The 63,639-nt window shown below is 38.8% G+C and overlaps 3 protein-coding genes, 1 long non-coding RNA gene and 1 pseudogene across 7 annotated transcripts; 4 read left to right on the forward strand and 1 right to left on the reverse strand.

Annotated features, from left to right (window-relative positions):
* Positions 1–14,854: 14,854 nt before the first annotated feature.
* casq1b (calsequestrin 1b) lies at positions 14,855–41,375 on the forward strand. 2 transcript variants are annotated; one of them, XM_044098343.1, is made up of 12 exons: positions 14,855–15,247; positions 33,487–33,519; positions 35,730–35,823; positions 37,294–37,394; positions 37,557–37,668; positions 37,776–37,849; positions 39,065–39,195; positions 39,351–39,396; positions 39,528–39,582; positions 39,701–39,801; positions 39,930–40,004; positions 40,570–41,375. In XM_044098343.1, the coding sequence occupies exons 1-12, from the start codon at positions 15,008–15,010 to the stop codon at positions 40,909–40,911; spliced, it is 1,404 nt and encodes a 467-aa protein (XP_043954278.1). In that variant the 5' UTR covers positions 14,855–15,007; the 3' UTR covers positions 40,912–41,375. The 2 variants fall into 2 exon arrangements, with proteins under 2 accessions (XP_043954278.1, XP_043954279.1); XM_044098344.1 differs by lacking the exon at positions 33,487–33,519 and having other exon boundaries at positions 14,856–15,247.
* On the reverse strand, positions 30,688–35,763 carry LOC122820764. Its single transcript, XR_006368856.1, has 3 exons — positions 35,697–35,763; positions 35,458–35,616; positions 30,688–32,735 (listed from the first exon to the last, which is right to left on the reverse strand). It is a non-coding gene; the product is annotated as an uncharacterized LOC122820764 (long non-coding RNA).
* Positions 41,376–41,754: 379 nt separating the features above from the next.
* On the forward strand, positions 41,755–47,593 carry LOC122820760. 3 transcript variants are annotated; one of them, XM_044098347.1, is made up of 5 exons: positions 41,755–42,027; positions 42,146–42,227; positions 42,888–43,046; positions 45,237–45,377; positions 46,624–47,593. In XM_044098347.1, exons 3-5 carry the CDS (start codon positions 42,892–42,894, stop codon positions 46,940–46,942), a joined length of 615 nt encoding a protein of 204 aa, XP_043954282.1. In that variant the 5' UTR covers positions 41,755–42,027; positions 42,146–42,227; positions 42,888–42,891; the 3' UTR covers positions 46,943–47,593. The 3 variants fall into 3 exon arrangements, with proteins under 3 accessions (XP_043954282.1, XP_043954281.1, XP_043954280.1); XM_044098346.1 differs by lacking the exon at positions 42,146–42,227; XM_044098345.1 differs by lacking the exons at positions 41,755–42,027; positions 42,146–42,227 and having other exon boundaries at positions 42,239–43,046.
* A 6,343-nt stretch (positions 47,594–53,936) lies between these two features.
* LOC122820762 lies at positions 53,937–56,923 on the forward strand (annotated as a pseudogene).
* Positions 56,924–57,059: 136 nt separating this feature from the next.
* On the forward strand, positions 57,060–58,925 carry LOC122820761 (complement C1q-like protein 2). The gene is made up of 3 exons (XM_044098348.1): positions 57,060–57,388; positions 57,474–57,602; positions 58,191–58,925. Exons 1-3 carry the CDS (start codon positions 57,175–57,177, stop codon positions 58,469–58,471), a joined length of 624 nt encoding a protein of 207 aa, XP_043954283.1. The 5' UTR covers positions 57,060–57,174; the 3' UTR covers positions 58,472–58,925.
* The last annotated feature ends 4,714 nt before the right edge of the window (positions 58,926–63,639 follow it).

A 63,639-nucleotide genomic window follows, 5' to 3' on the forward strand; every position in this document is an offset into this window, starting at 1 on the left:
CATAACAACCATTGGAAAGTATCTACACGCATTCCACCATAACATGGTCTTGGCGTTTGCTAGCAGTCTCTACTTGGACTGTATTTGAACTCTGAGAATGTTGATTTTTTTTTTTTTTCTCAAGCAAACTCAAATTAATTTTATGGTTTGTCATTCGTTTTTCATTAAAGGACTGTAAAATGTGTTGCACCCAGAAGGAGAAAGAAGGTTGTGGCGAGGACTCGATCTCTGCTTTAAAGTTTTTGACAAAAGAACATCCAAATAAGCTACACTTCTTTTCTTTTTTTTTTTTTTACATCCGTCTTTCTTTTAGTCTTTAATCAATCGTTCAGTAAAGTTTATTTGTATAGTACATTTCAGCAACAAGGCAGTTCAAAGTGCTACACATCGTAAAACCACAAAAATACAAAGTCATAAAAACATCACAAAATCAGGATTTGAGAAAACCAGTAACATTACATATTGCATAGACTGAATCCTGCTTCTATGCATCACATGTTCAAGATAGGAGGGTCTTGGCGCTGTCAATCATGCTTACGCACATCCCTGCAACCCTCCTTGTTCACTGCTATGCTACAGCTCCTTTCTGATAGCAGAGCCTGCTAAGAATGCTAACACTAGTTAGCATGGCCGCCAATGACAGCAGAGAAACAATTTTTCTAAAACGGTTATTTCTCTTTCGTTAGCACATTTAGCATTGCGTACACAAACTTGATTGACAGTGCTAAGACCCGCCTCCTGGCTCTGATTGGTTGTTGTAGACCTGGACCGGTGCATTTCTTCAAATTGCAATAGTATGTGTAGGAGCAGGTGGAGGAGCTTCATTTTTTCACAGATTATCTGATGCACAGTGTCACGACATGGTGACAGTTTTAACAAATATAGAAACAACATTTCAGTTTTTTTATTTATAGAAGTTACATACTGAGGCTCTGACTACACGGTAATTGTTTCATGTAATACTCATGAGTATTTTTATTTTTTGTCATTTTGACGTTACATCACCATAGAAACATTTTAAGACCCCCAAATATAAACTTCTTAAAAAAGGTTCTGGAAAATACCATCACTTCAAGCTTCACTGTTACAGGTTGAGATGATCAGCAACACTCCCTTGTGCTGCCAGATTGTCCGACTAGTAGAAATCTTGATGGCAGTTTATATACTACTTGTCATTTGTTGTACTTACCTTTGCCTCCTTGTGTACTAGAACACCTTCCAGAACCGTACCTCAAACCTCACCCTAGAGCCTCCCACCTCCTGTCCACTGTTGATACCAATTGTCCATCCAGCTTACTGAAACTCACCTGTCGGTTCAGATTTAACAACAAACAATCACCAGAAATCAGCAAATCTCTTTTTGTATGGGAACAAGTCAAATAAAAGCCCATCCTTTCCTTTACTTACCACTGCAAAAACTAAAACGGAGCCTTCTCATTGGCTGGTTTCACTGGTACAATAGGCAGATTGTTGTCATTGCATGCAAATGCGCACGCAGTCATTTGCAAACGAGACAAAAGAACTCTTTGGACTGACAGAGATGCAAACTCACCTACCCGCACATCCTTCTTCCTGCTTGTCCCATAGAACTGAACATTGGTAAACAGCAAGATATCTAAAGCTAACAAATCGTTTCTCAAAAGTTGACAGAAACGGCTTGATAAAAATAAAAATGAAGACGTCGGAGGTTTAAATAGCTCTCAGTGGGAGATGGATGAGAAAGACGGTGATCTTTGGAGGCCATATGTTGTTTATCGTTCTGTAACTTGCAGCGATAAAAATCAGCATGACTGAAAAGGAAAAAGATTCCAAACTCTGCTTTGCTGCAGATCTCAAAAACTCGAGCCATTTCTCTAATCTGTGAAATACGTTGCGTTTCTGGGAAAATTAGTCCAGTCATTGTTTCTTTGAACGATTATTAGAAGAACCAAAACCCGGACTTCACACAAATAAGTTCAAATGGCAGCATTCACAACCAGTGGTTCCACATTTTGTCATTTTACAACCACAAACCTCAATTTGATTTACTGGAATTTTATGGATTAGATTAGACCAATAGAATTGGTCTTTTGTGACCAAGAAGCACCAGCTTAATGGGAATTTGACATTAGAGCAGAAATTTGTTGACATAGAAGAGCAAGCAAGAAAGAAAAAGAGAGAATAATTTTTGTAGCTTCTTTTGTTTGTTTTTATGCCAGATAATAAAACTGAAACATTAGGAATAAAGTCAAGTAAAGTTGAAATGTTAAGAAAAAACTCAAAATTTAGTTTCATGACCAAAGTAAAAAAAAAAAAATTGAGAACAAATTGGAAATAAAATCTTAAACAATTTGCCAATGCTTTCAAGATATTTATTTTAAAATATTAAAGTATAAAGTTTCCTTGCTCATTTACACAAAGCTGTCGTGAGTCTTTGAGACGGTATCATTTCAACTTTAATGTTGAGATACTATTTCCTCATCATTTACCACATTATTTTTGTCTTAATTCTCAAAACAGCATCGAGACAACAAACAGAATACGTTCATACTAATTTACTGGAAAAATATATAACTGAAAGGCTGCACTGACAACACTAATTTAATTAATTTAATTTAATTTAATTTAATCAAGGCTAAGAAAGAAAAGAAGTCCACTCTCTGTTTCCAACAGAAGAAGTAATCCACCCTTTTTTCCCCCAAGAGCTGTAATGTGAACAAGGATTAGTTAGGTAATAAAGTTCACTTGGATTAATAGCTACATTACCATGGCAACCCACCAAATTATCTGTGTAACTGAGAGTTGATCAAAAATTCAATCACAGTCTAAAGGTTTTCAGTGTAAAAATGATCAAATGTCGGAATGTTACTGATCAGATGTCACTTTGTTGTATCATGTCTGCTTTTTGCACTGAAACACCGTTGGAGTTCATTTGTATTTCCTTCCTGATGGTCTGGAAGTGTGCTTATATTCTTCCGAGGCAGGAAGAAAACAGCTAACTTTAATATTTAAAAAAAAATGTCTTTTGTTTTTGTGTGAGATTTTGTGTGCATGCAGCATCGCACTGTGTGTCTTCCTGATTTCCCAAGAGCGGACTAAAATAGGCGAGTTCTTGTTTTCCCATCACAAGACTGGTGTGTTTATTGGTGGGGAGATGAAAAGGACTAAAGAGAGGAAGCCACTCCGAGCAAAAAACAAGTCGGAGTATTCAGGCCCTGAGAAGGAAAAGAGGGATGGAAGGAAAGAAGGACGGAAAACAAAAAGTAGCAGGCAAGGAGGAGAAAGATGGAGGAAATTGGTAGAGAAATAGATGGAAGATGCTAAGGAGGAGAGAGAAAGATCAGCCGCTCCGGCGACAGACAAGGATTGTTGTGTCAGGGTGAGTGAATGTGTTTATTCACAGGCATGAATCAGGGGGGAAAGGAAACAATGAAAACAAGGAATCACTGAATTGATTGTTTGGAAGCTTTTATTCTCTTAAAACCAATATATTAGCTTGTGGAGTTTCCTTTAGTTTCACTCACACTTAGGTAAAGCTGAGAATATTTCTAGCTGTCAATGTCAATTATTAGCTTCAAAAAAATAAAATATATTGCAATCGTTTTTCACCATAAATACTCTTTACCTTGCCTTACAGATATTTTGATTTCCACATAGTAAAAATCCAACTTTAAAGTTTTCTGTATGTGAAAGTAGAAATGAAGCAGAATGTGAAGAGCTAGCATGTGTCTATAGGATAATGTCCTATTGACTATAGGATAATGACATGGCTAATGCGTCATGTGAGAAAGTATAATAATTATTCTTGGTAGAAGAATTTAATGGAATTGTAACGTGCTAGCTAACTAGCAAATTTTACAGCAGCTCTGAAATTGGAAGGAAAAAAGGACAAATGTTGCCAACATGTCCTGTTGAAAATCTAACTAGCAAGCTTATTAGCTAGCTAACAAACTGGCTAACTACTTTTTCGTAATGGGAGGGAACAAATGTTGCCAACATCTACTGTTGGGTTGCTTAAGCAGCTAGCATTAGCTCTAATGTGAAGACTGGGCAAAACAATGTATGAGAAGCCATTTTGACTGATTAGAACATTTGAAATGACGACATATTGCTAATTTACACAAGGCATTTATATTAATGGCAACAAATAAACTTTCAAAAGTCTAAAATTTATGAAAACTGACCTTTTCTGAGTACACTAGTATATTGGTAGCGTTTATCGCAGAAACTGAACAGGGAATTTTCAAGCATTTTCAGTGAGAGAACCCACTCATATTAAGCATATTCGTTAGTATTTTACCCATCCTTAGAAACAGGTTTTTATGGCACGGTAACAGTTAAACATGTCTTTGGCTAAATGTGCAACTCTTTGTCTCAGATAATTTACAGCTCCTTTGTCTCCTACCAGGTGCCTTTGAACGACCTCGGCAGCGGAAAGGAAAAGCGGAGCTTTAATCACTGTCATTACAGCAGACCAGGGCACTCGACATCATTTTGAACCCAGACACAGACAGCTCAGAGCGATGAATGACAAATGGTTCACATTGCTCGCTGATGACAGACAATCTCAGGCACCTCGACGACCATTTAATGTCATGTGCTACTCTGCTGAATAGTAACATTACAAACACTGTGTCCATTAGCATAGAGAATACAAAAATTATTATCATCATGGTAGCTTTAAAGATATCACAAGCAGGAGTTGGTTAAACCATAATTAGAGGTAAATCATTTATGAGAGAAAATCACATTATTAATGCACTTCAAACCTACTGTTCTCTCTTTATTTTGTAAAAAAATATGTACATATATTACAAAGATTTTAGATATATGTACCATTTGTGTTGAAATCCTACCTATTTTGGTAGTTAGTACCAAAAAATTTAATGAGACTGCATTTAATTCCTAAAAGGTTTAGGACTCCAAAGCGACCAATTTGAAGAACAACATAGACATCACTCAACAGCGCATTGTTTACAAAAGTAAAAATGGACGTCATGTCGCTGTCTATGGATTAGTTTGAAAGTTGTTGAGCAACAGTATTGTCACATCATCATAAAAAGACAAAGGAATCTCAGTAAGACGAAGGCAGAACTAGTGGCAATGTCCTTTTTTTGAGCATTGATGCAGAATTACGATCTCATGAGAAAAACGTTTGAGAAAATTCAATGTGTGCCACTTCCACCAATGAAGGTGGCACAAAGCGGATATTTTGGGGGTGAAAACATTGGAATTGGGTCATTGAGATTGCCGTGAAAAAGTCAGATATGGGTCGGAAATGGGCAAAATAAAAAGGATTTGGGGAGCAATTGCCTATTTTGCGAACATAAGTCAACCGGCTTACCTAGACCTAAGTTGTGTTTTAATTTAAAAAGTAAGCAGATTAAAGTCCTGGAAGATCAAGAAAGAATCTAATATTGATCTAGTAAGTATGTGAACTAGGTGCTCCTGTCCAGGGTTACTAAGTATCCTCTGGTCTAATTCCATCTCTGGATTCGGAGAACAAGAGTCTAAAAAAAATAGTCTAACAATGTTGATCCAAAAGTTTCCTCTGGGCTTCTGGTCTCTGTATCTAAATAGTGAGTACTCTACAGTTTCTGATAAAATAAGCTAAAGAGTGACTAATCTAATTCCTTTTCTGGGTTGAAAGCGAGTACTCCACAGTTTCTAAATAATGATGTAGTATTGGTCTAGATAGTGAATACTCCACAGTTTCTAAAAGATTAGCTAAATTCTAAGTTTGTTCTAAATCTTTGATGTCAGGAAGTGACATCACAGGGCCATGAAACCATGTTGCTCAGCCTGCCGGCAGAAGTCCAATACAGATGTTGCCATCGAGGAATGTCTGTGGGAGCTGCGTGCATGGATAACAGGAAGGGGGTGAGGTGGGAAGCAGCGTTATGTTTACATAAGTAGATTGAAAATATGCAGCACTTCCAAGGCAACATAGGGAAAGCCAATTCAGATTTAAAGTGTCTTAGGTCGGGTAGATTATAAATTTCAATCTTCCCTAAAGTCTCTCTGATACATTTCAGTTCATCCCAATTATTCAAATTGGTTTGGTCGTTCCACTGAGCCAAAACTAGCAACTTCTCCAAGATCGATTCCTTTCCGTTAGTGAGTTTTTGAGTCCTCAGCTGGGCAGCGAGTCGCAGCAAGACTCACATCCAACTTGCGTCTCTGTCCACACCAACAGTCTGAGTGTTTGCTAGTTCGTCCAAGTCCGTCACAAATTTGTCGATGGGCAAGAAAACGCAAGCTCCAAACAGCAGAAATCCTGTTATCAAGAATAAATCCAGGGTGTGTCCCACCGGGTGTCTCCCCGCAGGACAAGAGGGCTCTCCCGTGCCCAGACTTCTCCTCGGGAAAATTTTATCAACTGCTTTGAGAGACCGGTTGACCAGATTCATAATTAGTAGATTTGGAGGATGTGTAAAGAAAGGCTCCAAAAATGTAGAAAGCAAGAGAGAAAGGGAACAAGAGATGTGATCATCCATGTATTGAGTTGGTTATTTAAAAATTCTCTGAAATCCTCTGCTGATTAGAATTGGTCTTTACTTTGAAAAAAACATTCTGTTATTTTGACCTCACGTTGAAATGTTATGCCTCTTTCATGTCACTCAGTTCTCCCTCTAAGCAGAAAGTTTTTTTCTAATAAGTGTACTTTTTACATTTTCAACAAATGAGTCAGGCTCCAGTTTTCCTCTGGCTGATGTGATTCATTCATGGCTTTGTTTGCTCCCCAGATGAAACACTTTGGCCGTTTCCTGACGCCTGAATGCATCCCGCTGCAGATGGTCGTGACTGCTCCTCACGGTCTGCTTATTGCATTTCGCCGAGCGGTGCGATGAGTAATGACTGAATAAACCAATGTGCTCTTATAATTGTCATACGGACAGAAGATGCTATATTAGAGGGTGTGTGAGAAACCCAATTATCTGAAAGGAGAAATGCTCTGGGGTTTTTCTTTCATTACACAGAATTAGTTGCTGCGTCTTGAGGGAAAAGTGGTATCGAAAGTTCGTTACTGAGACTAACGACTGAAGACTTGACTTGGCTTTGAAGTCTGGGACTTGGGTTTTACTTTCAAAATGGTGGAAGCTTGCAAGCGTGGAAACTGCAGCTTTGAGGCGGAAATTAGTGGAAATAGGCAGAGTTTTGCGAGAGCAAGTGTGTAGATACCCCAGAGTGGTTGCCACAGGAGATTTAAGGATTCCTCAAACATCTGTGAAGATTCAAAGCAAAACTCCAGGTATGGTTTTGATGGGGGGATAACATCATAAAATGCATAACACCACATCAGTAAGTATTTATAGCTAAAGGTTCTACAGTCTACTAAACCACAGGCTCTACATGATATTTGACCTTTTATGTGTATTAGTATAAAACTGCAAAATTATTCCAGAATGTATTCTTCCTCGATTGAGAACATGCAGTAATTATCCATATTTACTCTTTTTTTTTTCTGTCTGTGTGTGTGTGTGTGTGATTTTTTTTTTTTACAAACCCTGATTCCAAAAGCCATTAGGCCCTGACATAAACTTTAGCATTTTTCTTTCTGGTTCAAGTCAACTCGCACCTTTTTTAGTCACACACTTACTACGGCATGTATACACATCCTACACTCACCAACTGTTCGGCCTGAAGCTTGATCCCTCGGTCTGTCAGGGTTTCGGTTACTTAGCAACATCTCATATTCGAGTCGCCGACCAACTGTCAAAGAGTCTCTTCATATTGACATTTCTTTGCAGAGGGTAAATGCTGTCAGACTGCTGAATCGTGCATAACGTCTACAACTGAAAATGAACCATTTTCTTCTGTTCAGGGACATCTGCCGTCAAACGTCCTTAAAATGAGCAGAACCGTCAGTGGCTCTAATTATGCGCATGCCTTCTCTAGGTCCCCGTCAATTCAACTAGTGTGAGCCGGTGTGGGTGAAGTGACACTAGGGATGCTTCTCACCGCTGCTTTTTGTGAAAAATAATGTGCTTTTTTAGAAAAAGTCGGCAGCGTGAAGTAGTCGGATGCCTTGGCAACGCACAGCTGCAGTTCCTCGGGAGGCAATTGTTTTCTAGACTTGATATGTGAAAGAAAACAAGAATATATGTAATAAATAATCACTAAAGTTTCAGCATCAGTCAATATATGATGTTTATTTTTGACAAGACTGAAAAAATGCAGAAAGTTTATACTGCATTAAAATTATGTCGGAAATATTGGCACCATATAGCACCGACTTGGTATTTATCACAACTAAAGATAAATACTAGCCTTGGTCGAAAGTCCAAGTTTGAAGGTTTTGGCTCCTCGCAGTTTGCAATGACTCTTCACCAGAGTAAAGGCTTAACGCTAAAGACTGATAGATATGCAGTGAGAAGGAAGACAGGTGGGAATTCGAACCCAGCAGCACAAACACTGCTAACCGCAACCAGAACTTTTTTCTTTAGCTAGGTCTTGCCATGCCACCTCCAGGTCACTGGTCAGGATTCTGGTCATCCTTTCCAAGACCTCAAGAGGTCGATCGGCTAAAGCCATTCCCCTGCCTACATTCCCCAGAATGCCATGTGGTTCTGGATAGAAGTTCAGTGAAATTATCGACATTCTATCAGTACGTATTAGAATAGAATTCAACTTTATTGTCGTTGCACTGTCACAGGTACAAGCAACTAAATGTAGTTTGCATCTATCCAGAAGTGCTATACAGGATAAATATTTATTTACAGGTGTACAAGACTAAATATAAATATAAATATGGGAGCTATATGCACAGATATTACCTACTAATATTGATCACACGTCTACTGCGATAGATATGGTTATGGTTTTATTGCCCAGTCCTGTAACGTGTAACCTCCGGTTCCACAGTATATTTAACGTTTGATCTAATCAGAACGTCAAAAAGGAGCAACATCACTACAGCAAAGGGCTGCATGGACTGAACTGAGTCACTTTTTTCAGTTTTTATATCTTTGAAAGGTCTTCAGAGTTGCTTTTGAATCATAATAAATGGAACATTGACCAACATATTTGTATTGATGATTTTGACGATGGCACTCATTAAATTGTAATGTTTTTTACTGGTTTCTTTATTGGTGACTGTATGACTATCTTTATGTGTGTTTATGACGTGAAGCACTTTGAACTGCCTTCATGCTAAAATGTGCTATATAAATAAACTAATTGATTGATTGAATGGCTGATATTGTGAGGGTCATATCCAATGTCAGGAAATATAAACTATTCTTTCCCTATTCTATGATTTTAAAGAAACAATGTGACTTTTGACTCACTCGGAGCCACTGCAAAAAATGAAATAAAATTACTTTTCAGAAAATGTCATGGCTAACCTGACAAGAATTTCACGTCACAGAAACGAATTTTTAGTCTGCTGTTGTGTTTTTCTTCCCTCTTTGGTGGCTTGAACACGATTCCTAAATGGATGTGCAGTAATTATCTCCTGCTCCAAATCTTTAGGTGCCTCTTTTCATGTGGATGCACATTTGAACATTAGAGCAACTGTCTGCCTTATTTTTGAATTCCCCAAACTTTTGACATGCTGGTGTGTTCGCATGTGTCAGCGCTGACGACAGTGTTAGCTTTGTGTGAATTGAGACACTTAGCAACATTTCTGACAGCATACGGAGCGTGGGCGTAGGACAGCGAGGGTGCGACAACCAGGGCCAGACCGGTCGCAGTGGGAGGTGGGAGTGCATGTGTGTGTGGTGGGGGGGGTCACTGACTTCAGCCCAGATCTGGCTGATTAATCAGATCTGATAAACGTGTGAGTCAAGTAAACATTTTAGCGAACATGTTACATCTTCTTATTGTAAATTGGAAGCAAAAACAAGTATGCAAGCAGTTGAAATGTATGTTTATCTTTCTGTCGTTTTTCCATTTTGTTTCTCCCCAAAACAAAGTAGAGAAGTCTCAAAAGTACTCGCACTATATTTGAACAATTTTTCATTTTCTTATATCACATACAGCCACACAATCCACACAATGCAGTGCATAATGTTGAAGTGAAAGAAAAATTTACATTTTTCACAAATAAAAGTCTGAAAAGAGGGATGTGCAAGCCCCATTTACTCCGGTACTCTTAAATAAATGTAGTCAATTGATTTTTAAAGGAAGACAGCAGGCAGGAAAAAGCTCTTAGGAAAGGTTAAACAGAGTTAGATTTGAACACGTCTCAACCTTTTAGCATTTCATTGGGTCAGTTCAGTCTGTCTTTATGAAAGAGAGGCAAGATAAAAATATTGTTGAAAGAAAACCAAATGAAATCCTGTATGCCACAAGCCAAGTTGTTTCCATGGCAAACACGTGGGAAAATGGAGCTCTGGTCCAATGAGATCCAAATGTTTCGGCCTCAGGGAAAGCAGTTTGTGGAGAAAAACCAACTCAGGATATTAACTTGAATATCCTGGTGGACGACCCAGAAAATGAAGGTGGAGCTACAATGGAATGGTTTGGATCGGAGCACATCCATGCGTTAGAAATAAGTCTAGACCTGTTTCCTCTCAAAATCGGTGGCAAGACTTGAATATTTCTGTTTGCAGCTTTCCATCCAATCTGAGAGATTCACTGAGAAAAACGTCTTCAGTCGTGGAAAGCAGACAGAGCTATACCTCTGTGTACACCTCTATACCGCGAGACGTGAGAATAAAGGTTTTTGACTCGGTTATCAACGAGCTCTTTCATCAACTTGTTCTACCTCCTAATTATGAACTGCTTTGCGTTAAATTACCACAGAAAATCGATTATTATTCATGGTTATGACATGACAAAATACAAAAACGTTCAAAGATTACAAATGCTTTTCGTAGGCATCAACAAATGACAATATGTTAAGATTAGAGCTGTTAAAATGATCACATTCACCATTTGAGTTATTTTAATTTTTTTTCTACTTTGATGCGATGAAATAAATTATACTCAATGATTATTTTAAAAGGCGTCCCCTCCATGTTGCTGTATCTCACTTTTGTTTGGTCATTCAAACTATCAATGGATAAAAAGCAACATAACAAAGCCTACAGTAATTTTGAATGTTCCAAGCCAAAAAAATGAATGTATATAATGCACTTTAGCTAAGTTACATTCAGTATTTTTTCATACTAAATTTATCTTTAAACTTTTAAACAGTGTGAATGAGAAAAAAAACAAAACAATAAAAGTCCCTTGTGTCATTATTTAGCTGATGCTTGCATCCATCTTTATTAAGTTAATTCGGGTTTTTTTGTTGTTGTTTTTTTTACAGATTTGTAAGTCATTAGTTCATTTCTATCAATCCATTAACACTGGAGAGATTTTAAGTCTCTTTTTTGTTTTCTGCAGCAAACACCTGTGTCAAGTAAAGTTTTTATTTATATCATGGATAAGAAAAAAAACTTAACCTCATTTTTAAAGTAATAATGAATTAATAAGTTTGAACACTTCCTAACTGCATTATGATTTTGTGCATGACGTACGTTTCTGTGCGTTTCTCTAATGCTAATAATTAATCAATGATTGGATATTGGCTGATAAAAACACGACGGAGCCGTTTTAATTTTTCAGTCTGCTATGATTTCTCGTTTACCATCATTTTTAGCGTTCCTTTCCTTTTCATTTCTCTCTCACTATATTTCTGACTCCTTTTTTTTTTTTTTTTCCACGACACCTTCCACCTCCCCCCACGGCTCTTTGTCCCTGTGAGAGACACTTTAGATCTTGTCAGCGTCCAGACGCCGCATGTCGCACTTTCACACTCTGGAATGAGAGAGGAGGTGTGGAGGACGATCTCATTTCAAACCCGGTTTCACCGAATTAAGAGCTGAAAATGGTTAAAAAAACAGGCGCTCACGTGAGGCTAGTAACCCCAAAAACCCATAAATTTCAGACAGTTTTCATGTACATTGCAATAATAATTTGAATACTGTATTACATTTTTTACAACAAATTTCAAAGATCAAAACTTTCACGGACAACTTAAGCAGCGGTTTAAGTCAGTGTGTGCTTTTCCTGGCTTCTTTTTTTTTTACCTTACAAACTCAAGACCCAGTTGCCGTAGCAACAGCAGACACAGTTTAATGACCTGTACATAAAACCACACAGACGTTACTAAGACTCACCTTGCTTCTGAGTTTCAAAACGCGCCGAGAGGAGATAAAAGAAGGAGCTGTAATTGGGCGAATGTGGGTCAATTTGAGCTTCTGCCAGAGGGGGGAGCTGTTTACCATAGAGGGGTAACTGCCGAACGGCTCCGTTGATGAAGTGCATTTTAATACTTCCTGCCTGTTGCAGTTCGGGGAGAGAGAGAGAAAGAGAGAGAGAGAGAGAAAGAGAGAGAGAGAGGAGCAAAATCATCTGTGAGTGACAGCGGAGGTCTAATGAAGCCATTCTCACTGATGATGCACTGAGGATGGAGGCTGACTGTTAAAGAATTGGGAGCGAAATGCTCGTCAAAATCTGCCAGAATGTTCCCTGATGAGGCTTTGACAAACCCCGCAGCCCGTCTCCTACTGTCTTCCCTCCTCACGTTTCAAAATGTTTAATACAGCGTTGGTAGGAGCGCTCAAAGGCTTTCAGTCAGCAGAACAGCTCTGCATCTCATACAGAAGAGGAAGAAACAGTAATTTGGTGGATTTGTTAAAGCTGTCAAGTCACCGTCTTTGAGTGATGGAAATACATTTACAAATCCATTGTCATTATTTTTTACAAGCTCTTCTCTCACCTATAGCTCGACTTATTGGAGAAAATGTAAAATTTCACAGGCTATTTGATTAAAAGATGTTAAAACTGGATGTGCTGGGTTGAAAATCTAGACATAAACAAACCAAAAAGTAATAATAATAATAATAATAATAATAATAATAATAATAATAATAATAATAATAATGATCAAATTTAAAGATAAGGGCTTCATAATATCAAGACCTCAAACAGAATTACCAGGCTTAATTTTTTCCTCCATCCAGTACTTTCACAGGTCTGGGGTCAAGAAACAAGTTACAAACATCTCAGCTAAAAACAAATCATAGTTTTACTGTCATAACTTGCCTTTAAAAAGAAAAAGAAAAAATTATTGAGTGTATACACATGTATTTACATATTGTTCTTTGTATCCCTTTTAACTTCCTAGAGTTTTTATATTCATACTTGAAATTTTTATGCTGTGAAAGAAACTCTTTGTGCACACAAACTTGGTCTGTAAAGCTGATCCTTTATCATGGATAAAGTCACAGTGTCAGAGCAGCTAGTAGTGATGAACTTAAAACTTACAGTCATAAGAAACGACTCACAGTTTGTTATGGAAGCACTTTGAAGTCCTTTGTGACTTAATAAAGCTCTATATAAGTACAGATCGTTTCCATACTGTACGTCTATGTGCTGTTTTGTTCAGCCCCCTCCCTACCCTGAAAGATGATTATAAGCCAGCTGATTCGCATGCTAACAGTGGACATTAGACATTTAGCCCGCCGATTGTCTTAAGAGATGGGGTCAATTGGACCCCACAAGCTTTTTACCCTGTGCGTGGTCTGCTGGGGTCGCATTGATCACGCATACACCCCCGTCCCCACCCCCACCACTTCCCCGCTGTCCGACTGTGACATCTGCCACACTCCACCTGAGCATCGTGCTAAGACCACAGGAGGGTTAAATCCACTTTTGGGTGAGAAAACCCAACACTAGTGTGACTCAATATCCAACCCAATGCTGTGTTGGCTGTTCTAAGCATCATATTTCAAAGAACTAATGAAATCAAAGAGTTGTGTTTGTTCAAAAAGATTCCCCTTACATCAGAGGGGTTTATAAACCTCCCGCGGTGACTCAAAGGTTTCAGAAGTTGTCTCACACAAAGCCAGCACACTGTGGTGACGACCCGCCTGTGAAGCAGTGCCCAGCTCTGTTATACCCCTTGCTGGCATTCAGATAAAAAATAAATAAATAAAACAACAACAAAGAAACATGGATTCAGAACAGCTCATAACGCGGGTGAAATCAGCCCTCTGAGAGAAAACAGATCGGATTACATACTCTTATTAATAGCCACCCTCTCCCCTTCTCTCATTATAAACTCACAGCTGACAGTGTCCCCCTCCGTCTGTGACATGCTCTGTGTGACTACTGTGTTAGGTCTGTCTGTTTTTATCGTTCCATTATCCATCTCTTTTCCCCCTCAGGTTATAATGAACTTCACACTCTGGTCCAACGGCTGAGCAGGGACAACATGACACTGGGAGGCCATTATCTTCTACTTCAGTCCAACAGGGAATGTGGCTACAAAGCCTGCCAGAGCATTAAGAATAAGAGGAACTTTATAGTTGCACTGCCATCACGCTGACTGGTGCTTTTCTTTTGGTTTTGTTAATGGGCCAGTGGTTTGCAGATGCCCCTGGAAACAAGCTTATTCCTGCAATTTTGAGGGAAGGTTGATGTCTCTCACAAGGCTTCATCCACTTTGATGTTACAAGGAATTTTGTAATGCCGTCATCTTAAGAAGATGACTTTTGGACTGAGTTTCTTTCCTTCTATTGTGGCAGAAGCCTCAGTTTGTTTCTCTGTGAAATTTCCAACAGGGTTTGTCTTCTTCCTGGCATCCGTTTCTTTTGTCCTCCAAGAAACTCAACTGATCCACTAGTCTTCGTACACCCAACAGTAACATGGTCCCGTCTCGTCTGAACAGCTTCAAACAGGTGTCAGTAAGGCCCCTCTAGTCTTTAAATGTACCATGTGATATTTCTGACTTCCACTCACAAGTCCCCCCACTAACCCCTACTTTTTTGGCAGCTCCATGTCTTGTGGACAAGGGTTGTCCCATCTAGATAGTCCCACCTCTTATCTTTGGCCAATGATGTCAGCAAACCATGTGATATTCTTTATATAAAGACAGTATCAATGTCAGACCTTCTCTTCTCCAGCTATCGGGGACAGGAATTGGACGTACTCTCCCATTAGGGGAAAGTAAAAACCACTTTAAGTGTTTTCTTGTCCTCTGAAACTCCCTCATCAAGAAGGCTTTGAGTTGTTTGTACTGCTAACAATCACCATGAAGTGGACATGGGTGTTTTTAGGGTCCTACTTTCTCTCTTTGGGAGCACTGTCTTTGGGAGAGAAGGGCTTGGAGATCCCCGAGTATGACGGCAAAGACCGTGTCCATACCCTCACTGCCAAGAACTACAAGTCCATCATGAGGAAGTACGACGTAATGGTGATCTACTACCACAAAAATGTGGATGGGAATCGAAGCGCCATGAAGCAGCTTCAGATAGAGGAACTGGCTTTGGAGGTGGGTCTCTGCTGCAGGCTGAGAGCAAATGAATGGTCAAGATGAGAGGAGGGAAGTTTTGGGGGCTGGTTGCAGAGGGAGAGCTTGGCTTTGGGTTACACTTCCTGGATCATTTGTAGTTTTTTTGAAACTTCAAACTAAGATCAAAAGAAAGAGTATTGAGGAGAATAACATCGTCGGCTCTTTGGTCTGTGGTTTGGTACACCTAATATTAGATTTGGATCATTTTAGAACGCAGCAGAGAGCATATCAATGAATTCAACCATAGACCAGAGGAAGTGCATTCTGTCCTTCGACCATCATTTATGGTTTGGGCGTTCTGCTGTGCAATAGATAGGTCACCGGTTTGATTCCCGGTCCACCTGCTCTTGTCATTGAGCAAAACGCTTCACCTGCCTTGGCTGCTGATGATGGGCAGAAAAGTCAATGGTGCAAACTGGCAGCCTCACTTCTGTCGGACTGCTCCAGGGCAGCTACAGTCCAGTAGCTTACCATCATCAGCGTGTGAATGTTCCCTTTGAGATTTCAATTTGACATATAAAGGGCATTACAAATAAAATAGATTATTATTATTATACACTCCTTTCGGGTTGGTATTTCTAAGCAGAAATCCTGTCTTCAAGTCATTGAGCGGTGTTGTAGTACACATTTGAGGTGACCTGAATGTGCTCACTTTCTACTATCCCCGTAAAACACATGAAGTTTGTGTCTGTAATATGACAACATTTGGAAAATGTTTAAGCGGTATACATGTTTAGTACTAAACATATTAGGAATTAGTACTAAACATGCTAATATGACATTGACATAGTTGTCAACTGATATGTCAATGTCAGTAATTTAATTTTCTTTTATCTTTTTGTCAGTCTGAGTAACTTCCACCTAGAAGTTATGAAATGTAGTAGAATGAAATATTGTTTTCCAGTCCTATGGTGCTTTTCAGCCAGCTACCTATCTATATAAAAACTTCAGTCGCACTGTACATCAGTAGATAGAATTAAAGCAGAAAGGTTGAGAGTTTTGAACAGTGTTTTTTTTTTCATAAATACAACCAAAGAGCTTTTTTATCACAAAGCCGGAAATAACGCACCGGAGTCCAGCACTCTGCCAGTACACCAGTTAACCACAGCAACCTGCTGCCTTTCCAGAACGCCAGTGTCTCCTTACATCAGCAGAGTGTGGCTTACACTGGGCCCCCATAAGTCACCTCTGTAAATAGCCTGAGACAGTCCTGCATGCTGAGCAAGAGACTATAAGCTCTCGTGAGACAGAGTGAAAGTTCAGAGCCATATTTCACATGGGCAGTTGGACCTTTCCTGTATCTGCCACCACATAAACGCTGCTGTGTTGCTAAGATGTGTTACATTATCCTGTGGGTGTAGGAGACTGACGTCCCGAACCACTTACAGTGACACACAAAGTTGTTGGGTCTGATCAATTTCCCAACAAAGCTGCCAAGGTGGAGAGAGAGAGAAGAGAAGAGCTCTACTGTACTTTTGCTCTTCCTGACTGCCTGCCAGCTGTGGCTATTCATCCAATCAAAGATCACTCAGAGGGGACACTTAAAATAGCTGATTATTGACACCTAAGTATCCGGAAGTATAAATAAATTAATTGCAGAGCTCAAGGACACATTACACTGTCAAAATATTATTATTGTTTAAAATTCCCTTAATAATAATGATAATCTTTTCTCTGATCCCTTCTTTAAGATGTAACATTAAAACAATCAATCACTAAAAACTAAAAAGAATAAAATCTTCAGCAGCTGCATGTGAACAGTACGGAGCCCCCTAGGGGACATGGGGAATTTTTTTTCTTTTGCGTTACCTCGCAAAACTTTTGCGTTCCCTCGCAATACTTTTGCGTTACCTCGCAAAAACTTTTGCGTTACCTCGCAAAACTTTTTGCGTTCCCTCGCAAAACCTTTTGCGTTACCTCGCAAAACTGTACTGATCAGTTGTGCGGCATAATTGAATACTGTAAGACTTTCTTACGGTGGCCGCCGTACTTTCTGATTTAATATAAGGTTATGTAAGGTTTTTCCATGAATGTTAATATCTCGTTGTGAAATATCTGAAGTTTTATATCTTTCTTTAGAATACAAAGGCACCACAAACCTGTTATATAAACAGAAACCTTCCGTAAGTAGGAAAGAAATATAAATACTGTACATCCAAACTATATTTCTGAGTTATTATCGCGTAATAAGTCATCTGACAGTTTTGATTGTGTCGCTGTTGTGTTGGTTAGCTAAATGGTTTAAAGAGCTGCTTTTATGTTCAGTTCCATCTCAACCTTAACAGACATAAATATGCGGTGAATGAATCGATTTTCAATCAGTTTTTTGCACCAAAGACTTCATAATAATAAACACGTTTTATTATTAAAAACACAACAAACTAATTATGGTAAAGGGCCGTATTGGGTTAACTCGGGGAATCTCATCTGTCCGTGTATCAATTAGCTCCAAACCACTTCTTTGTTCTGTCACATTTATCGATTTAGTCCATTTTGATTATTATGCTCCAGACTTTGCAAGGACTGACCAACCCGCTCACCGTTTCCTCATACACACAAACCAGCAGGCCAGTAAGCTTCCCATTCATACTTGATGACGTCACTCCCACACCCACCACCTAAGTGTCAAAGTCGCGTGCATGCCAAAATGTACATTCATATGGCTCTTACAGAGCCTACGTATTATGAAGTCTTTGGTGCAAAAAACTGATTGAAAATCGATTTATTTACTGCATGTTTATGTCTGTTAGGGTTGAGATGAAACTGAACATAAAAGCAGCTCTTTAAACCATTTAGCTAACCAACACAACAGCGACACAATCAAAACTGTCAGATGAGTTATTACGCCGCGATAATAACTCAGAAATATAGTTTGGATGTACAGTATTTATATTTCTTTCCTACTTACGGAAGGTTTCTGTTTATATAACAGGTTTGTGGTGCCTTTGTATTCTAAAGAAAGATATAAAACTTCAGATATTTCACAACGAGATATTAACATTCATGGAAAAACCTTACATAACCTTATATTAAATCAGAAAGTACGGCGGCCACCGTAAGAAAGTCTTACAGTATTCAATTATGCCGCATAACTGATCAGTACAGTTTTGCGAGGTAACGCAAAAGTTTTTGCGAGGTAACGCAAAAGTTTTTGCGAGGTAACGCAAAAGTATTGCGAGGAGCATAAAGTTTTTGCGAGGTAACGCAAAAGTTTTTGCGAGGAACGCAAAGTTTTTGGTAACGCAAAAAGTATTGCGAGAACGCATAAAAAGTTTTTGCGAGGAGCATAAAAGTTTTGCGAGGTAACGCAAAAGAAAAAAAAATCCCCATGTCCCCTAGGGGGCTCCGTAGAACAGAGATTAGATAAACTGACAAAACACTTATATATGAGCAATGTCATCACCAATTTAAACATTATTTAAAGCACAGTTTACTCCTTGAACACTTTACATTAGCATTAAATTCCACACTATGCAGTAAACGAGCCAACATTGTGCTAATTAGCTGCCTATAAAATCACTAGCATTTTCATTAATTTGTAAGAAAAACAAAAGTAAAAACAGAAAAATATCTCCACAGCTTAGCTTACAACATTCAACACCAACTCACCACGTTGGGCAATACTCCAAAACGCAAGTTAGAAGTAGTTTTAAGGTTAATTTAACTTGATTGCTTTAGCGGAAGGTGCAAACATCAGATTTTGGACTTGAGAATACGGGAAATGTCGCCATCCGGTGCTGAGGTCATAGCGGGGCGTGGTTAGGGGGGTTGGGGGGGTACAATACGGGATATTTACGGGAAAATAACAATACGAGAGCACGGCGAAAACACGGGGTAGAAAACGGTAGTTTCCCGGCCAAAATGAGAGACTTGGCAGGTATGTGAAGGCGACATGAAACACTTCCGGTCCGCCGTCAAGCTGGGTCCGGTGCGTTGTCGAGTACCTTCAACCCCGTGTGAAATCAACTTTAGAGCCCCCTAGTGGAATGGGAGGAGTGAATCCAGCAATACTAACTCAGATATCGAACCAAACAAGGACTGCGTCCAACAGGGGTCCCCAAACTCGGTCCTGGAGGGCCGGTCTCCTGCATGTTTTAGTTCTCTCCTTGGTTTAACGCACCTGAATCAGATGATGGCTCGTTAGAAGGCCTAAGAAGAACATTGACATGCTGAAAAGGTTGTTGGTGCCACCAGGGAGAGAACTAAAACGTGCTGGATGCCGACCCTCCAGGACCGAGTTTGGTGACCCCTGCTTTACATCTTTAAACTACCAATTTAGGACAGGAAAATCTACAGTTTCTAAGATTGTGAGTGAAACGTGAAGCCTTGTATAATTCATTGGCTGAGGATTAACTCAAGGTAACAAATATTATTTTTGACTAATGTATTCCATTCCATCCATGTCTGAAGTTATTGAAACTTGGTAAATAAAAACATGTATTTAAACAGAGCTGAATTATGATTTATTGTGGCATTTAATTTTCAATATGATGTCCTACTCACAGCCAATGAGATTATTGAATTTAAGATGAACATTAATTTACCACACTGAAATATTTCATAAAAGTATATTTTGCCACATGTCCTCTTGGTGCATAATTGTAGTAAAATTGAATTTAATCTCATGTTTAAAATTAAGCAATCATTTATATTATGAAATAATTATTGCTTAAAATAAAAGTTAAAGTATTGAAGATCTTTCAAGTGATGTATAAAATTCTCATTTCAGATCCGTAGTAGTTTATTTATTTATTTTTCTTTTTATGGCCTCTGGTGTCTCTTATATGACAGTAGGTTGACAGGAAATGAGGAAGGAAAGAGGGGAAGACATGCGGCAAATGTTGCCGGGTCCGGGAATCGAACCCACGACGGCCGCGTCGAGGACTCAGGGCGGCGCTGTCCCCTACGCCACCACAGCACGCCCCAAACAAACAGTTTTTGAATCATAATTTTCAGTCTTATCACGATAGTACAAGATATCACAATAAAATTTCACCTCTAGTTTACAGACATGAAATTTTATTGTGATATTTTGTAATATCGTGATAAATCTGAAAATTATGATTCAAGAACTGTTTGTTTGGGGCGTGCTCTTTAAAGCTGCAACAAATTATTTGTTTTCTCATTATATAACTTTAGACAGTTTTTGTAGAAATGGACTGTTTTGCAATATTGAAAATAATATTAAAGGGAACTGATTGCAAAAGAAAATTTCATTTTTCTGTAGATGTTCAAGCTAAGAAAAATAAATAAAAGATTAAACAACCGTCATCCAAATCTTTTTGAGTCGTCTGGAGCTGAAAAATATCCAACAAGTAGTTTGGAAATAAACTGACTAAAGCAGTTGAGGAAATCCTGCAGCTTCAGTTTTGTTTCTACATTCAACTTCAGCTTCAAAGCATCAAGTCAAACCTCATCACTTTTTTTACGATGGTAGGAAAAACCGGAGAACCCGGAGAAAACCTGTGTTGAGTTTAAAGAGTGTCTCGTAGAAAGAAACACAATGTTTAGTACAGGTAGGGATGCAAGTTATTGATTAATGAGTTAATGTAAAGTTGATTATGGTTATGGCCAAACTGCAAGAATCAATAAAAGTCTAAACGTTATTATTTAATCCAAGAGGCGTATAAAACTGTCCGTCCAGCCATCCATCTTCTTCCGCTTTAGATCGCATAAGTTAATAAATTCATATTCTTTGCTTCTCCAACAGTAAGTGAACGAGAGACAAAGGTAAATTTAAAAGACACCATTGAACCTAATCAATTTTTTCCATAAGGTAGGACAAACCGGAGCACCCGGAGAAAACCTGTGTTGAGTTTAAATAGTGTCTCTAACAGTTTGTGAGCGAGAGACAAAAGTAAATTTAAAAGACTCCAATTAACCTGATCATTTCTTCTGGTTTCTATTTTTGCTGTTTTGTCCCCTTAGAGTTTCCAGGGGGTCCTGCCTGCTGATGTAAAACCTGATCTTTTCGGTTTGGCTGTGCTAGGAGGCGATGGCTTCAGCAGTTTTATCTTCCCTGGGTTCGCCAGGTAATGTTGTACATCTACGTCTGACTTGGCATCGCCCAGACGTAAAGATTTATAATTCTGAAACGATTGAGGTGTAGATGGCTGGACGGTCGACGCATCGATTTTTGGTAAAAATGCAGAAGTATTTTCTCTTACCTCTGTCATTTTATTGTGGGACGGTTCCCCCAAACCCTTGGGTTCTGTCTCCTGCCTGTTTGTGGTCAGTGTTTCTCTTCGACAACTTGCAGTAGTGTGTGCTCTTTGTTCAAGGATTTTTATTATATCCTGAGCCTCTTTTGTCAGATCTGTGAAGGTGCAGCGTTTCTTAGTCTGCTCCTCCTGTAGTTTATGCAGTTCCCGGTCTTTTCTCGTCAGACATTCCTGTAACGCTCTGCTTTTCTGCTTTTCTTTGGCCAGGGTGTCAAAATCAATTCTGGCTTCAAAAGCGATCCTGGTTTTTTCTATCGCTTCTTCCATTGGTGTTTTTGCCAGTTTCTTAACTAAGTCTTTATTTTCTTTCTGTGCCTCAGTCAAAGTTTTTTCCAGAGCTTTGACTTTGGCCTCCAGTAGTCTGGACTTCTCTCGTTCTTTCTTTATTTCAATGTTCTTTATCCCAATATCATTGACCTTTCTGGACAACTCAGCTTTCAGTCTCTCCACCTCACTTGCATGTTGTTCTCGCTTCACTATCGATTCTGTAACTTGACACATTTGTCTCTGTTCTTCCAACTTTTCTTCTTGCTGTTTTGTTTTTCTTTCCAGGTTTCTGACAGAGGCTTGAAGATCTTTCACTTTATGTTGATAACTCTGTACCTCAGATGATAATTTATTCTTGTGGGACGTCCAGTTCTCAATTTCTTGTTTTAGTTTTGGGATCGTCTGGTACTCCAAATCTTTGCTCTTCTTCAGGGAGACGTTTAACTCTTTTGTCAGAGAAATAATTTTTTCATTTTGAAGCCCAATCAGTTCTTGAGCTTTTTCCAACTCCTCCTGCAATTTGTGCTCCTTAATCAGTGATGCAGATCTTCCTTTCAATCTCTCCAACCAATCCATAAGTAACACAACTAACTCGTCTCTGCTCATTCGTCTAATTTGGTACTTTGTTAGTGAATCAATTTCTAATCCCGACATTTTGACTATCTAACTGATCAACCAAAAAATCCACGAAAAAATGCAACGATGAATCCAATAAGGTCAATCCAACGTCTGTCCTGCTTGAGATCTGCCAGTTTGATTCAGATGCAGGATATTCAAGGCTTCTGTCTCTTATGACATCATAACACTATGACATCATCAGATTCCATCAGTGGAATAACCTAATGTATGCAATGTTGCTAGGCAACAGCAAAGCCAGCTCACCTTCCAGCCTCCTGAGAAGCTTTATATATATATATATATATATATTATATATATATATATATATATATATATATATATATATATATATATATATATATATATATATATATATATATATATATATATATATATATATATTATTATTATTATTTTTTAGTTTTTTCACAAAACTTTATTGTAGAAACAGCCAAATCTTACAAACACATATACGTCTTAAGCCCAGTTCACACTACACAATTTTAGAACTGTCAGCCGATTCTCACAGCGTGAGAGACACACACTAGTTGATTAAAAATCCTAGGTATAACCTCACACTCAATTGTAGAGTTGACGTTTCACTCAAGGACTTTCCAATTCTAGATATGAAATCCCTTAAAATTCTGCGCTACCACACTTGAATTTAGTGTAAACAAACATGGACGACGTTGAAGCGGTAACTTTAGTTTGTGAGCTTATTTTAACCCAAAAAAGACGTAACCAAAAATTAAAGCTTTGGATTAAGAACCGGTGACATCTTGAACAAGGACTGTATTTTCAACAGAAGTGGCAGTTCCCCCACTGCCTTGGGGCTTTAGATGGAAAACACATGAACATTTTACCCCCAGCTCATAGTGGAAGAACCTTCAGAAATTACAAGGGAGGGTTTTCTGTGCTGTTGATGGCTCTCGTTGATGCCAATTCTTGGTTTCTATAAGTTGTTGTGGGAGCACAGGGGACAGCATCTGATCAAATCAAATAAAAAATAAATAAAAAAATCAAACTTTATTTGTATAGCACATTTCAGCAGCAAGGCATTTCAAAGTGCTTTACAATCAAACACAAAAATACAATGCAACATAGAATCAACAATAAAAACACAACATCAAGTCAGATACCATCAATAAATTTGCAATTGATTACGTTTCCAATACAACTCTAAACAAGTGGATTTTTAGTTGAGATTTAAAGCAAGTCAGTGTTTCAGCTGTTTTACAGTTTTCTGGAAGTTTGTTCCAGATTTCTGGTGCATAGATGCTAAATGCTGCTTCTCCTCGTTTGGTTCTGGAAGGTTGATACAACAACAGCAGATCTTGAATGTATTGTGGTGGCAAACCATTCAGTGGTTTATAAACTAACAACAGTATTTTAAAGTTTATTCTTTGAGCTACAGGGAGCCAGTGGAGAGACTTTAAAACTGGTGTTGTGTATTCCGGAAGATGGCGGCGTAGCAAGCGGTCGACTTCATTGAGCTGCACATTATACATTCTATATCTGAGCAGAATAATTCCCTTTTACTCTTAGATTTGAATGAGAACTACACGAGTGTAGAGCTCTGAGACAGGAAACCCTTTCTCTTAAAAAAAATGCAACTGATCAACATTCTCAGCATCTTAAGAAAAGCAGAGCTAGCTCCAAGCGTGTTTTCTCTCTCCTCTGAATTGAGGTGCATGTACTCCTTGTTCGCAGAAGAAATCCCACATGGTGAACTACTTTCGGTCTGTGATTTTAAGCAGCACACACACCCCAACATCCTGAAAGCCAGAACATAATCCCTTTCCACAGAAAAAAAGCAAAGAGGCTTTTTTGAGTTGTTTTTTTTTTAAATATTATTATTTTAATGTAGTTCTGAACTATGTTTCCTTGTCATTTTAAAGCTGATCTTTCAGGTATAGTAAATAAAAATAGTGAAAGGGCGAAACTCAACTTTCAACTTGGTTTTGTTCTCCAGGTGTTACCTTGAAGGAAGTTCCAAATTGAGAAATGATTTTTATCTTATTAGTTTAGACAACAGTTACGTTCAGATGGAGTGTTTTCCCTTGTTGTTTGCAGGCAAGACGAGCGTTCAGTCTTCTCAAATTTGTTCCATTTTCCCTCCCTTTTTTTTTTTTTTTTTTTTTTTTTGCATTTGAGGATTAGTGAAAAGCTTTAGCCTAATTAATAAAAGGCTTACAGCTACACTTTGCTGGTGAATGTCAAATCCCAGTAGGGATTGCATATTTCTTTAATCACATCCAGCAAAGGCTGCTGCTTGCAAAAACAAAAGTCTGTTAACGCCTGGGTACTGAAATTCCTCTGGGAAATGTGTCAGGCGTCAAATCAAAGGAAAGATCAAATATCGCCCAATACTGTCTTTATTGAATGGAGCTCAAGAAACAAAATTTCACAGAATCGTAAAAAAAAACAAAAAACAAAAAAAAAAAAATCTGTACTAATTGTGTGAACACATCTGAACAACTAATCAAAACTAAATGTAAGGAGTTTCTAAGTTCATCATCAAAACGTCGAAGATTTAAGAGCTCAACTACGTTCACTCTGCATATGTTCAACGTTCATTTCTTTTGTTCACAATGATTTATAAATGATCCTTTTTTCTTCCCCCATCCTAACTGCTCTCCCCTCCCACCTCTCTCATCTGTATCAGGGAATGTCTTCGTATCATTTATTCATGGGAGAAAATTGTCAAGGAAATGGGGGTGGGGAGGATCAGAGTGCGCCATGAAAAATTCAAATGTGAATCTCTTGACTTTGAAACCCAGACGAATATATAGCTCCTGATTCCACCCCGGAGCTGGATGTGAATACAAACAGAGCTGGCGGTCAGAACAACGTCGCTGGTATTTTCAAGCCACAGCAGATGCAAGTAATCAGAAAAATTAACCCAAAATGAATCTTTCATCTATCAGCTTTTTGTATTTCTTAGTAACTATTTAGCTATTGGAGGGTCTAGTTTGCTCACAGGAATGTGAGTAAACCTGGACGTCAACTACCAGGTTAATAAATCCCTTTAAGGCCAAAGTCTCACATCTCCCCCTGGATGTTTTTGCTTATTTTAATTGCTAAAAAGGTCTTTAAATGTCCTGCGAGTAAATAATTTGGACCATTTCTCCAAAACGACTGGAACCTTCGAGATCTGCCAGTTATTTACACTTTACAGTTAAAATGGCAATCACAGTTGGGATGTGCAAAAATCTCTGGTGGAATTTGAAAAAGGCTGGAGCAGCAAACGCATTAATGTAACGGAGACCTTTGCACATGAAGAGTGGGCTAAGGTTAATCAGGAACTCTCCATTAATCACTGCTGTAGTCAGATTTAACTGTGTAATACTGCTGTACTAAACACTACAGACACTTGTCATAAATCGTTTGAATAGTTTACGGACTGCTGGATGTCATTGAAAGTGAAATTTTGGGTTAATCTGCATCCAAACAGCAGCTTGATTCTATATTTCCCCAGCAAACTTAGTTTACAGGAGGGTTTGGATAAATTCATGTTCCACTGTCTCCAGTCAGCCTCTTTAGTCTTCAGTCGTCTGATGTTGTCACTTTTATTGTTGTGAGCAAACCAAATTAACACGACATATGAAATGTTGACAAAATGCGATTAAAGACTTTGCTGTAACAAACCCACAGGGATATTAATACTGCTGACAGTGTTAATCCTGACCAACTGGTAGCAGGAAACAAACAAGACCAAGAAGGTTTCCATCATTACTGACGTCTGGTTCGGTTTGTTTGCCCGTCTCTTTGAACGATTACTCAGTATGTTTGGATTCAAGTCTTTCGCTACAGTCACTATCTAAAACCTGGATCTGGATACTTGAGTATTTTCCTCGCCCGGTGTGTGATTGCTCTTGTTTTGCTAGTTGTTATCGTGACGTTACCCCCCACCACGAGTGAAGATGTTCCCCTTTAAGCTCTAAATATCCCAGTTTTCTTAGTACCCCCTACGGCTGGCTCACATCTAAATCACTGTGTGGACGTGGGGACTCACAGGTCTCCAGTCAATTACCCAGCTCAAAAAAAAAAACAAAAAGAGAAAAAGAATCACAGCTTGTTGTGACCACCTGCATGCCTGGTGGAATCAGTTTAGAAGGAAAAGCTGCTGTGTGAGAGATCAGTAATTCCACTGATTCTTCTCCTAGTTGACTGTGATCTCTGTTCAACAAAGTCTGTCGAGTGTTTTGTTTCACTGGAAACAAAACACTTTTCAAATATAGAAACAGAATAGAATAGACTTTATTGATCCCCAAAGGAAAATTGCTTATTAGTTGATAAGTTACTCCATCCAAAGTCTTAAATATTAACAACAGAAATTTAACAATAAGAGATAAAGTAAAAAAAACAACAACTATATATATATATATATATATATATATATATATACATATATATATATATATATATATATATATATATATATATATAAAAATAAAATTCCTTCTCACCCACATGGTGGTGATTCTTCTTCCTCTTAGCTCGGGTCCTCTACCAGAGGCCTGGGAGCTTGAGGGTTCTCATATCTTGGCTGTGCCTAGGACTGCACATTTCTGGACTGAGATGTCTGATGTTGTTCCTGGGATCTGTTGTAGCCACTGTTCCAGTTTGGGGGTGACTGCCCGAGGGTCCCGATGACCACAGGCACCACTGTGGTCTTCACCTTCCAGGCCCTCTCCAGTTCCTCCCTTAGGCCCTGGTATTTCTCTAGTTTCTCATGCTCCTTTTTCCTGATGTTGCAGTCACTTGGTATTGCCACATCCACCACAACGGCTTTCCTCTGTTGTTTATCCACCACGACTATGTCTGGTTGGTTCGCCCTCACCATTTTGTCTGTCTGGATCTGGAAGTCCCACAGGATCTTAGCTCGGTCATTCTCCACTACCTTCGGGGGTGTTTCCCACTTTGATCTCAGGGTTCCAGTCCATATTCTGCACAGATGTTTCTGTACACTATGCCTGCCACTTGGTTGTGTCGTTCCATGTATTCTTTCCCTGCCAGTACCTTGCACCCTGCTGTTATGTGTTGGACTGTCTCAGGGGCCTCCTTGCACAACCTACACCTTGGGTCTTGTCTGGTGTGGTAGATCTGGGCCTCAATTGCTCTGGTGTTTAGGGCCTGTTCCTGGGCGGCCATGATGAGGGCCTCTGTGCTGTCCTTCAGTCCAGCTTTTTCCAGCCATTGGTAGGATTTTCTGATGTCAGCCACTTGAGTTGTTGCGGTGGTACATCCCATGCAGGGGCTTGTCCTCCCATGATGGTTCCTCCGGCACCTCAGCTTCTGTTCCCCATTGTTTGAGACATTCACTGAGCACATTGTCTGTTGAGGCTTTGTCCCTGATGTATCTATGGATCTTGGATGTCTCGTCTTGGATAGTGGTTCTCACACTCACTAGTCCTCTGCCTCCTTCTTTGCGGTTCGTGTAGAGTCTCAGGGTGCTGGATTTGGGGTGGAACCCTCCATGCATTGTTAGTAGTTTCGGGTCTTAACATCTGTGGCCTGTATCTCCTCCTTTGGCCAGCTAATTATTCCTGCAGGGTATCTGATTACTGGTAGGGCATAGCTGTTTATTGCACGGATCTTGTTCTTGCCATTGAGCTGGCTTCTCAGGACTTGTCTTATTCGTTGGAGGTATTTGGTTGTGGCTCTTTTTCTTGTGATCTCATCAAGGTTGCCATTTGCTTGTGATATTCCCAGGTATTTGTAACCTTCCTCTATGTCTGCTATTGTTCCTTCTGGGAGTGAGATCCCTTCTGTTCGGATAGCCTTCCTCTCTTTGTAACCATCCGACCACACTTCTCTAGTCCGAATGACATCCCAATGTCCGTGCTGTATATCCTGGTGGTGTGGATCAGTGAGTCTATGTCACGCTCGCTCTTGGCGTACAGCTTGATGTCATCCATGTAGAGGAGGTGGCTGATGTTGGCTCCATTCTTGAGTCGGTATCCGTAGCCAGTCTTGTTGATGATTTGGCTGAGGGGGTTCAGGCCTATGCAGAACAGTAGCGGGGACAGCGCATCTCCTTGGTATATGCCACATTTGATGGATACTTGTGCAAGTGGCTTGCAGTTGGCTTGAAGGGTGGTCTTCCACATCCGCATTGAGTTTGCAATGAAGGCTCTCAAGGTCCTGTTGATGTTGTACATCTCTAAGCATTCGATGATCCAAGTGTGTGGCCTTGAGTCATAGGCTTTCTTGTAATCAATCCAAGCCGTGCACAGGTTGGTGTGTCGGGTTTTGCAGTCTCTGGCAACTGTGTGGTCTACAAGGAGTTGGTGTTTGGCTCCTCTGCTATTTACCCCGATGCCCTTCTGTGTCTTGCTCATGTATTGATCCATGTGTTTGCTTATCTTAGCCGCTATGATGCCTGACATGAGCTTCCAGGTTGTGGAGAGACAGGTTATTGGTCGGTAGTTAGATGGGACCGGGCCCTTTGTTGGATCCTTCTGGATCAGGATTGTGCGCCCTTCAGTTAACCATTCAGGGTGGTTCCCGTTCTGTAGCAGCTGGTTCATTTGGTCTGCCAGTCGCTCATGTAGGGCAGTCAGTTTCTTTAGCCAGTAGGCATGGATCATGTCTGGCCCTGGTGCTGTCCAGTTCTTCATACCTGAGACTCTTTCTTGGACATCTGCCACAGTGATGTTTACCGGATTTTGCTCAGGGAGTTTGCTGTGGTCATCTCGTAGAGAGATCAGCCACTTTGCATTGCTGTTGTGGGACGCCTCCCTTTCCCATATGCTTTTCCAGTATTGTTCTGTCTCCAGCTTTGGTGGGTCTCCAGCCTTGTTATTCCCCTGCCACTGAGAGTACACTTTAGCTGGTTGGGTGGAGAAGAGCCTGTTAATCCTTCTGGATTCATTCTCCCTTGTGTATCTCTTTAGGCGGCTGGCCAAGGCTTGGAGCCTCTGTTTGGCAGTTTCGAGTGCTTCAGGTATGTGCATCTGGCTGTACTTCTCGGGTATTGGTCTTTTCATTGTTCCCTTATGGAGCTCTGATAGTTGGCTCACTTCCCTCCTTGTTGCCTTGATTTTACTCTCTAACCGTATATATATATATATATATATATATATATATATATATATATATATATATATATATAAAATGTATATATATATAAAATGTATATACAGTAAATAAAAGTATATTCTTCTGTTTTCAAAATGATCTCTAAAGCCTCTTTATAATGTTTTCTCTCTGCTGAAGCGTGCAGCAGTCGTGATCTACTTTGGTGTTTCTGAGTGTTTTGGATTCTGTTGTGACTGAATGTTTCATGCTCACCACAGTGCAGTGTTGTGTAACAGCTCAGCGCGGCGCGTTGTGACGTTTTAGAGCAGCCACTTACTAATGTACTGACTGGCTGTGGAGGAAAAGCCCACTGAACTTGTGACTTTAAACGGACCCCGGGGCACATTACTTAGAGATGCGGCGCTCCCTTGGAGAAACATTAAATCCTGCTGTTTAGAAACAGAAATCATGCTTGAATTTTTCCGTTTCTTCCATTTGCATCCATTCATCCATCCATGGATAAAAATATCAAGGCGTATCTTTGGGATTTTATGTGGCATGCCAGCATGATTGAAAAACTGCGAGCATCATTTTCATCTTTCTTCTAAAAATTGGAGAAACAATAGCCATATTTGTACTCAGTGCTCATCTCTTTACACAGTTGTTGCCCATTCTTGTGTCACTCAGATTGGATGATGAACATCTATTGGACATCTATTGAACATTGTTTTCCCTATCATGAGATGAGTCGTGTGCGTGTTCAACCTGATCCATCTTTCAATTGGATGCCGCGTTGACAAATTAACCCATTATCTCAAGTTCAAAACCACTGGAACATTAATTCATCTGGAGAAAACCACTGGGAAATAAAATTATCTTGAGAAAATGGGAAATTAAGCCATTATCTCAAGAAAAACGATTGGCAAAAAGTATATGCAGAAAATGTCCACTCTCAGCTTCTGTACTTCTTCTTCTCTGAAAAAACCCCCAACTAAGCACATCATTATGCTGCCACCACCATGTTTACTAAAGATCTTTGTCACTTCTCTCATAAAACCCAAACATTTTTCCTTTTGGTCTCCTCTGATTGGAGCCAAACTTCCACATATTTGTTTTTCCCAGCATGCTTTGAAGGAAAACTAACAGGACTTCCCAGAACTGGCTAACCTCTGAAGGGAGCTGATTAGAGCAGATTTTATTTAGAGGTACTAGAGTTAAAGATTTTCATATTATTGAGACATGCACAGTTTTCTTTCCAGTTCATAATTTTGCAGTATTCTGTCATGGCTTGTTATATACAGGTAAATGTGCTTTATGGTAAATGTGACTAAAGTTCAAAGGCTAAAACACTTCATCAGCTAAAATCATCATATTTTTATCAATACAATTTTACTTACCTCTGAAATGTTGAAACACAGATTGCTTGATGTTAGAATGAACAAACCCAAACTTTGTTTTGAGGTTTAATATGTTTAAAATGCATTTGTAAACTTCTCTGACCCTGAAAGTTTCGACTTTGGTTTCCTTTTGAAAGATGACAGCTGGCCGTTTTCCGCACCTTGTGTAAAAGCTACAGCTGGTTGAGTTTGTGTCCCTTGGGTCAAACCTGAGTACCTTACATCATAGGACGACGCACACACACACACACACATGCACCCACACCCACGCAAACGTGCGTGAGTCATCGACTTCTTTCTGAAAAATCAAACTAAGGAGCCATGTAAAAAAAACTCTGAGTCACTTTGGACTGTAGAAAAAAACAACAGATCAAACTGACTAGTTTGACATTTATTGACAGCGCATGCTGCATGGTGTGGCCGGTGACAATGCTTTAAAGTAAATGCTTACACAAAAAAATATAGTTTAAAAAGCTAGAAAAACTTGCAGAGATGCACGATATATTGACACCAACATCAGTATCGGTCAATATTAGTAATTCTTTTTTAAAATATGGGTATCGGTCTGATAAGTATAACTGGGCCAATATAAACAACTGATGTTCATTTTTATCTTGTTGCTCTCTGTTTCTGGTCGGGTTTTGTTTCCCAAATATGTCAAAGTGGTAGTGAAAAACCTAGAATATCAGTAAATATCGGTCACCGACCATAAAAGCAATATTAATATCGAGTATCGGTATCGGACCAAATTTTTACATTGGTGTATCCCTAAAAAATTGTGTTATCCTTTGACTAAGCAGTGTGGAAATGAAGTCAAAAAGTGAGAAATAAACATCTGATAATGTTTAACCGTTGTTTGAAAGTTGATCAAACGGATTAGCCAAGCGGCGCCTTCAGTAGAAATGTGAAGGATTAATTTAAGGCCACAACCTCGACCGTTCTGTGTGTGTTCTGTGGACTTTGCACGTACTATCCGCGGCAGGTTGAGATTTCTTCGTCAAGCGTATTGATGGCCTACATGTCTCGTGACAAATTCCTTCATTTCCCACAATCTGAACGGACATTAGCAGGTTTGATGAGCTAGTTGGGCGCCTAGCCTCGTTTTCTTTCCCTCACAGCACCAACTGCCCTTTAGGAAGCCCTGTGTGTGTGGGCAAATAAATAAATAAATAAATAAATAAATAAATAAATTGGTACACAAGCTCTTATGTGTTTTATTGTTGTGTTGTTATATGGATTTGTTTCTCAACTCTCTGTGCAGTTACTTTTCCCGACGTTATTTATTCTCAGTTTCTTCTCTAAAATCACATCTGATTTGAGTGAGTGTCAATGAAGCTGATGAAGAGTTTACAGCTGAAATAACGACAAAATAGATTCAGATGATTCGTAACAATGCTGATGACTAAATACTATGGAAGTCCAATTGATTAGATGAATTTGTGATATTGCAGAAGGACCTGTACACATCCCGATGTGCTACTCATACCACTTGGTGGCATTTGCATACAAAGCAGGAAGCAGTGTCCTGATCACTAAGGAGAAATCTTAAAACCCAGAGTGAGAGGTCATTATTACGGTTTGTCCAGCTACATTTGATTCCGCCTGAATCCATGTTAACAGTAATATTATTTCCATCAGTATGCTGTTTGCAACAAGCACAGCTCATGCCAAGCTAAACCTGATGAACCAATGTGTCAGCTAATGTGCATACAGTAAGCAGTGGACAGTTACTGTCTCACATGGTGCCAGAAATGCAAAGTCCACCTTGGTCGTCATGTCGTCCGGCAGCCAAGTGCAATGAGAAGCCCGTGCGCGGTTTCACGGTGACACTCAGCTCTCCGTTTTCTCACCTGACATTTTGGCAGCGGGTGGGCTTCAGGAAACACAGCCAAGTGGTTTACACTGCTGACCTGTGACTTGGCTCCAAACGTCTGGATGGATCTGGTGATCGAGAGGGAAATGTGGGAGAAAGTGAAACGTATCGGGAGAGTGAAATATTCAAGAGACGAGGCAATTGTTGGAATTTCAAAACGTTTAGAAGAGGCTTTTGACTTTAATGTGTTCTGACTTTGTGGGTTTGACTAAATATCTTTCATTCCTCTTTTCAGATGCACATTTTTGTTGTTTGTGTCGATTCACGCGAGGCTGTCGAGTTGTTGCTTTGCTGCGTTCAGTGAATCTGTTTGTTGTTGTCGTCTGTTTTGTGGAAAATGACTTTTGGCAGCGGTAATAGAAAAAGTGTAGGGAGCAAACAATTGTGAACAAACAGAAGTTTTGATGGCACAAGAAATCAACTGCTGTACTACCGTACAGCAGTTGTGGTGTTTGAACAATGATAACTAATAAAACAGGAAGTTTCTAATAGTTACAAAGACACTAATCGTTACACCCTTGCTGAAAGCCTGAATAAGACCATATAGAGAAAACTTTCTACATACATCGTTGAGAAAAAAAACTAACAAAAAAACCCCAAAATCCTTTAGAAATCTATAAGGGAAGAAATACCAAACAAAATAATGTACCAAGACAGCTTCAGTTTGTTGGTGATCTGTGGTGTGAAGCCAATCAGTCATTTTCTCGATTGTCAGTGTGGCCTTGTTTTGTTCTCAGTGAAGATTTCCATTTGTTGTAAACAAACATGGAGGCTACGTCCACCGATTGCCTCGCCCTAAAGTGTTGCCTCTCCTTGCAGTTGATCACAAGCGAAGCAGCCGTGATCTTCCAGGTACGTCAAAGTTCGCCTCGTGTGTCGAGTGCTTCCGAGCCGGGCCGTGACATTACGGGTTCTCCCGCTGTCGCAGTCTACACGCTAACTGTTTCACTTCTTCGTCTCCTTGACTGCAGTTTAGTTTAAGAGGAAGTGAAATGAAGTAGCAACCCGCAACACAGACCAGTGGAGGCTGAACTGCTTTCAAAGTCCAGTAGCGGCAGCAGCTTGGGCTGTGCAAGTTTAACGTCAGATTTGTGAGAAAAAGACAAAAGTAAGGATACCTTGTTTGATAAAGCACCTGTCTAATACATTAATTGCTTTCTAACATGTCCATCCATCCTTTCACCAACCCATGTAACGATCACCATGAACATCGAAGGATGCGTCACCCAAATCAAGAAAAAACCCTTTACCTTAACACGGTAAATGGTAAGCTGTTTTAAGACACGTAGGCTGCTTGATGATGTAAAGATATGTCTAGACGCTTGTTAATTCCTTTTTAAAGAAGGCATACTTAACATAACTAACAGCAGAAATCCAGGATTCACCATATCTAATTAGCGTTGTCGTCATTTCTTTGGTTTTAATGTGGCTTCATTTCATTGTTGGGCCCAACGCTCCGTCTTTTGAACTCTACTTGTCAATGTGAGGCGACGCTGCTGATTATTTTCCCTTGAGTTCAGGTTTCCTAACTTCCCCAATTAGTTTAAAGGTCAGTCTGTATCATTTGTTCCCTAACAGATCATTGTCTTCATTGTTTTTCTTTCATCCTCTGGTCTTTGGTTGACTGATGTAAATTCTCATGGATTATTATTATTATTATTTGTTTCCCCCATTGGGTTGTTGCCTTTCCAGAACTCTTTGTTGTTGAAGAGTTTCATTTTTCTCAAAACAGCCAATTCCTACTTGTTACCCTCCGTCCGCATCCTCTGGATTAATTATTACCTTGTTATAAGTTATAGGACAGAGTCATCTGAGCAGATGAATAATCTATAGAACCCTGGATCTTTGGTGGACGGGTTCAGATCATGGTCTGAACCCTGACCATGTGCATAACTCTGTTCATAACAGAGAATGTTGTGACTGATACCTAGACAGGTGAAAAGATGTTTTTCTAAAGACTCACCAGATAGCCTGAGACAGACACACTGAACATAATGGGTCTATTTAGCTAAAAAAAACAAAAAATCTTTTTTTCTGATTTGGGAGAACAAATCCTCTAACTTCAATAAATCTTCTAAAAAACCAACAATTTCATGGATTCATGGTGATAATCCAGTTAGCTCTTTTCAAGAGTAAATCAGATTTGTACCAAAAGAATGGATGTCTGTGAATGACTAAAAGATTGACTTTAGACACAATCTGCAAAGAGCAACGTAAAACATAATGAAACACTAGAAATAATTATTTGTGCTTTTGCTTTTGGGCAATTTGTGGCTCACATTGTGAATCCACTTTGCCATGCCGCTTTGCAAAGTGTTACAACGCTTTAAACGGCCTTCACACAAATAAGATTCCTCACATTATTGAGATGATTTTAGATTCAGAAGTCTTGAATACCACGTAAAACAACGATGCAACACGCTATATGGATGGTCGGGTGTGATCTACTGCAGTGTTTCTCAATTCCAGTTCCCCCCTGCCTGCATGTTTTAGGTGTTTCCTTCTGCCACACACCTGGATTGAATCTTTGGGTGATTAACTGGCTCCTGCAGTACTTGGGGGCTGCAGAAGATGTCATGCAATCATTTGAATCAGCTGGTCTGGTATAGAGGCACATCTAAAACATGCAGAGCAGGGGGCCCCGAGGACTGGAATTGAAAAGCACTGCTCTACTGTACATATCTGTGTCTGAGTGTGTGTGTGTGTGTGTGTGTGTGCGCGTGTGTGTGTGTGCGCATGTGGGCACCATGGCCTTTGGCGGGCTGCGCGCTCCTGTTCTGTCCAACACACCTGCTGCTGTGTCTCTTGCTGTCATCGTAGTTGGCCCGTTTTCTGCCTGTCTTGTTCTTGTGGCGGTTCTGTTGTCTCCAATGACTTCCCGCCAGGTGTTGGGTTTTTGGTTTCGCTCAGATTTTAAGGCAGAGCTTCAAACTTCTCCTTCGAATGTTGCTAATTGGAAGGAAAACTTCAAGCTTTTTAACTCGATGTCGAAATGTGACTTTACCTGAATTTCGCCCAATCTCTCCCACCTGCTGTTTTTGTGCCACTCTCTCTTCGTCTAGCTCGCCGCCCAAGTTCTGGATGAGTTCGAAGACGAGGACATCGGGTTTGGTCTGGTGGATGAAAAGAAGGCCTCTGCTGTTGCTAAAAAGCTGGGTATGCTTTGTGGAAGCACTGCTGGGGAAACGATCATAGTTAAACACAAGATGAGTGTCAATGTCATTGAAAAGCATTTATAGAGACTTAACTTTTTAAGTTTTGTTTTGGTACAGCTATAACCTTCAGTGCATTATATATATATATATATATATATATATATATATATATATATATATATATATATATATATATATATATATATATATATATATATATGTATAAAATCTAAATTTTTCATAGTTATGTTTAAGTCATTCAGAAAAAAATAAGCTGAAGTCTAAACCAGTGGTGTTCAAACTTTTAAGGCCAAAAATATCAAGATGAGAGCACACATTGGCCACTTAAAAAAAACCAAAACAACAAATGCATAAATTCACGAGACATTTATTGTTTTACTTATGTGCTCAAATAATAACCAAATGAAGATTTCATAGAAACAAAATTGGTAGATATTTGTAGAAAGGAGTTCTGTTCATTATTGATCTGTTAGGGGTTTTTTTGTTTTGTTTTTTTAAAGCATAACCTTGTATTATTTTGCATCAACAAATATGGAATCATTTGTGTTGTTTCTTAAAAACTTACGATGCAGTAGAAGGAAATTTGTGGTAGTAACTTGACAAGACCAAGGGTCTGATTACATCTGGAGAGCAGGAGATATTGTTTAGATTTTTACTTCATAAATGGTCAGTCAAAACAATTTCACTCAATTCCAAATTAAATGTTATTTAATTTTTTTCTCATGATTTATTAAAAGGAGGTATGGAAGGAAAGGGAGGTAAAGAAGACCAGATGGTTTATGGACCAACAGTGACCTCAAGTGTTCTGCAAGCATATGACACTTAGGTGTTGAAAATGTCTCCTAGCTTAAAATATACAAAACTGAATGAAGAAATCTATAAACATGCATAACAAGCTTCAGACAAACCAAACACTTTATATGGTCCTAAAAAAAAAAATCTTAGTATAATTCGTTCTGGATATTAGACCTCGCTTTGCAGTGGAGCTCATTTAAATTGGTTGAGTTCCTGACACAAACGCAGCTTTTAGGCGCACTTCTTAGATTCAAGATTCAAGATGTTGTTTTACATTTTTCATTCCAAAGGTAGTCTTACGGTCACTGGCTAAAAATGAAAGAAAGTAGAGCTGTTTCAGACTCTAACGCTGAAGTGAAATTTGCAGGTGCTAATGGTTTCATGTTCAGAGGAGAAAAAGATTGAGCTGTTTGGTTTTGTGTCTTGATAAAAAAAATCAAAACTCCAAAATAAAGTAAGAATTGAGCCCACATTAGAAAGAAACATTCTATCCCAAAATTAGAAGAGTTTAAAAGCATCAAGATAAAAGACACATGAGGGATGGATTTGACTGAGAACTGAGGACAAACAGCCTATGGACAGAAGCTATTCCAATCTTGTAAGTAAACATTAAAAATATGATTTTCTCACAGATGAAATCTTTTTTTCTCACCAGGTCTGGATGAAGTCGACAGCATCTATATCTTTGCAGACAATGAAATAATTGAATACGACGGAGAGCTGGCTGCAGATACCATTGTTGAGTTCCTGTACGATGTAAGTAACGTTAGCCAAGATAAACCTGGAAGCGTGGGAAATGATACTAACAAAAGTTGCATGTAGATGAGCTCCCCTGTTTTGTCACCAGCTGTGATAAAATGGATGTGAATAAAGAACAGAAAGTGTTAAGAGACTCTTGTGTTTATTTGTCTGCCGTAGGTGATTGAAGACCCTGTGGAGATCATCGACAACGACCGAGAGCTGAAGGGTTTCTACAACATGGATGATGTCATCAGACTGGTCGGCTACTTCAAGAGCGAGAGATCCCCCCGTAGGTTGAATCGTTCATGAATTAAAAAGGACCCACATTGTGAGCGTCAAGCTTCACACTTCTGTGCCAAGACTGGAAGTGTGATAACTTTTACTTCGCTCTTACAGACTTCATAGAGTACGATGACGCCGCTGAAGAGTTCCACCCCTTCGTCAAATTCTTCGCAACATTTGACCCCAAGGTTTGTCCAGGTTTCTTGTTTTGTACACAGTGAAATGTGTCCTTCTATAGCTGTTTGTTTGTCATTTGATATACTTGAAATTGCTTAAAACGGTATGCAACAGAAGACCTACTAGGAAAGGATGACTGAAATAAAAGTGACTTTTTCTATGCTGTCCTATTTTGCTCACGTTTAAATAATAAATAAGCCCTTATGGATATATTTTAGAGGACATTCCTGAGAATTACAACCAGATCTAACAACGTTTGGCTGCTGGTTCTGTTCTGGGGAAAATTCTGGACAGCCTTTCCCCATCCTCTTCACAAGGCTGTCATAGGAAAACAGTGTTTTCAGTCAGAGGCTTTTTCAAATTTGTTGCAATACAAACCGCTACAGGAGATCTTTCCTTCCCACAGCCATCATCATCCACAATAGCTGATGTCATTTCCATGTGGCTGGCAAAGAGCGATCCTATCTGTAGGCTCTAAACAACCCGCTTCTTCTGCTTTCTGTGACCAATTTCTCACAGTCCTTTCTGCTACAGCCTGTCTCTGAACAATGGGTTTGTATTCAGAGCAGAGGAAAAACAAGGTTGTGATCTTATTTACCCAGAGGAGGTCTTGGTTTGGAGATAAATGAATCCCTGGTATCTGAGTAAAACTAATCCAATGCTTCGTTTTCTCTGACAGAGCAGCTGACAAGCTGTTGAAATGTTGGCAGCGTAGCAGAGATCGAGGCCTGATTAAAGTCACCAGATGTTGCCCCGAAAGCATCCGGGTGCTGCGTCTGTGTCTTGGCAACAACAGAACTGATGACATCAATCAATCAAATTTTATTTAGAACATTTCAGCAGCAGAGCATTTCAAAGTGCTTCACATCAAAAACGCAAAGTCATGCAACATTGAATCAACAATCAAAACATTAATTTAAGTCAAGTGGCGTCATTAAATTCATAATTGATTAAGTTTCACATGCGTTGTCTGCTGACAGCATTGATGGAAGCTTACTGCCCCAGATTGCTAAAAGCTTTAGGTAACTTGGATGCAGGAGGAGAAACAGGCATGGAAGAGGCAATTTCACAGAAAGATTATTTAACTAAAAATGCTTACAATGGTCTTGATCACAACATCTTCAGCCATAGTACATAGTACATGTCTTCTTAGAAATGACTTTATCGTTTGTAACTTCTGCCGCGTTCAGACGTTGACGCGGAATAAATTTGATTTTGCGTTCCAGATTGCCAAAAGGCTCAAACTGAAGATGAATGAAGTGGATTTCTACGAGCCATTCATGGGAGAATCCGTCACCATTCCAGGAAAGCCTTACATCGAGTCTGAGCTTGTTGAATACATCGAACAGCATGACAGGTGGGCTTCTGAATGATTTTATTCAAAAATCATTCAATACTAATGAAACGCAACATCATGAAAGAGCTAGATGTCAAACCATGAAGAGAGTAGTTACAGGAACATGTGTGGTTATTACTGTTTTTTTATTTCTTTTTATTGTCTTCCTGTTTTAGACCGACTTTGAGGAAGCTCCAACCACACAGCATGTATGAGATCTGGGTAAGAGAGACGAAACATCTGCATACATTTGTTCTACTTAGTCATTTATATATCTATAATATATATATAAGTAGCATATTCTACCTAGTCTGTAAATGTGGAAAACCAATAGTCTGTTTTTGTGAACGCAGGAAGACGATATCAATGGAGAGCACATAGTCGCCTTCGCTGAAGAGGATGATCCAGGTACGTTGCTTCTTAGCACCTTCTACTTAGTTGCTTTAAGGATTTATTTTTTCACATCTACAGCCACAGTGTAACAGTTATTAATTAAATGAATACGCATCGACTTAATTTTCTCCAGATGGTTTTGAGTTTCTGGAGATCCTGAAGGAAGTAGCGCGTGACAACACAGACGACCCCAACCTCAGCATCATTTGGATCGACCCTGACAATTTCCCCCTGGTGGGAAAAAAAAAACAACTTTCCTAGATTTACTTTTGTTATTATAATTCAACCTGCATTACTTATTTTTTGGATTAGGTCGCATAAGGATTAATGTCCTCTTCCTTCTTTCTGTCTCACATTTTCAGCTGGTTCCATACTGGGAGAGAACCTTTGGCATCGACCTTTCGTCTCCTCAGATTGGAGTCGTTGATGTTGAGGACGTAAGGATTTGTTAGTGCCCACACAATCTGTTGCAGGATGACAGGCCCGTTCATTAGAAACATCCTGTTTTGCCTTGAAAGCTGCCTTTACTGTTTTGTGGTTTAGATTCAACGAGATGTCGAAAGCTTTGCTACACACAACAATTCTGCTGATTTCTTAGCTGCACTTACATTACAAGACTTTCTTGTTGATCCATTTCCATGAAGGAGTTGTGTTTGATTCAGATCTGATGCCTGGGGAGGCAATCAGAGTCCAAGCTCTGGTGAGATGGTCCAGTAGCCGGTAGCCGTCCACTTACTCAACTTTTTAGTGAGGGAATTTTCTAGTTTGGTCAGAACCAACAGTTTCCAAACATCTTCTTCAAGACACAGTTGAAGACAGTTACTGTCAACGCCTCTGACTTTTAATTTGCAAAACCTGTTTTGTTTCACCAGTTTAACAGATGGATAACAGAATGCCAAATAATTTGAGTTAATCATACTGTCGACTTCCAGTTTAGCCATTGAGTATCAGCTGTACTAGCGAGCTCCATAAATCTAGCGGTGACGTATTTGTGTTCGGCAGGCTGACAGCGTGTGGATGGACATGGATGACCAGGATGACATGCCGACGGCCGAAGAGCTGGAGCAGTGGATAGAGGATGTTCTGTCTGGAAAGATCGATCCTGATGATGACGATGATGATGACGAAGACGATGATGATGAAGACGACGATGATGACGACGAAGACGATGATGATGACGACAATGATGAAGACGAAGACGATGATGACGACGATGATGAAGACGACGATGATGATGACGACAATGATGAAGACGACGACGATGATGAAGACGACGATGATGAAGACGACGATGACGACGATGATGAAGACGACGATGATGAAGACGACGATGATGACGAATAATTAATGTTTTCATCACTTTGCCATTAATGGAGAAACTCTAAGGTTTCTCCATTAAACTAAAACATCTGGCAGCAAAAAGACTCGCCTTTTTGAACCTCACATGTTTCCTCTTGTTCCTGTAACGGCCTGAGGGGAAACTGCCAGCTAGGAAGGAGGTTTCCATTAAACACCCAGACGGTTAGAAGGGTTCATGTTCAAAATGTCCCTAATGACCGTCTGTCTCCCACCTTTGGACAACTCAACGTCAATAAATGGAAAATAGGGCAGAGATAAAGTTTCTAAAGGGTTTCAATGTGAAATGACTCTTTCTCAAGTTTACTCTTACCTTGTTTCAATAACAATGAGAACAAAGTCATTCTTGTTACAGCTTTAAAATAAGAATTAAATTTCACTGGACAGTCTTAAGCTCAATAAATCAGTCATTGAAAATGTATGTTGTAGGTAATAAACTTGAGATTGTTTTCTGTTTGTGTTTTTTTTTATATATATAAAAAAGAGATTTTTGTAGTTATATAAGGGGAGATTATTTGAGCTAACCTTTATATTGTGTGGATGTGTGCATGTGCATACGTGGGTGTGTGTGTGCAAAGTCTCCTATCTTGTCTGTCTCTGTGTTTCTGACAAGCCAAGAAAATCTAATATATATATATATATATATATATATATATATATATATATATATATATATATATATATATATATAAGAAAATAATAGTAGTTTTCCATTGTACGAAGGTGATATTTTTCATCTTACAGCCAAAAAAACAAAAAACATTTTTCACATTTGATGTACTAAAAGAAAGGCAACAGTGAATGAACTGTTCACTGTGGGAGGAAGTGAAATGCTGTAGCTGCTGAATGCCGTGGAGGAAATTGGTCATGTTTTGTCTTCCATATAAAGAGTTGCACATCTTAGTAGCTTGCATGCACACAGCTGCTGCTTACGCCTTCACAAGTGGTCAGGGTGGTTTGGTCACATATAGTTAAAAATAAGAAGCCAGAACAGTAAGTAAAACTGTGCAGCATTTCCTCATCTTGGTCTCCTGGTTTCAGCCTTTAGTTGTGCTGCGACGGCCGACGACTCTCTGCTACTAACTGGACATTCTGCCGATGATTGTAATGTATCAATACTTGCTTTCAATTAGGGACTGATTAGATTTAATATAGTGGGGGTTGAATGTTTTTGCTGTGATGTTTTACCATGTTGTGTTTCATCCTCTTATTCTTTATGTAGCACCTTTAATACTTGAAGGGTCATGAGGGGGTTTGGTGGCTACATCTAGTGGTCAACGTTCACAATGGACAGGTCACCAGACGTATGATAATTTAAATTAATTGAGTTCATTTTCTTTTTTTATTCTTTTTCTTATTATTATTAATGACTTTCTTTTTAATTTTTCTTCTATGGCTGCTCTGATCTCCGACACTCTCCATGATGTCAGAAAGTGACAAAATCGTAATTTAAATCCGCTTATCTGCAGAATTGTTCCTTCTGTAATTATTTGCACAGTCAATCTTTGTAGATCGCGTGCAACACGACCACTTCCTGTGCATACTGTTTGTTTTTTGTTTTTCTTTGCATAACTAACCTCATTTGGAGTCTCTGTAGATCAGGCCCTTAATGTTATACAAAGAAAGTTGACGTTTTTGGTAAAACTAACAACCTATTTATGGCACAATTTAATGGAAATTGCATATTTGTCAGGAAGAAAATCTTCTTTGAACGTCCCAAAACAGGAAGTATATTAAATTCAGTGGACACATCTTAGCAAAAAAAAAAAAGTCAGCACAGTTAATTTTACATAAAAATATTGATCCATTAGATCCTTAGATTTATGTAAAATGTAATAAATCTACAAAGAATATGTTGTCAAAAATAACTTATGTGAATGAATGAGAAAATAAGTTATGTTAGGTTCTTATCCTCATTTTCCCCAAAAAGTTGTCAGTAGTTTTTTTGCTTTTTCTCATTTTAGAAAGATGAAAGCTGCTCTTCTGGTCGCTGCCCTTGTCCTGCTGGAGGGAGGGACGCCATCCTACACCCTTTATCCTTATGTGGAGCAGAACAACAGCTCTGTTCACAATCATATCCTGGAACAGAAATTTAACACGACCACAGTTCCTCAAGGGACAGAGTAAGTTACCCTGAAGTAAAGAAAACCATTTATTAACAAATTCAATGGAACAAATGCTTTGCTTTAGTGTGTTTAGTGATGCTTAAAGGAAATACTGAACAACTATTTTAGAAGGAAACTACAAGACTTGCCAGTGATAAAATGTGACAATTTATCACTTGGTGTACTTAATAAGGGGTGGGTTCAAACAAACCACTGAAAATGTTTCATTGATTTTATTTATTTTTATTTGTATTTTACCTTTGTTTAATCAGGTGAATTATCAAGAACAATTTTTATTTTTTATTTTACAATAACGACCTGGCTAGGATCGCCTCTGGCCACGACCCGGTCAAAAGCCAGCAGCCTGAGTGGAACAGAGAATTTTGTTTTTGGTAAAGAAAATGAGGAAGTTCTTTATGGACTTTTTAAAATTATTTTTGAAACATGGCAAAATTGAAATGGGCCACAAACAGTTAGGGTCCAACTGATCGCCATTCTAAAAGACTGGAAACATGATGGCTGTTTTCTAAAATAATATAGATATATATGGCTAATTTGTGAAAGGTTTCCTTATTGGTCAACAGTTCTAAGAGTCTGTGTTCCTAAACTGAGTAAATGGTTTTCTACACCTTCACTCTGCACTCCATTCAGTGACATCACATCTGAGAAAGACTTTAGCACTTTATGACAACAGTCAATAGTCCAAGCTAACAGGCTAATTCGCCTGTGGTTCTTTACATACCCAACATCCAGTGCAAACCTACACAAAAGTATAAGACTAACAAATAGAAACAAAGTGAACCGAAACAACAAAAAGCGACTTGCATCGACTTGTTGATGCATGTCAGTAATGGGTTGGGTTTTTGGTTTCGTTTGTCACGTTAGATTTTACCGGTTCCCTATTTTCAGTGACAAAGTTCCCTTCTTTAACATAGAGCTAATAAACATAGTTCCATGAGATACAAAAAATAGTTTTGTAGTTAATGCTGTCAATCATATTGCTAATAGATGCAGAACCCTTCAATTTCTAAATGACTGCTAAAACATCAAATTCTCTTTCCTGAGATCACGACACAGCTAGCATATATATATATATATATATATATATATATATATATATATATATATATATATATATATATATATATATATATATATATATATATACACACACACACACACACACACACACATACAGGGCCACTGCAGAGGGGGGGAGTTATGACATTTCTAAGGGCCCCTGACCACCAGGGGGCCATCCACAATTTATTTTTTTTTTTTTGTTCATAAAAATAAAAATAATTAGGGCCCTGTCAATTACAAAATTAATCATAAAAAAATTTAAGTAAAAATTTAATGTTACCACTCCCAGACCAGAAAACACTCGTCCATATTTACGGTGAAACCCCCTGGATCTGCATGAAATGGTTCATTCCTGCTTGGAGCAATTGACGGTGACGGTGATCAACAGCAATCAGTAGAAGACAAGAAGGGCTGTGGTGGTTTCTATACTGCTAAGAAAAATAATAAAGTCAAGTTTTCAAAAAAAGCCTATAAAAAATGTTTTTTTGAAAACCTGAGAGAGAGAGAGAGAGAGAGAGAGAGAGAGAAAGGCAAAAGTGTCAAATTATAAACCAGTTTTTCTCCAAAAAAGAAAAACTGTGTAGACTGTGTGAGATTATCAATCTTTCAGCATAGTTAGCTTAGCTACAGACTGTTTGCTGCCATTTCATTAACATTTAATGAATAAAGGAAAGAAATTACCAAGATATATCATTTTGTAATTTACCCAGCTTACTTGTTAGTTATGACCATCATGAAGCTGTTTGTTCACTGCTGTTCTCTGGCATCTATGGAGAACAAATGGACTTAAGTTCACATTGCTCTCTGGTGGAGCAACTTTCTAAAGGCAATAGTTGTTCACGAGTTTATTTGGGGGTATCAGAGTTCAAATGCAATGCTTTCCACACTTAAAACCATTCTGTCATTTTTCTGTCACTTCATCATTAATCTTCTAGTCTGTCCCACATCATATATAAAATGGTTCAGTTGGTTCAAATACACTGCAATGTTTCAGAAACTGATAAAGTAGCTATTTGTTGTCTAAAACAGTCTTTTGTTCATGAAGAAGTGTATAACTCATTTCAGATTTTTCTGACAATTTTATGAGGAAAAGTATTTCAAAAAAATTTTTTGCTGTCATTTTAGAAAGAGCAACATTGGAGAGAAAATACCCTACAATCCTAAACCTTGTATGAAGAATCCTAACAACAACGCCTACGAAAACTTTGTTAACAAACACGTTCTGCAGACGGTGTTTGACACTTCCTCACCTTCTGCATGGAAAGAGTAAGTTACCCTAAAAATAAATAAAACTATGTATCATCCCAATAAGACAGGATTGAGTTATTGGACATGCCAGCGTACAGTTTGCTTTAATGTATTTAGTGATGACTAAACTAAAATACTGGGCCGCTCTAGTAGCTGGAAAGGAAAAACATGCTGCTGACATTAACATATAGCAATTTACTCTCTAATACCATCTGCTGCACTGAATAAATGGAGGCTCCAAACAAACCACTGGAAAAGTTTAATTAAAGTAGATCCTCTGTTACACCACTGGTAAATACTAAATTGTTAAAGGTTTCCTGATTGGTCAACAGTTCTGAGAGTCTGTCACTCTTTGCCATTTCTTCATTCAGTGACATCACAACTGAGGAAACCATTAGCACTTTAGGACAACAGTCAATTATCCAAGAAAACAGCATAACTCCACTGTGATTTATTAAATACCCAATGCAAACATACAAAAGAAAAAAAACTGGCAGTATAAGTGAATGAGTAAAAGAAAATAAAAAAAAGTAAAACAAAAGAAGAAAAAACAAAGACTACATAGAATATACATCGACTTTCCATTACCGTTTGATCATGCGTGGGGATAATAGAGTTTTCTTGTTCTGATTGGTTTCTTAATTTCACTGACAAAGTTATCTAATTTAACGAAAAGCTAAACCCCCCGTAACATTAATTATCTGTGGTTTTTCAACTGTTTTTAGAATAGTTTTGTTGTGCTGAAGCCAAAAACCACATTGGTTTTGCTCAGTTAGCTCAACTTCAGTTTGGGATGCTTGTGTTACTAAATTGTTTTCTCCTAAACCATTTGGGGATGAGAAATATTAATGGAAATGAACTGATGATGTCACAAAAATGTAGGCAGAAGATTGGATTTCTTTAAATCAAATTAGAATAAAAACTTGACCTGACTGAGAAAAATGGATGTCAGCTTTGGATTCAGTAAAAATAGTCCTGCTTCAGTTGAAAAAAAAAAAAAAAAAAAATGATATGCATAGAAATACCTGTTGATTTCACACGTAAAGCTATAATAACAACTATATACCTTTATAAAAAGCACTTAGTCACCAGCAACTGTATGTAAATTCTTATTTTATTGTATATCAAATAAAAATGTAAAACAAGTTCAGGCTCAGAGTCAGAATATTTCTAGGTCTGTATAAAAAACATTTACTTTTTTAACTTCCTGAACCAAAGAAATATAATAACAGGTTTTGACACATTTGTTTTTTGTTTTTTTCAGTTACCTGCAAAAGTACAATCTCTGTGACAGACCTCGGCAGTCCTTTGTTGATAAAGGAGCTGAAAATCTTTTTGTGAACATCTGCAACGGCTTTGGGAAGCTTCTATGGAACAACTTGTGCACCAGCACCCAGACAGTTTGGCTGCATGATCTCAATGTCAATACATGGGATTGCAGCATTACTTATCTAGAGAGCGGAAATCGATATGTGACTGTTGCTTGTGACATAGTCGACAACCGCTGCCTTCCTGTTCACTTTCAAAGCAGCCAAAACAATGGGCCAAACAACAATGCTCAAGAATGCGGAGCCATAAATTAATCTCTGGTTTGACATCTGAAACGTCTTCCAGGTTTGGCAAAAATGCTGTTTTGCGTCGCAATATATCTGAATCCAGCTTTAGTTCAGCCTTTTTCTGCTTTTAGTTTAGTTGAGTTTATTTTATAAACACATCAGAGATGTCACGTGATCAATGAAAGATAAGGTACGATTTACAGTTTTTAATATTTCAGCCTTGAGAACCTTTGTTGGTGGAACTCAAAAACTAATTTCTTTTGTAAAACACCTGGGAGTTTTGGTTATAATTTTTGAATTGAGAAGTTTTTCTTTCTTACCTAATTAGAGTCGCCATTAAATAAAGTTTTTAGTCCATATGTCCAGAGCATCAAGTTACCATGACAACCAGCTACTTACATGGAACAACAAAACTGTGACTTAAATTTATCTACGTCTCTGAATCACATAGATCCCATACATGAAAAATACTTGATATACTTTTGCATCCCTGATAAATATGAAGTAACAATCATAACAATAAAGTTTTATATTTTACAGACAAAAGATTATACATTTTCTAAGTGCTGTGAACAACATTTAGTGTTTAAATGATTGTTTTGCTAAAGATGTTTCCAAAGTTGTGCAGCATGTTGATTTGTTCTTTGCTTTGCTTCAATAAAATTTCATAATCAATCATTCATTCCAAGTTCTGTTATCATTCACATTTATTGGTTTTCATGAGCTCCATTGTCATTCTGTGTCTCTGTTCTCTTTTCAAGTCACACTTTAGATTTTTATGACAGAAAAGTCAAAAGCGATCAAAAGAAAGAAGTTAAAATTTGTAGCATAAACATTATGGCACATATTAGAGTATGTGCCATAATGGTGGTAAAAGAGTGGCAAAAAGACTTCAGGGTTTCCAAATCTAAAACGAACACAAACACACCCCGTTACAGCTCAAAAAACAAAACCACTCCTGTCTGAACCAAAACTCAAAGACTACAATTACTAAACTCTCTTGCCGGCCACAAAACAAGAAAGAAATTAGGCAAAAGAAAATGGCACAGAACCCCTACTGAACTACTAGTGATGGTCTATCTGAAGGCTTCGAGGCTTGTACCGAGTAATAAGGGGGCGTGTCAATGAAGCCCCGCTTCGAGGCTTGTGTCGTCTTGCTGAAAACCACGTGACCAACAACAAACGAGGCCTCGCATTGCTTGGGTCACGTGACTGCTTCATTTTGCGTGTCGGTTTTCAAAATAAAAGCGTGATGAGCCGCTGCTTGATCGCATGAGTGGAGTATTTGTCTTCATAAGTGTCCGAAATAAAAGGAACCTTTTATAGTTCATGTGTATTAATGATTTTGATGATGACACTCATCAAAGTGTAATGTTTGTTACCAGTTTTCTCAATGGTTGATTGTGGCATATTTTATGACTTTATATTTATGTGCTTTTATTAAGTAAAACATTTTGACACTGCATCGTTGCTGAAATGTGCTACACAAATAAACTTGATTGAAATGGAGCCAGCAAGAAGAAAAAATCGGACATCTGGGAAAAACTTGAGATGATTCACTCACAAGATTCTTAAAAAACAATAATTAAACCCTTCACCTCCAAAATTCTCACCTTCTTGAAATTTCCACTATTTCTTTGTTGTGCAAAAATATATCAGTCTTGCACAGCAGAAACAGACTTAAAGCTGCTGGACGAGTAAAATTCTGACTTATGAGTAAAAATATAAGGGATCAGATCAGAGAGCCAATAGAAAGTTTTTCAGGAGGCAAATCAAAACTCAAAGAAAACTGTCTGCCCCAACAAGCACTGCACTCCGAGTACACCAAAACAAATGTCTACTGTTAAATCAGTCAATGACAGAAGAAAACAGCCATTAGGATTGGCAACAAATAATTTTAATAACTAAAAAAAATAGTTAAATAGGATTTAATTGACTGTCTTGTTACTAAACGTGAGTTTGACAAAAACTTTGTGACAATATTGCACTTACTAATTGTTTTTAAATATGTCTGTCTGAGTAACAAGGCTGTCACAGCTTCACCAGCAGATGTCACTAGTGAGAAATGAATGAAGCATCGAGTAATGAACCTTTGGGCAAAGCAATGGGCCGGAAGCTTCATTGCTTCATGAGGCTTCATTTGCCCATCACTACGAACTACACATCCAAGCATTGTACCATCCAGAAGTTCAAATGCCAAAAATGAATTTACAACCACACTGAGGCTCAGTTCAGAGTCAACGATGTCACCAAAGAAGAACGCCGAGGGGGGAAAAAAAACAACGGGACGCAGCACTGGATGGCTGAAGCTTTACTGCAGTCCACTGATGAGGGGGAAGTGGCTCCAGGTGTGACACCAGGCCTGGGAATGAAAAGTAACAAAGGTTGTCCTTCAGGATGAGGACCCCTAGGGGTCAGTGGACGTAACATGAAGGAATTACAGGGTAAACTATTGTTGTTGGCTCACAAATGTATTCAAGTCGAGGATAAACTTTGTGGAAGTGGGAATTGTTTGTCCTCACTAAAGAATTGCTGCAACCCTGGGAGCTGTAGCGGTTTCCTCCTATATGGGCGACACATTACATGAATAAGTCCCAAACTCTATTGAGAGACAGGAAGCTCAATTCATGGCAGTGGCAGATAGTAGTGGCACTTCTTGGCCACTAGGGGGTGTCACAGCTGCTGCCGCTGTTTTGGAGGATTCTGATGTCACAAAACGGCCAAAGTCCAGAGAAAACTTTGCAAAAGTCTTTTGTCAAAACGAAAATCTGATTCCTTGGAAGAACAGTAAATCAATAGTTAGACATGTTGAAAATGTAAACACTGGAGCTCATCATCAAAGATGAATCTTTAAAAAAAGAAACAGCAGATGAACAGCAAGAAGCAGAGGTTTTCTGTTCAAACAGCAGTTTGAAGAAAAAAACATTTAAATTAAAATGTGCGAAGGGTGTGAATAGTTTTGGGCTGCACCGAACAGCCAGTGTTACTGGACTCATTTCCAGTCAGACTGCTTTATAATTTAAAGCAGTGGAAAATCCTGGCTGTCAAAAGTGGATTCTGTCCAGAAAACGGCAGATTAACGTCACACAGTTGAGTAACTTGGTCAAACACAGCAAGTAGATCAGGAAAATAACCTTCAGTGGAACGAGGACTGAAAAAAATAAAATAAAAAAATAAAAAGCAGAGCTCCAGGAACAAAATTAAAATGTAATCAAATCATTTTACAGCCTCCACAGACCTAACAGTAAAATTCACACTGAGGATTTCTGTTGTATATTTGATACTTGATGGAGTTTGACTTTGTAAAACAAGGCTGTATATGAGATACATCTTAAAAAATTAATGAGGTAAAGAAAAAAAAGATGTGAAACTCTTTTTAAAATAACATATTAAAATACATATATGATGTTTTATTCCTTGCCTGCGTTCTCTGTTTAACTGTCTCATTACCACAGTGATTTCGCCCATGGAGGACCCCGGATGGCACAGATGTATCCTTTATTAGCCAAAGATTCTGAAACTGACAAAGAATACTCTGATGAGGATTCTCCTGACAGGTATCCAGATCCTGGCCTTTGGACTGGGTGTGACCCTTGAGTGTAAGAATATTTGCGTTCCAAAAAATGAACTCCCAGCTGAAAATCATTTGAAGTGGCTGTCTCTGGAGGGATATGAGAAGTGGAACAAATATGTGATAAACAGGGGGGAAATGTTGGGTAAATTGTATTATTGGTATTATCAATTATTTGTTGTTCATGTAGTCTTATAGTTATATCTTTATAATGTCTTACTTATATGCCTTTACTTCATTTTACTTCATTTTAATCTTAGTATAAAGAGTGCTGTGCTGAATAACTTTGATTCCTTCCTGAGGCCTTCCTGAGAGAAAGCAGTGACAATCGCTTCCAGCAGAGTTTGCGGCCCAGCCAGAAACTCTGCTCTCCTTGACCTGTTAGATAGCAATAAAGCCGTCGCCGTGAAGACATACAACTTGTCTGCTTGACGCCGTGCCTGGAACAGAAGAATCTAGTGTGTAGATAACATGTGTCTAGATAGTGAATGTCATTAGCGCTGCAACTATGTGATGATCTGTTTTCCCCGCCCTTTGAGAGTTGCAGCGTCCAATGTGAGAGGGATCCTAAATGCAATAAAAAGAGAGGAGCAGGCATCTGTGATTTCAGAGCGGTAGGAGATTGTAACTGAAAGCACATCTCTGTCTGTTCTCCTTGTGAGTATTCAGAATCCATCTCTCTTGTCTTTCTTGTGTTTAATTAATTTTGTCTTTGATAGGTGTTTGAACCTGACATCAGCACAAACTTATTTAAGAGGATCAATTTAAAACAGTTTTCCTCCAAACCTCCCACAGCCAGCAAACAGTGTGAGCCCAACACACACCTGGTCTCAGATAGGAAATTAACACTTGGCCGCCACCATCCCAGCTTCCCTTTAATGGAGCCTCAGGATGTGGAGAGTGCAACACCTGCTGCTGCCACCTGTTACAATATTACTGCCAAAAGTAAGACTAAATTAAACCCAGTGTGAACTACTTCCTTGATGCAGGAGGTTAAATCTATTCTGAAGCTAGCTACTGATCAAATTATTGATAGGAGCGCAGCGATAACTGAACCGCTGCCGCTGTCAAATGAGGAGGAGAGTACGCAATTCTGCTAGCTTTGAAGAAGCTAGTGACTAGCATGCTAGTCACTAGCTTTCTTACTCCTCTGGTGTCCATTAGCACAGAAAGGTTAATATTAGCATTGGTACGCTATCTTAACTATGTTGGTCACCTGACACTCGTATTTCTTGCTTTAAAGAAAACGTTGTCAAGAAAAATAGTTTGCATATTAAATCTATTAGCATCATTCATTACATGCATTGAAATCTGTTCTTTTGACAGTTTACTGTAATACATGACATCAAGCATAAAAACATTCTTTATAGTACGCAGCTGAGGAAGGTGACTTCCGATTCAGCAGGTGGCTAATGATACGTTCACACCAAACGCATTCAAAACCGCGTCCGATGCTTCAAGTTCAACGCGTCTGCACTTTGAATGCATGATGGTCCGTTCACCCCAAATAAGTTTTAAGCGTTAGGCCCCTGACTTGTCAAAGTGGCTCTATCTAGCCCTTGTTTTCTGTTGCCGGCTTATGTGTCAGATGTGACGGAAGCGCTTGCTTCACTGAAACGTGTTTCATAATATTTATTCAACCTAAATCTTGTTTTTCCCCAGGTATCTTCGCTGCACCAGTTCCAGGCATATACTACTTCACCTTCTTTTATCATGCCGTAGGATCCCAAGTTGTCAATCTAGCCCTGATGAAGAACAACGAGCAAATTGTGACAGCCTACGACCACAAAACAACGTATGATGGGGCTGATAATGGAGGCAATGTGGCTTTCCTGCAACTGGAGCAAGGAGACCAAGTGTACGTGCGGATGTATGCGAACAGTCACGTCTGGCAGACCGATGACATCACCACTTTCAGTGGTGTTCTTCTGCGTTCACTCTGAAATAAACTATATATGCTATGCTACTATACGCTTAACGTATAATCTTTTAAAGAAATTTCTTGTCTACAAACTAAATTTACTATGCTAACAGCCCTCGAGTCATTTATTGTGTAAGAACATGTGGGAATGAATCCAGAATTCAAATTGTACCCGATGAAGAAAAATCTTGGAATAATTTCTGCAATAAACCACTCCTGTTTACAAATTTTCTTTACCTCTGACTTTCAGTCACTCTTCAGACATTTTACAGAACGGTTGAGAAAACAGAAGCATGTCTACAGAACTTTTTATTAGAAGATTATGTAAATGGATTTGACTGTATTTACATATGTTGTTGTTGCCACAACAAAAGGCCTAAATCAATGTATAATGTCTCTTAAATGACTGAATTATTTACGAACAAAAATCTTTATGCCTCTCAAGTCTTTGTAATTAAACACATTTTGAAGAAGAAGCCTGTTTGGATCTATTTGTCCTTGGTTTAAACTTTAAAGTGTGGGGCACGCCCCCTACGGGGGGCACAGCGCCATTACAGGGGGGAGCGGGAATCGGTGCAGGATGAATAATAATAAAAAAAACAATTACACAAAAGTGTTTCACTGTAAAGCTGGTTTGTAGTGAGTTTTGTTGCAACCTGAAGTGTGAAATAAACTTCAGAGGAGTTTGAAAACAAAATATGTTTAGGTTTATGTCTGGTTGAACAATGTGTGTGCCCAGTTGATTTTTTATTTTATTTTTGGGGGGAATTTTATTGTAATCCATAGGGGGGCCCAGAGAACCACTGGTTTAAAGCCAAGTGTGTTTGATGAACATAAATATTAAGTCTGAACAATTTTCTTCCATGTGTATTCATGAAGTTAGTTTTTTATTTAACCATGCAAAAAAAAAAAAAACATTATGTCCACAGTTGATTCATTATCCTCAAACTCTTCCACAGTCTAATAGACTTTTGCATAGATACAAAACACTCTAACAAATATATTAGATATATAGTATATATATTATACCTTAATATAGACAATCAAAGTATTTGATTTTGGTTATTGATTTTCAGGTCACTAAGGTCAAGTTAAGCAATTGAAAACATGTCACAACCATCAGGCCACTACGATGACGCAGATCTTCTGAGCAATGATCTATGGAATCAGATCATGTTGCTTGGTGAGTGGGCTCTACAATCACTCTGTCAATAATCAGCATCAGACAGAAAGCATTAGAATGTAGAAGGAGCCAGAATCAGGGACGGCGTCAGTCTGAGTTTTTGAAGACAGAATCAACATGAACTTCACTTTTTGTGTCCTAGTGTTGTTCTCTGGTTTAACTCTGATCCAGAGTGTTGCTGAAGCAGAAACATCGGCTGGAACTCAGTCATGCTCTCCTGACTTGTCACTCTTCCACCGAGAGCTCGGTGCTGTGAAAGCAAAACTGGAAGCTGTAGAAACAAAACTGAAGGAGACCAAAAGCCAGGTTCTGGTGCTTAACGTAAAGTCTCTTTGAGTGGTATAGAAGAGTGCTGCCTGAAGTCTGTGCTGGAGGGCCAGCATCCTGCATGTTTTAATTCTCTCCCTGGTTTGACGCACCAGGATCAAATCGTGGCTCGTTAGGAGGCCAGAGAAGAACACTGACATGCTGAGGAGGTCGTTACCGTCACCAGGGAGAGAATTTAAATATGCAGGTTGCCGGCCCTCCAGGACCGACTTTGAGCATCACTGGTTTAGAAGTTTTACTGAGTTTTTATAACTGTTTGAACCATATTTCATTGATTTTTTTTTTGTTTGTTTAGAAGCATTGAAGGTAGTTTTCAGTGCTGCAACAGGTGGGAATGGAGCCATTGGACCCTTCAGCCAACACCAAACGTTGGTCTTCAGCACCGTGATAACAAACATAGGCAGTGCCTACAACCAGCACTCTGGTAAGTTCAGCTGATCATGCAGCTATATGTAACTTACCGTTCTAAATCTTAAAGTCAGACAAAAACAATAATCAAACTAAATGTCGTTAGCTTTTCAGAAAACGTAGTTAGCTGTCACTAAGTCAAGGAGTAAAAGCCTAGGGAGTGGAAGCCATTAAGAATTCACTTTTCTTCAGAAATGTGAAGGAACATTAAGCCCAACTATCTTGTTTGACTAAATAGTTGCTCACACAGGCGTCTTCGTTGCACCAGTTTGAGGAATATACTACTTCGCCTTCTATTATCACGCCTCAGGATTACATCCTTCGTATGTTCACCTGATGAAGAACAGCAACATTGTTGTGTTGAGCTCTGACCAGCAGACAGTGAATGACGGGGCTGATAATGGAGGCAACGCGGCTCTTCTGGAGCTGCAGCAGGGAGACCAGGTCAACCTCCAGCTGGTTGCAAACAACCACGTCTGGGGAAACAACTACCACACCACGTTCAGTGGCTTCCTGCTGCATCAAGACTGAAAAATGGTTGAATGCTGATGCAAATGACTTAAACTCATTGAACAAACAAAAAGAAAAATACCACAGTTAGGTGTTTTGTATTTTTGTTTGCTAATAAGTTGAAAATATTTTTTTAAGTTGAACGAAATATAACTCTACAACAAAACGTACTGCCACATCCCATGAACGTCGCTCACGAGTCGTGAAGTCTTTACTTCTCGGGGCCAAAACTGGTAACTTTAGACTACTGATGGGCCACAAAATACATCAAATTAAAAATGCAAAAATTGGAATATTCAGAGATCTTGTCTTATGAAATCTGTTTATCATTAAAATCCAAAATAAAGAACCAAGAACTGTTGCCTTGTTGAAAGAAAATCAAACAATTTCTGTTTTGTTGACCAAATTTTTACCATTCTTGACTTGTGGGCAGGGACAGAAAAAATAATTTCAAGGATCACAAATGGCCCCTGGGCCACACTTTTCCTACTACATAATACATGCAGCTACTTCTTTTACATAGTTTCATTATAGTTTTAGAAATGCCTGACTTGTCTTCATTTTTTTTATTAATAAATACAAGTCTCTCTAAGAACATTTTGCTTTTCCAAGATGTCTAACTGTGGACTTCAGTCTGTCAATAAAGTTTGAGTTGAATTGAATACAAATCTACTGAAGGTTTGTGATAGAAAACATCAATAATAAAGTGTCCAAAGCATTAAGTGGTGTGAGGTGCTGTCAATGATAATTTCACACACAGTCTCGCTACGACTCATCATCTCAGTCCAACGCTCCAACAAACTCTTGTAAACGGCATCATAGAGAAGCATGGTGGTTAAGACATGCTGAAGAGGGACTTTTGGAAATGCTAGGACATTGTTAGAGTCAGACAGGCGTCAGAAATACCTCATCTGGTTCCGAGTGGAAAAGAACCAGGTTGTTGCTCAGTGGTGCAAAGTTCTCTTTTCAGATGAAAATGTTTTCTGATGTTTGTTCCAGCTGGAATTTGAACCTTTCTCTTCTGATGCCAAATGTATCAAGAACCGGTTCAATGACCATGATGTTACTGTACATGTTTGACTGAAGCCCCATGGAGAATCTATGGTGTTCTGTCTGGAGCACGAGTCCTCAAGCTCAGGGATTCAGGGCCGGTTTTCTGCAACATTTAAATGTCTCCCTTGTTCAACACAAGTGAATTCAATATCTGAATGACCTCCTCAGTAAAAAGTCAAGTTCTCCAGAGTCCTGCTAACAACCTCATTATTTGAAGATGAGAGAAACTGGACCCAACAATACAGATATGAAGGCCGCCATCTAATACTTAACTGACCTCAATCTTTTGATCGGTTTTGAAAGGAAAAAACAAAAACATACAAGCAAATTCTCAAAGTAAACGAAAAGAATAAATAAAGGTTTGTGCATCAGGACAATGGATCATGGAGGAATGGCTTCAGGATTATGACTTGCAACAGTGGCTGTCCTAGACCAAAATTACCAGTTAGTATTTTATGGGGCCACAGGACAAAACAATCAAACAAACCATGCTGTCCTTAACTTAAACCCCTGGCCTTTGAACAACCTGGCTAAAGATTTTACAATGAGGGTCTCAGAAAGCATGTTATTGGCAACATCACCGACCATGTGAGGCTGAAGGACATTGAACATGTTGCCAACCACGGCAGCCTTTTAAAAAATCGTCCCATCACTGGAATGTGGCAAATGGGAAAATGAAAACCTAACATCATACCAAAGGAAAATAAAGTTCTGGTTTTTGCACCAATCACAGTCAACACATGATTCTGTCATTCCAGACTGTCAACTAAATTCCACCATGTTGTATCAAAAACTAAACTTGTGTTTTCCTATCTTCCAGTGAAACTAACCTATACTGACCTCTTCCCAGTATCAGATTAATCCCTGGAAGTGTTTTTTTCACAAGATGCAGCAACTCACTAAAGACGTGTTCACACAGAAACAATTAAAAGATTTTTAGTCATTTAGGCTCTGTGCCCACACAAATCTGAAGTATACAATTTTCCTCATTATTATGATTTCCCGACCCCATTAGGGACAAGGGTGAACAGAAAGTGGATGGATGGATGGATTATTATGATTGTCACTTTGAATGAAATGTATATGTGCATCTCTATGTCTGCTGACTCTGTTAGTGCCAACATTGATTTGCAAGAAATATTTCAACATCGCAAAAGCAGTGGAAAAAGTAAACGGAGCATTCACAGCATGTTTTTCCGACAGTTAACCATTAATCCTGAAGCCTCATAAAAACAGCCAACAGGATCAAGTCAATTAGAATAGTAGAGACAGCATACAGAACCAGGATGATTTTCACATTGTGCTTGTTAGTGTGCTTCTGTGGTTTAACTTTGGGCCAGGAAGATTTACCTGAAACAGAAGTCACTTCTGAAACCGGGTCATGCTTTCCTGATATGTGTAAGTTCCTCAAAGAGTTTGAAGCCATGAAAGCTAAACTAGAAGCTGTGGAAACAAATCTGAAAGAGACTGAGAGCCAGGTTCTGGTGCTTAAATCGAAAGGTAAAGTCATTTTTTATACTAGCTTAGCACTTTCTCTGATGTTTATGAAACTGATCAAACCATTCTTCATTTATATTTTAACTAGAAGCACTCAAGGTGGTTTTCAGTGCTGGAATACTTGGGAATTCAGCCATTGGACCATTCGACACACCCAAAACCTTAGTCTACACAAGAGTAATAACAAATTTGGGCAATGCCTACAACCAGCACACAGGTAAGTTGATTTGTTCTTTTCAATAATAACTATATTTAAATTGCAATTGTTTTTATATTGTAATAGGATAAAAATATTAACTAAAGAAAATTTACTTCGTTTATCAAAAAATTTGCTACCTGTCCAGGAGCAAAAAAAGTATTGTGAATTGCAATTTTTCTTTTGTGGGGTCTAGTGTCCCTTACTGTATATGAGAGTAGGCTGACTGGAAAGGGGGAAGGAGAGGGCAGAAGACATGCAGCAAATATCGTCGGGTCTGGGAATCGAACCCACGACAGCCACGTTGAGGACTCAAGGCCTCCAAACATGGGTCATGCTATGCCCTATTGGAAATTTTAGTTTTATGGAACAGAAGGCCGTGACAGCCTGACTATGGTTTTTTTTCCATTTTGTATTAAGTAAGGTCTATATCCTAAAATATCTGGAGACTATATCTAATCTTATTTTATGTGCGAGTTAGACAGTGACATCCAGGGAATACAAGCCAGTATGTAATACAAAATTAGGAGTGTAAAAAATGGTTTTGGAAAAATAAGCCAGCGTTTCTGACAAGGCAACAGAATTTATCTGAACTCTACGTTTCCACAGGTATCTTTGTTGCACCTGTTAGAGGCATGTACTACTTCTCCTTCTTCTATCATGCTGGTGGAGAACATGCAGCACATCTGTTCCTCATGAAGAACAATGACCGTGTTCTGGAGAGCTATGATCAGATGACACTGAATGACGGGGCTGATAATGGAGGCAATGCTGCCTTCATGGAGCTGCAGCAGGGAGACCAGGTCTACATCCAGCTGATTGCAAACACACATGTTTGGGGAAATAGTTATTCAACTATTTTTAGTGGCTATCTTCTGTACCAAATCTGAAAAAAGATCGATGTGATCATTTGAATGGCTTGAACCTACTGACCTACTGCGCCAATGCCAGGGTTAGTGTTCTTCAAATTATAATTAAATTGAGTGAAAATGAACCATCCAACAGAAATTGCTTTCACATATCATGACTGTCACTCTGGAACATCAGTGAAGGTCTTACTTTGAAGAAAAGAGCATTGCTAACAAAAAATATCAGAGGTATAAATGGCAAAAAATATATATAGATACATGCAACAAGCCATTCAGAAAAACATAAAAAGGTTTGAATTTATGTAATTCTCAAGATTTTTTCAGAATTTATTTTTGATTTTTATAAAATCTGAGGGGACATTATAGTGTTATGGTTTTTTTGATGTGTGTATAAATGGATTTAAGTCTGTTGATGAAGCTTGAATTGATGTGAACAGATATTACAGTCAGTCAATAAATAAAAATACACATTCCAGTGAGGCTCATTGTCAAATTAAAATGTAATGTGGTGTAATATTCAAATTTTAAATTTCATGTTTTCATTAAATGTAAGTAGAAAATGATAATTAAAATAAGTAAAGGCTTTCAAACACCAATCTGTGTGTAACTAGTCTACATAATGGGTTTCATTTACTAATAAAGTTTCTGATTAAATTGACCTCTCAATAATATTATAATTTATTGACTGGGTTTGTAAATGAAAGATAATCTAAGGAAGTAAATAATTTACTTCTCTGATTATTTTCATTATTTTTACCAAACCAACTAGAATATGACTGAGTGAACCTTAGACCAAGACCAGGTTGAACCAACCTTGGCCGTATTCGTTTCCAACAAATGCTGCCCTTAACTGGTAATGACACTTACCTCGCTATTGATAATTAGGCACTGATGTTCCTCCATAAAAAAAATATCACCATGCCAGTGTGGGTTTGTACTCGAGTGTGTGTGTGGATTCTGCAAAGACACATAAACAAATACAAAATGAGAACTACTACTCTATAAATACTCTTTTCACAAAGACCACCAAAAATATCCACAAAGGGAATAAACATGATCAAAGTCTACCACAATGCTATGAAGTTGATTACTTGTTATTCGCTGACTTTAGCTATAAATGTATATCATTACCAAACATAAATAGTCATCCAACCTGTCAATAACAGGTTCATAACAAAACATACACCACAAATAATACATTTCAAGAAGAAAATGAGAACCTCAAACAACTGTATAAAATCACAATGAATCAAGCTTAGCTGCTAGCCTCTTATGACTAGCCTCTTAGTGATAAGTGGCTAGCAGTTAGCTCCTCAAAATATGCAGATAACTAGCCCAAACGACCATTATATTTTAAAATATAGACTGTAAATACAACTCTTAGGCATTTAAAAAAAAACAAAGGTCAAACATTGACAGTATTAGCTGCTCACTTCCAATCAGAGGCGCAACTACATATTTTTGAGGTGGATGTGAACATCTCAGCCCGCTCCACCAGGACATAAACTTGTACAAGTGAGCCAAAAAGCCGCTTCTGTTAGCTTCTGTCTAGAACCTCCTATAAGCTGCAGGTCTGAGGCTTTTTGTTAGCATGTTTTCTATCATTCTCATAGCTTGATAGGAAGTCTTATCCAAACTGGCAACCCACATTAATAAAATGGTGAAATAATATTGACTACAAAACACTATTTATAAAATAAAAGATATCAACATTTTTCCTACACAATCCTAACAAACGTTTTTAATGTTCTCTTCACAATATTTCTTTATTTACTATTATTTCTACCTATTTGTATAATTTGTTCCTTAAATTGTCATCTATATTATTTTTTGGTCTCATGAAATGAATGAGGGATGAAGAGACTGATGTCTGGTACTTTAGGTTCTGACGGGTCTGCGGTTCCTCTCCTGATCCATTCTGTCTGATATCAAACCCACTGCGTGCCACTGAATGTCACCGACACATTTATTTTAATGCCCCTATTAAACTTCACTGTGATTGTTTAGACCGTGTCTTCCCACTACCGTCTGTATTTTTGCCAGAGGTTTTACTTTAAGGACGGTGTAGTGTCGGGTGGACATTTTAAAGACACTGGTTGATAGCAGCTCACTGCGGCTGTTTCTAGGTAACCATGACAACAGCGTCAGTTCGTGGAGTCCTATTTAGGTCCCGCAACAACAATTTAGCTGACCCTAATATTTCCCGTGTTTTGTTTTAGTCATTATTATTACACTTATTGTTGAGATGTGTGTGATCGGTGTTTCTATCAGACATTTACAGCAATACGGAATAAATCGCGTCCCGTATTGGACAACAACCACCTGTCATTTTAGCCTAGCTTAAGCTAACCTGAATATTTACGACTCTCTTGTTGATACTCTGACATTACTTACCTACTGTCTTTCAACCACTTTGAAAAGCTTTTCTTCGTCTCTCCAACGTCTATATCATTCCCCTTCTTCCATTTTCTGTTTTGTGCCCCGTAATTTTTTCTGCCTGTCTTTAGCCTGTTGTGCCTGTTGTCGAGGCATTACGACAAATTTAAAAGAAAAAAAAACGCGCCTCAGCGTGCTCTCGAAGGGTCGCTGCCCAAGCTACCTGTATGAGAGGGGAAAGCGGCTGCCAGGAGGGGAGGGGCACCTCGGTGCTGTTCCTCTGTTATTAATCATTTCATGCACAAATAACTGTTAAGTACATAAAATGCTGACTAGAAAAAAATTCCCCACATCGCTTTTGCGCCCCTATGCCTTGTTTAGCTGTGACACAGTAACGGATGCGACTGATGATAAACACGTGGATGAGTTTCTTTAGATCTTTCCTCTAATGCTGGATACGTTCTTCGGATGATAGAAGGCCGATTTTGTCACTGTCTTTATGTGGCTCTGAAAGCTAAGGCCATAGTCCATCACTACAACCCAATTTTGACCCTCATCTCTAGTTTCTATCTGGAATAACTGAAGCTGTATCCTGACTCTAGATCTTTCCTCTTAAGGACCTAAGCTGATAACTTCAGTTAAATTTTTTTCCCCTTGCTTAGAAAACATTTCCATTGGTAATAAAACTTTAAACACTTTCTACATATCAACTTTCTCCTTAAGCTCTAACCTCTTTCATATTGTAACAGCTTGAATTTATTTCCTAGTTTAGTGAGAACAATGTTCTTGGGGTCTTCCAAAACCACAATATTGTTTCATTAATAATAACACATGGAATAATAATAATAAATAATAATCAAAACACGGTTTTGATAATTATCTCATCACACTGGAGCACCATTGAACCAGAGATAAATGGGTCTGGAGAAAGTGACAAGCAGCGTTTCTTCTCCCTCTTGTGTTGACAAGTTGCAACTGCAACAAAAACACAAAATAGTTCTGACAGTGTGTGTAGGAGCCATATATACATTTTTGGAATTTAATATAAAATGTTATTTTGTGTTTATCCATCCATCCATCCATTTTCTTTACACCCTTCTTCCCTAATGGGGTCAGGAGGGTTGCTGGTGCCAATCTCCAGCTGCGTCCCAGGCGAGAGGCGGGGTTCACCCTGGACAGGTTGCCAGTCTGTCGCAGGGCAACACAAAGACATACAAGACAAACAACCATGCACACACACACTCACACATAGGGAGAATTTAGAGAAACCAATTAACCTGACAGTCATGTTTTTGGACTGTGGGAGGAAGCCGGAGAACCCGGAGAGAACCCATCATGCACAGGGAGAACATACAAACTCCATGCAGAAAGATCCCCGGCCGGGAATCGAACCCAGGACCTTCTTGCTGCAAGGCAACAGCTCTACCAACTGCGCCACTATGCAGCCCTATTTTGTGTTTATGTGATTTTTAATTTTTTACTCTTTGAAAAAGATAAGCGTCTGTAATTGAATAATTGTTAAGCTTATGACGTGGTGCCTTTTGATTGGTTATTGAATAATTGGTTAATGAAAGAAAAAAGCACTTGCTCTTGTAGAAGTCTGGCACCTTGGGAGAAACACAGTCTTTTGACCGTCACTTTCTATTTGTTTTGAATCTGTTTGTTATTTTTATTTTCTTTTAAGTTCAGTAAAGACCTAGAAATGACCATCAGATTCAAGACCTCTTTTCTTTTTAGAAGAAAGTGTCGCATTCGAAAGAGCTTTAAGGGGCTAGACTAGCGAGGCTTGCCGCACTTACAGTGTGAATGAGGAAATTTACTGCTGTCTATCATCACATTACCCAAGCATTAATTAAAAAAATATTCACCTGCATATTTTCACCTTTCACAAAAGAAAGCAGATTCACTGTTGCCTTTTCCTCAACATTGTGAAGCAAATTGTCAGTCTTTTACCTGACTGTGAGTGAAATTAGCCTGTCAGGTTTTCTCTTTGTTAGCATTCTGGACATTCTGGACATGGTGGTTCTGACTGACTGCTGTGTGAGGACTGGGGACTGTGAGTTTTGGGATGTGTGTGGGGCAAGCACTAAACCACAAGCTGTTTGTTTAGAAAATGATGAATTTGAGTTTCTTCTTCTTTCCTAAATTCTACCATTTTCTTTAGAAGTGTCCGCCACTTATGTGTGTGAAGTAAAGGCACATGACTCTCGTTATTCTTTGTTCACAAATATACGTGCACTCCTATCAGTCTCACTGATTATATTTGTGCCAACATGTTATATTTGTTGGTATAACGTTATGCCTAGTGGGTTGCTCTTACAACATGTTAACATCCATGCTAGATAGCACCCTGCCACACTTAGCAGCGGCTCGGCTAATGTAAACAGGTGAACAAGCAGGCTTGTTGTCTTATCCTCACATTTCAGAAAAATCCGTAGATACTGTGTGATCAGATAAAATGATCAATACAGGTTGTTAAAAATTAACAGCCGATTGATAAATACATGGAATGTGACAAAGACCAAGTTTCTGTTTACTGTTCTGTTTCCTCGACCTTGGCTCTACCAGAGGGCTTACGGGAATACAGCAACTATTGATACAATGTGACCTTTCCAAAATACTCTTGAGATATCTTATAGCAGCTAGCCTGTTGTAAACTTAACTTTTTTTTCCCTCCAGGGGGTCTTTTTGTGGGCTCTACTGTTCCTTATATCAGTGGTCCCCAACCACCGGGCCGCGGACCAATTGGTACCGGGCGCGCCAGAAATAATTAAATATGTCCGTTCTCTGTATTGAGTCTGGAGGAGCTTTTA

Source organism: Gambusia affinis, linkage group LG18 (genome assembly GCF_019740435.1).
Source record: "Gambusia affinis linkage group LG18, SWU_Gaff_1.0, whole genome shotgun sequence".
Lineage (NCBI taxonomy): Eukaryota > Metazoa > Chordata > Actinopteri > Cyprinodontiformes > Poeciliidae > Gambusia > Gambusia affinis.

Excerpts from the sequence above, each read along its gene's own strand:
- casq1b (XM_044098343.1), top strand. The coding sequence starts at position 15,008 with ATGAAGTGGACATGGGTGTTTTTAGGGTCCTACTTTCTCTCTTTGGGA. Across the intron at positions 35,824-37,293 it reads TGCTGTTGCTAAAAAGCTGG|GTCTGGATGAAGTCGACAGC; the intron begins GTATGCTTTGTG and ends TTTTCTCACCAG. Across the intron at positions 39,583-39,700 it reads CGCTGAAGAGGATGATCCAG|ATGGTTTTGAGTTTCTGGAG; the intron begins GTACGTTGCTTC and ends AATTTTCTCCAG.
- LOC122820760 (XM_044098345.1), top strand. The coding sequence starts at position 42,820 with ATGTTAGGTTCTTATCCTCATTTTCCCCAAAAAGTTGTCAGTAGTTTT. Across the intron at positions 43,047-45,236 it reads ACAGTTCCTCAAGGGACAGA|AAAGAGCAACATTGGAGAGA; the intron begins GTAAGTTACCCT and ends CTGTCATTTTAG. Across the intron at positions 45,378-46,623 it reads TCACCTTCTGCATGGAAAGA|TTACCTGCAAAAGTACAATC; the intron begins GTAAGTTACCCT and ends TGTTTTTTTCAG.
- LOC122820761 (XM_044098348.1), top strand. The coding sequence starts at position 57,175 with ATGATTTTCACATTGTGCTTGTTAGTGTGCTTCTGTGGTTTAACTTTG. Across the intron at positions 57,389-57,473 it reads TCTGGTGCTTAAATCGAAAG|AAGCACTCAAGGTGGTTTTC; the intron begins GTAAAGTCATTT and ends TATTTTAACTAG. Across the intron at positions 57,603-58,190 it reads TGCCTACAACCAGCACACAG|GTATCTTTGTTGCACCTGTT; the intron begins GTAAGTTGATTT and ends ACGTTTCCACAG.